Source organism: Eubalaena glacialis, chromosome 16 (genome assembly GCF_028564815.1).
Source record: "Eubalaena glacialis isolate mEubGla1 chromosome 16, mEubGla1.1.hap2.+ XY, whole genome shotgun sequence".
NCBI lineage: Eukaryota > Metazoa > Chordata > Mammalia > Artiodactyla > Balaenidae > Eubalaena > Eubalaena glacialis.
The window spans coordinates 8,433,286-8,505,374 of record NC_083731.1 but is presented as its reverse complement, the minus strand read 5'-3'; the positions used below and the strand labels follow the sequence as shown (position 1 = coordinate 8,505,374).

Below are 72,089 nucleotides of genomic sequence, written 5' to 3'. Positions count from 1 at the left end.
CGGACATGTGGACACGGGATGCGGGGAAGGGGAGGGTGGGATGAACTGGGAGATTAGGATTGACATATATACACCACCACGTGTAAAATAGGTAGCTAGTGGGAACCTGCTGTATAGCACAGGGAGCTCAGCTTGGTGCTCTGTGATGACCTAGATGGGTGGGATGGGGGGGTGGAGGGAGGCCCAAGAGGGATGGGAGAGATGTATACGTATAGCTGATTCACTTCGTTGTACCGCAGAAACACAACATTGTAAAGCAATTATACTCCAACAACAACAAAAAAGAATTGTATGTGTCTAGGTTGTACAATGTGATTTTTTTAACATACACAATGTGATGGTTTGATATATGTGCACACTGTGATAGGATTAACACAATCACATTAATTAACATCTGCCTCATCTCACATGGTTACAATTTTGTGTGTGTGTGTGTGTGTGTGTGTGGTGAGAACACAAGATTTACTCTCTTAGCAAATATCAGTTTACAATACAGTATTATTAACTATAATCGTCATGTAGTACATTAGATTCCCGGAACTTATCCATCTTATAAAGGAGAGTTTGAGCTTCTGAATCCAAACCTGTCCCTTCCCCCAGCTGCTGGAGGACAGAGCTGTGGCTGTCAACACACTCTCGTTGACAAGTCTGGGAGGGAGGCTAAGTGACTGAATAGACCCCGGTCTGGGAATCCTAAACCGTGTATTAATTTCTCCTACAAGGTGGTCCAGTAAACAGTAGAGAATTGCCTACTGTCAAAGCTGCTTTTGAGCTATAGAGACAGGACAAGGACAGTTGACATTCAGTGACAGTGCACTGCCTGTCATGGCTGCAGCAAGAGGGAACACACCGTTCATTACGAAGAGAGGCACCTTTCCTACTGCTCTGAGTTTCCAACATGTGTGTCCTTCCAAGCAGCCCAAAGGAACAGGTGGCCACCTCTGCAGAGATGACCTCTGTCCTGTGTTGAGTGGCGCTCCTTCAAAACTCATGTCTACCCAGAACCTGTGAATGTCACCGTCTTTGGAAATAGGGTCTTTGCAGATGTCATCTAGTTAGGACCAGGTCATGCTGGAGCAGGCTGAGCGCTAAATCTGACATGACTGGTGTCCTTACAAGAAGAGGAAAATGTGGACACAAAGACATCGACGCATGTGCCAGCCACGGACACCAAAGATTTCCGGGAACTACCAGAGGCTGGAAGAGTCAGGGAAGGATTCTGTTTTAGAGCCTTCAGAGGGAGCGTGGTCATGCTGACAGCTTGATTTCAGACTTTCAGTCTCAAGGACTGTGAAGAATACATTTCTGTCATTTAAAGCCACTCAGTCAGTGGCGATTTGTCGTGGCTGCCCTAGGAAGTGAAAACAGCCTTACTCAGCAGATGCTCATCTGGAAAACTACGGCTATTCAGTTCAACTACAGATAATAAAACCCATCCAGGTGGTTGACATGATCAGCTGTAGGGTCCCACGTAGCCCCTGGGGAGAGAGGGGCAGGGTGCAGGCAAGGCCTGCTGGGTGAGGTGGGTGATTATAACCTGGCCAGTAACTGTGGCCCATTCAAGGCCACGGATATTCGTGGCCGTGTGGAGTTTTGTTGGCCTCATATTAGGGCAAATCAAGGATGTTGCATTATATGCCACCTGTGACACCTGTGTCCAAGTTAGGGCCTTTCATGAGGAAATCTGACTTTCAAAGCACCTCTGGAATATTGTTAATCTGGACTTTTGCTCTGGTCTATCCCTTTTCTATATAGCTGAATATTCGTTTATTTATTTTCACTCTTGGTTTTTCCCTTCCCCTCCCCCCATATCCTAGCATAGAGTTTGCCTACCTTTGTGTTTCTTGCCCCGGGAAAATTTTGTGGCAGAGTGGAAAGCAGAAGCTGTCTGCAAAACTTCCTTTTTTTTTTTTTTTTTTTTTCCAAAAGGGGAAGTTCCGGGGTGGGGAGGTATGTGGAATGCCTTACAGAAAGCAACACAGTGGCTTGGAAGAAACATGACCAGAGAAGAATTTCCCCCCGACTAAAAGAAGTTTCAGAAGCGGGTGGGTGAAAGGGTGAGAAAAGCATCGGGAACTTTCATGGTTCCCCAGGGTAGCCCCCAGAGGATGGGGTAAGTTTCCTAAAAGAAACAGCTGCCTGGTGCACCCTGGCAGAGAGAATTCACAAAGAGCTTCCTCAGATATGCCTCTGCCCCGGGTGGGCACAGGGCTGCAGAAGTCTGCTGGAGGATCGGGCAGAAATGAGGGGAACATCTCTGTGTTTCCTGTGTAAAGCACTGAACTGTGCGTAGCCCTGGATTGGTGGGGGGGGACCCCAGGAATGACTGAGGCTTCCTGCAAATATGAAAGAACGTAGGCTCACAACTGCGATTAAATTGATTTATAGAAAGTAAAGAAGTGTGCCGTTTCCTGCACCTTGGAGTTTGTGGACTGAAAGTCATACCCCCATATGGTACTTTTTCTAAAGGAAGAGGTACCTACCAGGAAGGCACGCTTCATCCGCCCTGTGCTCAGTCAGAGCAGATCCATTCTCCTACGAATTCTTCCTCGTCCCTGGACTGCATCACCAGGTTTCCGACAGCAGACCCCATTTATCTCTTGATGTTGGAGGGGACTCTTTGAAGCCTCCCACATTTATACTTATTTCATCACCCACCACCCACAAACCAATGGCCAAAAAAAAGCACTTGACACATCCCATTAAATCCCTATACTGCTTAACAATCCCTATAATGCTTATACCTTTGAACCCCCTACCGACTTGTAGGTAACATTTTAGCTGCACCCCATCCACGTAGAATATTGTTTTGACATGACATCCCATTCCTTCTTTCTACTTCCTAGTACTATCATCATCCTGCAGGGCAGCCAGTGTCTCAGTGAAATACAGGTGTCTTAGAAGGATCCTGAAGTCCATAAAGGGAAGACCCAATGTACAGAGGTCATGGAATCATGTCTGATTCTCTCAATACATCAACTTCACCTGCCTATGCCAGAAGTTTTAGAATGTTCTCAGGGACCCTTCAAGGTGAAAAGAGATCGTCTCTGTGGCCTGTAGATTTCCATTGCCCCTCTTGTTGTTGACTCCTTCCTGCTTTCCCTGAGGTACCAAGATGCTGCCATTCTCTTTGACTCAGGTGATTGGCTTGATGAAAGAGAGAAAAGTCCAGGCAGTACTAGACTCCCAGAAATGCAGCATGGACAGTCCAACAGGAAGAGTACTTCCCTGAAGAGATTAGGAATCCTGCAAGGCTTTCCCCTAAGTGGCTTACAGAAACCCAGATCGTGTTTTGCTATGTGATGGTGGAGTGGGCTGGTGGCGGTGATATTTGAACGAACACTCCGTAACCAACAACTGCTCTTTCTTCAGTCGTCACAGAGGGCATGCTACACAGAGGGGATTTCATTCTATTTTGTATCCTGAACACATGCAATTGCTCATATTTCCTGAATCGCTACATTTTGGATCTCATTCATTCATTGATCAGTTATTGGATTGCCTACTATGTACCAGGCACTTTTCTAGGCAATGAGGAAGCACTAATAAAACACATACATGTTACCTTATCTCTTCCTTATGGATTTGGCATATTTGAACAATTTCTTACTTTCTGAGGCCACCTTATTCAGATTTGCCTTTTCCTTTCCCCTCTGTGAAGAAGGCAAGGTTAGCTCCTGGGACCCCATCCTCGGGTAGAGACCCAGGTCTTCCCTAAGTTTCAGAGGAAATGTTTGACAGAACCTAAAGCAGACTCAAATAAATAGTACTTGAAGGAACTGATAAGGCATCATTTTTGCCCTGGTTTAGGGACGAAGCTAGAGTCTGAATAGTGCTATTTAATTTATTTTTCTGGAGAAGAATGCCTAGGAGTGGGGCAAGGACTTGCAGAAGGATCCTTGCTGAAAGTTAACAAAGCCTTCCTTCTGTTGAAGCTTGAGAGCCAAAAACATTAATTCTTTTCTCCTCAGTGTGTCTGTCACCTTAGCACTTAGATGATTTATATAAAAGCCTTTTGTTGTTTCTCATAATATCACAGAATTTTAAACCCAGAAAAGAAAAAGGGAAAGAATAATAAGGATGCTTCTTGGTGAGATGGAGAGCACCCAGCCTGCCTTCTCCACCTTCACCCAGATGAGATTTTTTAATTTTCTTTTTAATAAAGGGTATGTACATTCCCAGTCTTTCAACAGAAAAAAGAAACATAGATGTTCCCTTGGGTAAAATTTCTGCTAGAAAAGCAAATAACTAAAGTAGGCCTCTGATTTGAGAAAAGATTTTGTAAATACTTCCAGAAAGTCCTGCCGTACTGGGGAGAGAGAGTGAAAATGTGCAATTTTGTGGGAAAGGAAAGCATTGCTTCTCTGCCGAGTTTTCTCACAGAAACACCGGTCTCATCTGAGTCTGTGTCCCGGCTGCTCTTTTTTACTGGGTGAAAGAGAGGCTCCAAATACCACTGGGGATAGTTGATAGGCTTGTCTGTGCCTCTTCTCCATCATGTCTAGGATCTAAGTCTGTCTGATAAGTCCATTTTACTTTTACTCAACAATTATTTATTGAGCAACTACTGTGTTCCAGGCTTAGAGCAGCTGGTAATTTTCAAGGCAAGGCTTTTTTCTCATTATGGTTTATGAGCATATATAAAGTGAGTGTTGAAATAGTGCAGATGTTTAAAACTGAATTATTGAATCTGAGATAAGAGGGTTGTTAAGTATCAAATGGACATTTTGTTCAACAACCTGCTCAAATCTTCAGGTGGAGTACCTGAATAGATTCAAGTGCTCACGTAGACCAAAGAAATAATGCTGAATCAGAGACAAAACAAATGATTGTTGAATAATAGACCCAACACTTTCCAAAGGAGCCAGTGGTCAATAGCCCTCTAGTACCATGGTACACATTTTATAATACATCTGTTTTGAGGTGTGTGAAATGTTCATAAGGTCATGAGTATTTTTCTCTATTATGAGTGCATCATGAGCATACAATTTGTAGGTGGCCACTTGGAGGCTGTCCACTTTAAGATCAATGTCAAGATGCAGTTTCAATATTGCTGAAGAAGTCATTTGTTGATTTGTTTGTGTTTATTCTTTAATTGTCTGAAAGTCTCCTTATAAGGAGGAGATAGAGTCACAGATCCTGGCTATGAAGAGGATGAATGTCATTGGCAGTATTTATGGGCCATGAGAGCACCCCAGATTATATGAAGGACGTTTACTTAGCCTTTCCTGCCCACGGTGGAGGGGTCTCAGAAGATCTTGGGTCTGAAGGCATCCAATCCAGGAAGGTTCATTCTTTACCCTTCCGCTAATGCTGACAGAAAAGTGTTCTAGGAAGTCCTCAAGTGCAGAGCTGAAAGCGGCAGAGCTAGGTAAAGGATTTGGGAGAGGATTCTCACTCTCCTTAAACCTCCTTACTTACCTCTATTCTTAGAGATAAACCCATAGAATCACAGGAAGCACCTGGTTTCTTTACCTTTCCTTATGAAATGATAGGCTAAAGGGATTCTTACTACGTGAGTCATGTTGGCCAATGTTCCTTAGTCGAAAAGATGATGACTTGATAAGCAGACAACTTGTTCAGTGTGGACTTCCTGTTTCATATTTATGATCATGTGAGCAGATTGAATTAACCAGTGTTCTTTCCTAAGAAGGAATGTATAATAATAAATGCCCATGGGATGGAAAGTGTGGGAAGCAGCTAAAGTGATGGGATCAGAATCTGTGGACCAGAAACCACAATACTTCCTGCTGCTCTCCTGCCCAGGGCCCCTTGAGAGTGAACAGAAAGGGGCAGGATGATCTTGTCAGCGGAAACTAGCCCAACTGCAAGTGAGCTGACTGATGAGAAAGACCAAGGTCAGCGACTGCTTTACAACAAAAAATACTCCATGCAATTGAAGGTCTTCACTGAACTTGCAGAGCTTAAAAGCCCATCCCGTATTCCATTACCCTGTAACCTGCAGAAGAATGACACATGGTTATGTAAAAAGAGAAAGATGCATGTAGCGAAAAAAAACTCTCAAGATTAGGAATAAAAAAAATCTGACTTTTAATCTTAGTCACTTGTTGATTGTATGTTCTTGGGCAAGTCACATCACCACTATGAGCCCCAGTTTTCTTCTCTGTGAAATGAAGTTATTAATAACATCAATTTCACGATGTTTTTTTTAAAGCATTGAATATATGTGTGCAGTGCTTTGTAACATAGAATGTCCTTAGCTATTCCTATTCTTAATAAGCATAATGATAAGACCTGATCAAGAGAGTCTTTGAGACACACTTAGTCCTGGTGAGCAATGGAAGTGTCTGTTCTTTTTTTTTTGGCCGTGCAGTGGGGCATGTGGGACCCTAGTTCCCGACCAGGGGTAGAACTCGCGCCCCCTGCATTGGAAGCACGGAGTCTTAACCACTGGATCATCAGGGAAGTGTCTGTGTCTGTTCTTTTAGGCTGCTATTTTGTTCAGACCAAACAAACACCAACATCCACTTCTTGAGAAGTTTAATCTCCTCCACTTGTTAGCTTTGTGCAAAGCTCAGTTTAATACTGATGTCATCCCAGTTGTGTGCAGTCAGCACAAGAGCAGGGTTTAGGGCAGCCATAGTATAACTACAAGTGTTCATCTTGATCAAGATCAGACAAAAATATGCACGTGAAAGACAGTACAAATCAGAAATGTGAATTAAGAAAGATCCCCAATTTAAGAGCTATGTCCAATAACATGTCAAGATAAACTACTGTGTGGAACCAAGTTGCAGAACTGCTCGCAGGTATATATCATTCTAAGGCAAGAGGATTCTGGTTGGGAGGAACCCTCAGGTCGTTGGCATCAGTCTGAAGTTTAGGTAAGTTGGAGGAAATGACATTTTAATACTGGGTTCCACAACATCAGTCTTCAAGCAGTACACTGGGTTTACTTAAACAAGAAGCATTTTAAATGTCTTTAGATGTCCCCAACTGTATTTCATGTTTATAAGGACCATATTAGCTCCCTCAGCTATTGGCTGGGGTCCATCTTTTAGTAGATAAGATAAATAAGGAAAACCCCATTTTTGTATACTAGGTCTTGGCACATATACTAGTAATCAAGTGCATTTCAGGGTCAGCTGAAGAATTTATTTTTACATCTATGGATTCCATTTGGATAACGCTGGACATCCGAGAACCAAGATTGATCCTCTAAAATGTCAATGTATCTCTTCTTTCATTTACCATCAGCTTTCCATGTTTTTATTTCCACCGAATGGTCTATTAATAAGAACATACCTTGGCCTTAGAAGGGGTTAAAGTAAAATATTTTGCATCTGACATAGATGATCGACTAAATAATTTAATAACGTTCTTCTGTTAACACATGGAGCTAATGGTGCATCTTCTTGAGACAAAGTTCGTTTTCTTTAGCCAGGCTTCTGTGTTTGGCTGTAGCATTTTTGTCACCAGCACCTCCACCACCACTATTAAGCAGAAACCCCAGCCATGGTACTTAACAAAGAAGTGGCAAGCCTCCAAGAAATATATTTCCCACAAATACACAGCTGAGAGCATTGAAAACTGCATAGGCCTGGTTTATGTTTGGTTCACCTCCAACATCTCATGCATACCTTCTGAGTTGAATGAACTGGCGACAATTTCACGGAATCACTCATGAACTCTGAAATTTCTGTTCTGACATCTACCACCTCAGCCTTTGTCTTATGTGATAGCCAAGGGTTAGCGGACAGAGCCCATCAAAGAATGGGGACCAAGTTGGGGACAGTTTGCACTGTCTTTAATCTTTTGGTGTAACCTCAGGAGGATTTGTTCAAATTCAGTGAAGGAAAAATCCTCCACTTCACCACTTCGCTCAGGCAATATGAGAACCAGATGGGTTTCCACATGCTGCCTGATTGCTACTGTCTGATGTCGACAACTGGAATTCTGCACATCTGTGCCCTGACATCACGGAATGCCCTAGCCCTTCATTTCGCTCAGTAGACTACACTAGAGCATTTTTTTTCTAATTCCTGTAGGAATGAAACCATCATTCAAAAGGCACCTTGTCCTAGCCATTTGTAAATTAATTTGTTAATGAAACATTACATCAGGGTAGTACTTTACAGTTTACAAAGTGCTTTCACTTCCTCATTTAATCCTTAAAATAACCTTGTGAAATAGGCAGGGCTGTTGAAAGAGGCTAAACAGTTGGGGAGAATTCCAGTGTGCTACTCTTCCTGTCTTTAAAAATTGGGTGTTAACATATATGGACTAACATTGAATTATGGCCAAGTATAAAACATGTATCAGTTCCCTAGAATGTGTTTCTTCCTAAGGCAACATAATTTCCATACATAATTTGTGGAGCCCTGGATTCTCAGACATTTACATTGATGCCCATAACTGTATCCAAGAATGGTTTTGTCCCCCGGGAGTGGGAGGGGGGATGGGCATTCGGGAGAAGAGTTTGAACTGCAGGTTACAACGTTTTGAAGTCACATTTCTTAATCTTAAAATATCATGTTGATTTAGAAAAATATCTACATGTTTATTTTTACCACACAATGTTGAGCAAAATTGACACAGCAGGAAGATACACCATGCTCATATCTAACTGTATATCCCGGTTTGAGAAACTTAGGTTGTTTAGCACATACTATCTGTTCAAACAAGGATTTCCTTAGTTCTTTTTCGTAGTCTACAAGTGTCCAGCTAAAAATATCGGAATAGTATTGGGATAGATTTTTCCTGAGATTGTTTGGGTCTTCATTCAGGCGTTGTAGTTAAGATGACCATGCTGATAACCGTGGCTATGGAAGCAATGCCTAGCTGGCATTTCCCCATGGAGAAATGCTCTGTAGGCTCTGATATGGAGATGCAGGCTCTGATGATGGAGATGCAGGCTCCGATGATGCTCTGCAGGCTCTGATGATGGAGATGCAGTTTTCTTGAGCCAGGGGCCTGAGCTAAGCCTCGAAGCAGCTCCTCACAAGCAAGTAAGCTAAGGATGTACCTCTTCTCTCAATTCTTGGCCTATGGAATCAAGTCCAACTTTATCTGCAAGGAAAACAAGGGTCTTTTCCATCTGACCCCATCCCACGCATCTGTTTCATCTTCTGCTTCTTGCACTTTTCTCTTCCCCAGTACATGGGTTCTTGTAGTCTCTGAATACAGGAGAATTTCTTGTGTTTTGCACTTTTACACATTTGCACACACTGTTCTCTCAAACACTCTCTTGTCCTGTTGATGAGAATGACTAAGTCCTTTTCCTTCAAGTGTTTCCACAAGGATTACTTCTTTCTGTTAATCTTTCTCATGCCCTAAAGCAGACTGAGGGTGTGATTTTGTTTTTTATGTCTCCTCTACACGTGCAAATCTCACCATGGTCCCAAGCGTCACATATTTATTGCTTGTTTGTCTGTCTCCCAAATAGATTATAACATACTTGAAAGCAGGAGCCATCTGTCACGGTGCCTGGCACAGAGTGTATACTCAAGTGATTGGTGAAAGAGTGAACAAAGGACCATGTGATGCTGCAGCAGTCATTTTAAAGTGGCTTTTTTCAGATGTCATCCCAAAATAGCAGTATAGAGGGAAATATACCTTGTTGTTTTTCTCTTTAAGTTACAGAATATATTATCCACTCTGAAAATTATAATCTTAAAAAGTGATTTGATTGTACTTTTGGGGTTTACTAGAAGCATTATTTTGATGAAATGCCGTTAGGAATGTTGTATAAGGATGGAGGATAGTAAATGTCCCTATAAAACACCAAGTTATAACAAATCATATATACTCACTAAGTTATCAATTAAGCGGCTTCATTGACAATAAGATTTATAGGTTAAGTTACAGTGGGAGAAAGTTGTAGTGACTATAGTATCATATAAGTAATAATGGGTTATTTTGCCCAGATTATTACAGTAAGTCCCCTACATATGAACGAGTTCTGTTTCGAGAGCACATTCGTTAAGTCCAACAAAATTAGCCTAGGTACCCAACTAATAATCAGCTATACAGTACTGTACTGTGATAGGTTTATAATGCTCTTCACACAAATAATACATAAAAAAAACCCACAAAAAATAAAGAAAACATTTTTAATCTTACAGTACAGTACCTTGAAAAGTACAGTAGTACAGGACAACAGCTGGCATCCAGGGGCTGGTATTGAGTGAAAAGGCAAGAAATAAAGATACTGTACTCTACACAGTACTGCACAGTAAAGTACACAAAAGCACAACCACTTGTAGAGGGTGCACGCACGTGACAAAGTACGCCAGACACATGAACTAACTTAACGTGATTGGACATGCAAACGCACGTTCGCATCTTCGAAAGTTCGCAATTTGAAAGCTTGTATGTAGGGGACTTACTACTTCGCTTTGTTGCTGTTGGTAAGGATGGAGCCTTTGTAGTAACTGCTTGTTCTCAATTCTTCTGAGATATGTTATGAACTCAGTGACTTGTCACAGGCTTTAACGTGTGACTACGTTATTGCAACCAAGAAAGCAGGATAATTAGAAGGTCAGGGTTGTGGATGAAGGGCCAGAGCCTGAGTCTGTGACTCTCTATTTGAGTTATTAATGTTAGAGGGTGTTGCAGCTCTTGTTACATGAAGCTCCAAAGTTAGGATTTATCAGTTATGCTGATCAGATGAGCCTCTCCAGTTTTACTCTTTTTCTTTCTCTCTCTTCTCTTTCTTTGCTTAGGGATCAAGGTGAATACCGTTTAGAGCACTCTCCCCCTCCCCCATATTGGACCGGGCAAACGTAAATGAAAATAGTAAGATAAACCAGGATGGGGCGCATCTATAGGGTTGTCTAGGAGTCACAAGGACACATGAACCCTGTCTACTTCAGAGGATTATTGAGAAAAGCAAGTGACCTAAGTAAGTGAGATACCTGGAATCAAATTAAAGAAGGTAATTTATGTGTTCAGGAATAGCATTGTGTCTTAGTCCGTTCAGACTGCTATAACAAAATATGACCCACTGAGTGGCTTATGAACAGGAGCAATTGATTTTTCACCATTCTAGAGGCGGGGAGTCCGAGATCAGGGTGCCAGCATGGTCAGGTGAGGCCGTCTTTGGAGTTGCAGATTTCTTATATTAGCATTGCAACATATGAATTTGAGGGGCGGAGGACTCAAATGTTCAGACCACAGTGTATTGGAAAACACACGTTGTGTTTACACTTTCATTTCTTCTTTCTTTCTTTTTTTTTTTCTTTTTAAAATTTATTTATTTATTTATTTATTTTTGGCTGTGTTGGGTCTTCGTTTCTGCGCGAGGGCTCTCTCCAGTTGGGGCAAGTGGGGGCCACTCTTCATCGCGGTGCGCGGGCCTCTCACTATCGCGGCCTCTCTTGCTGCAGGGCACAGGCTCCAGACGCGCAGGCTCAGTAGTTGTGGCTCACGGGCCCAGTTGCTCCGTGGCATGTGGGATCTTCCCAGACCAGGGCTCGAACCCGTGTCCCCTGCGTTGGCAGGCAGATTCTCAACCACTGCGCCACCAGGGAAGCCCTCATTTCTTCTTTCTTAACAGCTAATAATATTTCAAGATCAAGAAAGGAGTTTGAGGTTACAGAGGACACTCGTAATCTTAGTTCATAAGCAGAGATAGATCCTCAATCAAATTCTTCGTGACCATAGCCACGGTGTGCACAGTGTGCATCTAAAGTATGTCAGTGGAATAATGTCCTCCTGCCAATGATTCGGATTCTTCTTATTACGAGGAATGATAATGTAGGTGATGTTACAAGTTCTCCCTTTTAATGGCTTTGATCAGCAGAAGCACTTTTCTACTGATATAGTAATGCTATATGGCATCAAGTCTCCAAAGACAGCCCCATGAACTACGCTTCGGGGTATCCACTTCTTTGTGTTGTCTTCTCCCACAGTAGGTGTGGGCTGGTCTGTGGCTCACGTTGACCATGGAATGCAAAGGGAGGGACACTGTGTCGGTTCCAGGTCTAGCTTTTAAGAGACCAGCAGCTTCTGTCTCCTCTCTCTTGGAACAGTCCCTTTTTGGGAGTGCAAGAAGTCTGGCTACCTTGCTGAAGAAACCATGCGGAGACGCCCTGAGCCCCTAAGGGGAGGGAGAAGGGCTCAGTCTCCCAACGTCCCAGTTGAGCCTCCAGATGACCCCAGCCCCTGCCAACATCTGGTTACAATCTCATGAAGGACGCCAAGGGAGACAGACCATCAGAGTGATTTGTTCTGCAGCAGTAGATAACTAAAATAGTATCAAAATATCAAAATCATATCACAAAATCTCCGATAGAACATACATGTTGGAAAACGATTGATTCTTGGTTTCCAAGAAGGCTCCAACTGCTATTGGACAGGCTGATGTTGCTGGAAGACTGGTTCAACTCTGATTTAAGGTGAAGCTTATATTGAAAAGATCCAATGACTTATTTTTGAAGATCCTTAGAATTCCAAGATGACCCATATAGTTCAGACATGAAGGATGCTTTCAGAGACTCTCCTCACGCCCTCCACCATCAACCCACCCACCCAGAAGTTTAACATCAGAAATAAAAATATTTTCCAACACTATTTTGTCTTCTCCAGCCCTCATACTTGCAACCAAATTCTTAACTTGTTCTAATATTCGTAGCCTCAGTCTTTGTCAGACGTAAAAAGCATAGAGGAAAGGATAAGATATACGAAGATTACGATTTTGTAAGAAGATCGAACCTGCAAAGACCTAGGGCTGGGTGGATGGGTGAGAAAGGAAGAAAAAGGAAAGGCATAATTAAAATGAATTAGCTCTTTCTTAAATCTCAGACCTTCTAAAAATTTCTTACGATTTTGGTGATGCTTTATACGTATAAAGCCCTTGGTGATTTTCAAAACCTTTTTTCACTTACAGTAGATCATTTGATTCTTGTACTGATTCTGTGAAGTAAGCAAGACATTATTCCTCTTAGTTTAGAGATTGGTTTTAAAATTATTTTAAGCGGTGGAGGCTCCCTTTTTGGTAAACTGTTATATGGAGCCACAGTACATAAAAATGATACCAGTGGATCTATCCTGGTTCAATTGGAGGATTGAAGGGGTGGGTTGGCCTTGCTCTCTGTTTCCTCTTCATCATCCTGCAGCAAACCCTGGGGCACATTTGTAGAACTAAAGCAGCACTTAATCCTGAATTTTGATTTAATCCCAAACTTGGTGAAACAAATAAGCTTTGTTTACCTGAAGATTTCTTCCAGCTAACACTACTCATTTCCAATCCAGTGTAGTTCTTCCTTTTGTCTCTATGGATTTTCTATTTTCCCAGCTGGAGCTCCTACTAGGTGTCATTTGAGATTCTTCCTCTTTGTGGACTCATTTGTGGCATAAAATGACATCTTGGGTCATGATCAGCAGTGCCATCCATCCATTTATCCACCCACTCACCTCTCCACCATGCATTTTCCAATCATCCACCATCCATTCATCCATCCTTCCATATATATAGCCTACATCCATTGATTCACCTCCTCATCTGCCCATCCATTCATCAATTTTTCCATTCATTTTTGTCAGAAATAAAACAAATGGGGAAAAGAATAAAATATACCAAGAATATGATATATATTTACTTATCCATCTATCCATCCATCCATCCATCCATCCAGTAAACATCATAAAATATCTGCCTTCATAAAGCCTAAATGTCAGGAATAGACCATGACTCTTGTTTGATTACGAAGTTATAAATAGGTAGGCATCTTACTTCAGTGGGTAGAATGAAGCACATATTTTAAAAAGTAGATTAATCATAGTGGTATTTTTATTTCCTAGGGCTTCTGTGAGAATTCAAGAGATAAAACACTGAACAGTATTGCCCAGAATTGTCTGAAGAAAGATGCCAGGGGAACAAAAGAACACCACAATTAATGCTCTCAGTAACTTACAATTATGGCCCTAAAGCAAAAACCAAAGCTGATAATGCAAGTCCAGGCTACTAAATTTTCCATAATGATCCTCCAGGGAGGAAGGAATGGAAGCCAAGTTGTGCCAAAAATGATTTATTCTAAATAAAAAAAAGAAAATAGTTTTTGGCTATGAAGGTTTCTCTCTGTCCCAAGGAATAGGGATGGTTGGCCATTATTGGTTGACAGGAAGAAACTGACGCAAGCCACTGAATTTACAAGTCACTTTTTAAAATAAGTTTTACAGTGAAGGGAATTGGAATAGTTTGTCTGCTATTCATGGTCACTGTTGAAACTTGGATCCTTATAAATACTGGGAAAAGGCGAGGAAATGAAGTAGGTTTTTAGGCTCAGATTCAGGAAGGAAATCTACCCAGACTCTGGATGTAATGTCTGATAGGAAATAGAGTATTCCCTCGCTACTTGTGGAAATGCCACTTGATAATGAGCTTTGACCCAATTTCTTTCCTCATAGCAGCATAATAATTTAAATCACCAGGGACACATTCTGCCACCTTTTAAAAAAAGTTATGCTCCTTGACTAAACAAGGATAGCCCCCCTTATCTGACCTAATCTTACACAGCATCCCATTCTCACAGTGTATTTTACTCAGGATTTTAGTGGTTTTGACTCTCAAAATATTAACCTTTAGACCAATTGTCTTTTAGGGTTTTCTGAGGCTTATTCCTGGATATGATCATGAAAATTCTATTAGCGTATTATTTGCAGAGCATTTTTATACGTTCTCCTAGATTGATCGCCCACCCCCTTCAGGGTACTTTCCACTTAAAATGTGATCAATGGTATTATTCTTAAGGCCATTATTTCCTAACTGAAATTTGTTGAAGTTTTCATTCATCCATCCATTTTTATTTTCATTTTTGTTTTCCCCAAATAGCAGAGACAGATACAGCACAGAAACGAAATATCTTCACTGATTTGTGTTTTTTATAAGCTGTGTTTTCAGAATGTGCAATGAGATTCCCATTTACGAGAGGGTGGCAAGGTGAAATTGTGTGAACAGTCTCCAGTTTCAATATGGATTCATTGGGAAGAAAGAATTGGAAAGGACAAAAGGAGTACAAATGGGGAATGTTATCAGAACCAGTGAATCCAGTGGAAAATGGTAGGATCTAAAGCCACGTGAGAGTTTAGTACTGGTGCTAATTCTTATTACCTGTGCAAGTAACGAAGTCTCAACCGCTCTGAGCCTCCTTTTCCTTATCTGTAAAATGAAAGTGATAACGAAATGGGGTTGGAAAAACCACAGAAATGTTCCCAGTTTGCAGATGCATAAGGGTGATGAATCAGATTGCTTTCACATTGGTTGATTACCAAACCAGCAAAAGAGCAGAGCAAAGGATAGATGCCGATATTCAGAACACAAATGAGAGGAGCTAGGTCTCCGATGTCGTGCCCTTGGTCCCCAGGGAAACCTGCAAAAATTAGAGGTCCCAGCTGCCTATACCATGTGAGGAATCCCTCCTCTCACTCAGGCTAGCAGTGTGGGCGAACCACCTCAGTAACACCATTGTCATCTTGGTTCCCTAGCTCTTTCTGGACTACCCATCTGTTTGGTATTTCCTTTTTCCTTCCTGCCTAGTGGGTGTCAGCATTGCCTAGAGTTCCTCCTGCCTCTTTCTGCTCCTCTCCTTTTTCGTGATCTCCTTTGGATCATCTGACACCATTTGACAAACTCCTGTTTCCACATGGTGTCCACTGCCACCTACATCCAGAAAGTACTCAAATTGGTCTCCAGCCTCAATCTCCAGCCTTAACGTCCTACTGGACACCTCTACTTGAATACCCCATAGGCAACCTGAAATTACTCAGCCCAAACTCAGTCCTCTACAGACATGTTCCCTTTTAGTGAATGGAACCCTCAGCTCCTCATTCTTCGAACCCGGAATTTGGGAGATCGCCCTACATTCCTCGCCGCTCTGTCCTGGGAGCACAGGCTCCCTCTGTTTCCACACCAACTCTACTCCAATTACCCCTCTAGTGCTGCGGCAATCATCTTTGTCATATTCAAATTAAATGATATGATTTCTTTGTCTGAAATGCTACTATGACTCTCCACTGCCCTAAGGTGAGAGAGTCCAGGTTTCTTTGTAGGATGCATCAGACCCTCCATGGTTGGGCTGCTGCCTCCTGTCTTGTCATTGTTCCCTGGCATGCCCGTGGGCCACAAATGCTCGCTCCACGACCAGGAACCCAGGACCCTGGGCTCAGCAGTTTCTCTCTCACTTCTGAGCCTTTATTCCCCTGCTCTCTCTGGCGTAAATGCTTTTCTCTCTTTCATCCCCATGATAAACGTTTTCTTGTCTTCAAAGCTCACCTCAGGGTCTCTTTCTTATTTTCTAGACTCTCCTTGGCTGGACTTTCTGTTTTCCTACAGTGCTCTTGAAATACTTCCTTCAAAGCATTTGTAAAAGTCTATGCTGTCGCGTAGGTGCTGGTTCATTTTTCTCCCTCTCTCCCTGGACCTTCAGTGAGCACTTTGACAGCAGGAACTCTCCTTTAATTCATACCTAGCCCCGTGCATATTGCCTGGCACAAAGTAGGAGCTAAATAATGCTTTTCTGGAAAAATAAAGTGAATGTATTGAATAAAAGATCATCCTGAGACATTGCTTACCTTGTTGTTTTGCAACTGTGTCCTTAACATTTTGTTTGTTATAAAGTGGTGCACCCAGCTACATTGCAAATTCGGTGAGAAATAATCCTGGGTTGTGATTCTTCATATGCCCTCGTCATGAGAAAAGTAGGCCCTCCATTTCTCTCTCTTTTTTTTTTAAAGCTTTTCTTTTTTTTAAAAAAAAATAAATTTATTTATTTTATTTATTTATTTTTGGCTGCATTGGGTCTTCGTTGCTGCGTGCAGGCTTTCTCTAGTTGCGGCGAGCAGGGGCTACTCTTCGTTGTTGTGCATGGGCTTCTCATTGCGGTGGCTTCTCTTGTTGCAGAGCATGGGCTCTAGGCGCACAGGCTTCAGTAGTTGTGGCATGAGGGCTCAGTAGTTGTGGCTCGTGGGCTCTAGAACGCAGGCTCAGTAGTTGTGGTGAGGGCTTAGTTGCTCCGAGGCATGGGGGATCTTCCAGGATCAGGGCTCGAACCTGTGTCCCCTGCATTGGCAGGCAGATTCTTAACCACTGCACCACCAGGGAAGCTCCCATTTTTCTTTTGAAGAATGAATGAATGTTAGGTGACTGAGAAGGTTGCAAACAGACAAAATCATGAGCTGGTCTGAAGCTTCAACAAGCCATTGTCAGTCTCCAGTCCCACGGCTGCAGATGAGGCTACCTTAGAAGGAATTTTCTCTATTTATCCTCCAGCTCACCCGCTGCTGCAGCCGCAGTAGAACATGAGTAGTAGATGGAGTAACCAACAGGCTCAGACAGTGGACAATAAATGCAGGGGCAGGAGAAACAGAAGTACAGGCTAGTGTGGGCTTTGGTTAATCCATCACTGACTCTAAAGAAAACGTTTGAAGCAACATCATTTCCAGAGAGGTAGTGGAGCATCAGTGAGGGGAGATGGGTCTTCCTGAGGTGGGTCAATCAGGCTTTACTTGGCTCAGTTGGAGCAAGTTGTTGAGAGGATGGTGAGAGGGAAGACCACCCTTTGGTCTGAGTCCTGCAGGAAGCCGTGGGAGCCGTTACCTAGAGCACAGACAACGCAGATAATTCACACGGTGGGAACTGTTTTCCTAGATCTTTTCAAGCACAATTAGGTGGATCTGAAATAGAATTTGAAGCTCTCACAACACCTTGACATCAGCGAACCATGAATAAATAAAATTACAAAATCAAAACTCAATTCAAAAGGATTCCATGTGATGATGCCTTTTTCAATAAACGCTGCAGAAAGAAAACTGTGATAAACCGTGTCGGTTCAATTTTCTCCTCAGGGGTTTTTAGATCTGTATGCTTTTATGTAGAAAAATGTGATTAAAACAAAAAAGCTCTACCGCCATGACTCCTGAACCCCTGGTAGGTGTTCATGGTGGGAGTAGGCATGGAGGTGCCTCTGGGGACCCGGGCTAGGCTGGCTACATTTCCTGATGACATTTCCTGGGGCTGGAAAGACTGTCACTCTCTGCTCCCTCAAGGGCCTGTCAATTGTATAAGATTCTCCCTCCGGGAATTGTTCCTTTGGGTTAAGGTATATTTCTAGGAAGTTTAAGTTAAATCACAAATACATTAGCAGGTACAAGTCACATGCTAATCCAATTACAGGCATAAAGACTTTAATGCAAATTTTCCTAAAACACATTTCACAGAATATTATTTTTGAGAAATTATGCAAACAAAGAGGTCTATGGTCAGATGAGCATGGCAAACACTGGGTTAAATAGAAACAAATTCTTCTCCCCCCTTTTCCTCCTCTTCCTCCTCCTCCATCTCTTTTTCTTCTCTTTCTTCTATTTTTAGCTATGAATTTTCCCAAAGCTTTAATATGTGTAGAGTGAATTCCCAAGAAGGGAATATAGTCAACCAAGTTTGCAAAACTTATTTGAACTTGAAAAGCTGTTTATCTGTATGTTTAGAGAAACAGTTTGGAAAATTCTGTTTTGTAACAACTAGGTTGCCACATCAGGAACCTGAGAGAGAAAGAAACCTTTTCCTGAGGTGGGAAAGCAAGCTTCTGATTTCAAGCGAGGGAGGGGCCGCACTCATGGAGCTCAGAGTGGGGACCTGAGTGCTTCTAAAGCAGAAGGTACATGGGAGGGGGGTAGGTAGAGTTCAGAGGGCAAAAAGGCAAGCCTCCCAAGGGAAGCCAGGGGAACGGCAGGTCGAAGGAAACAGGGGTTATGTATTTGTTCTGAACTCCAGTTCAGATCTGGTTTTGAGCTCAACTCTGTAACTGCTTGAGAAATCAGATCTCAGAAGACCTGGTTAAGGATGAGTTTGGATCTTCTCCAAATTGACTGGCTCTCTTGGGTGTTTTTAGGCCCAGGGTGACTTCCTCTGGTTCTCTTAGGATGGCTTTGGGTTCTGAATGTTGCCTCCTGGATTACAGGCTGGGAAGAATACAGGTCGGCAGGATGACAAAATGAAAAGATCATGAGTTTGGGCTTTGGAAAGGACAGGTTCTGAATCCCAGACATGTGCTTTAGTCTGAGCGTGGCCACTCACCCAAGAGATGATCTTGCTCAATTATTTTAACTCTCTTGCCTCAGTTTTTTTTTCTTTGTGAAATGTGAACACAGTGGTCCCTCAGTATCCATGGGGGATTGGTTCCAGGACCCCCAGAGGATACCAAAATCTGAGGATGCTTAAGTCCCTTATATAAAATGGTGTGGTATTTGCATGTAACCTATGCAATCCTCCTGAGTACTTTAAATTATCCCTAGATTACTTAATAATACCTAATACAGTGTACATGGTATGTAAATGGTTGCCGGTATAGGGCAAACTCAAGTTTTACTTCTTGGAAATTTCTGGAATTAAAAAAAATTTTTTTTTCGATCTTTGGTTGGTTGAATCTGTGGATGTGGAAACCGTGGACTGTATACAGGCAGACTTTGGAGATATTGCCCGTTTGATTCCAGACCACAACAATAAAGCGACTATCGCAGTAAAGGAATATTGCAATAAAGCGAGTCACACAAAATTTTTGGTTCCCCAATGCACATAAAAGTTATGTTTACACTATACTGTAGTCTATTAAGTGTGCAATGGCCTTATTTCAAATGTACGTATCTTTTTAAAATTAATTTTTATTGGAGTACACTTGATTTATAATGTATTAGTTTCTGCTGTACAGCAAAATGAATCAGTTATACATATACATATATCCACTCTTTTTTAGCTTCTTTCGCCATATAGGTCATAACCGAGTACTGAGTAGAGTTCCCTGTGCTACACAATAGGTACTTATTAGTTATCTATTTTATATATAGTCGTGTGTACAGGTCAGTCCCAATCTCCCAGTTTATCCCTCCTCCCCTTACCCCCTAAAAAATGTATGTATCTCTTAATTAAAAATTACTTTATTGTTAAAAAATGTTAACCATCATTTGAGCCTTCAGCGAATTGTAATCTTTTTGCAATAGTAACATCAAAGATCACTGATCACAGATCTCCATAATAAATATAATACAAATGGAAAAGTTTGAAATATTGTAAGAATTACCAAAATGTGACACAGAGCCACTAAGTGAGAAAATGCTATTGAAAAAATGGCGCCCACAGACTTGCTCGACACAGGGTTGCCACAGACTTTCAATTTGTAGAAAACACAGTGTCTGTGAACTGCAATAAAGCAAAGTGCAATAAAATGAGGTATGTCTGTACGAACTTGGGTCTCAGTGGTTTCACCTGTTAAATAAAAGCACTACATTAAAAAAAAAAAAAAAAAAAAAAGCATTACATTAGATGACCTGTAAAATTATTGCTAGTTCTAATGTTCTGAATTAGATTCTATATATCTATATCTATAATCGCTTCCTATCTATCTATCTGTGAACAATTCACAAATTTTTAGTAATGAAGAAATGTCTAAAATAATTTCTTTGGTCTGATGTCATATTTTCTTCCGCTTACATCTCTGGAACATTTTGAATGACTATAACAAAAAGATAGACTCTCAGAAGGAAAGAAGCGACTTTATAAATTTGAGATAATATCTATTAAGATAATTTTATTGAGCACGAAACTTTTAGGATTTAGATATCTAAGTTATAAGTTTATTCTTTGAATAACTAATGGACAGCCCAATAATGAAATTCCAAGTTATGATTCTGGAAGTTCCTGATGGAAAACATCGAATTTTTAAAGGTTAGCTGTTCCGTGGACCATGAATACTTGTTATCATGGCTGTGTGTCTCCGCATACTAATTTTTGTGTTTGAGTGGCAGTGTTTTTACAGGGCTCCATATTATTCACAAATGCTAGCTCACTCATTTACAAATAAACTTATCAGATAAAGGAGGGGGTGCTTGGCTGGTCCTGCTTTTCTCGATGTGGACGCAGGGGGATGTAGCAGCAACTTTCTTGGAAACTTGGAACTAAGCCAAACTGAGCATAGTTCTTCTAGCAGCTGATCTTTGATTGGCCAACCCATGAGCAAAGGCTTAGGGCTCTATATTAATAGTGAGGAAGATGGATTGTAATAATAAATGAGTTTCTTATTTTGAGCAATTCAGCCTGCTCATTCCAAGCCCCTCAACCATTTTTTACAAAAGTACAAAGATGAGAGCCAAAATTAGGATTTACGCTAACTCTTCCCACTCCTTTATTCCCAGTCTCTGGATACTGTTGTTTAAGTCCTACAAATGCCCGTTAGATTCAGTCTCTCCACCCTCACTGCTGTTTCCAATGATTTTCATCGCACTCTCATCTCTCTGCTTTCAGCCTCATTCCTTTCCATTTCACCCTGCTCACCATTACCAAGACCATCTTCCAAAGATGCTCCTTTCATTTTGTCATGCCTCTCAGGAACCTACAGCCCACTGTATTCAGTCTCATCTCTCTGGCTGCTTTTTTGAGGCTTTCCGTACTTGGAGCCTGTCTTAACCAGCTTGGGCTGCTATGACAAAATACCATAGATGGTGCCGCTTAATCAAGTGAAATTTATTGCTAATGGTTCTGGAGGCTGGGAAGTCCAAGATCAAGGGTGCCAGAAAGGTAGGTTTTTATTCTGAGGTCTCTTCTCTTGGCTTGTAGGAGGTCCTATCTCTCTGAGTGTACTCAAGACCTCTTAATTATTCCCTAATTCTTTTTCTTTTGAATTTTATTTTATTATATTTTTATAAAGCAGGTTCTTACTAGTTATATATTTTATACATATTAGTGTATATATGTCAATCCCAATCTCCCAATTCATCCTCCCCCACCTCGCTTTTCCCCCTTGGTGTCCATACGTTTGTTCTCTACATCTGCGTCTCTATTTCTGCCTTGCAAACCGGTTCACCTGTACCATTTTTCTAGATTCCACATAGAGACGTTAATATATGATATTTGTTTTTCTCTTTCTGACTTACTTCACTCTGTATGACATTCTCTAGGTCCATCCATGTCTCTACAAATGACCCAATTTCGTTCCTTTTTTATGGCTGAGTAATATTCCATTGCATATATGTATCCTAATTCTTTTATAATATTAGTGACTCTCCTTACAAAGCTCTAATCCTATCAGACCAGGGCCCTGCCCTCGTGACCTCTTCTAACCCTAATTATCTCCTAAAGACTCCATCTCCAAATACTATTACACTGGGAGTCAGGGATTCAACAAATTTGGGGAGGACACAAATATTCTGTCCACAGCAGTACTCTTACTCATTTCTGTCCTCCTGGGTGCCCATCCTCAGCTCCAGTGTTCTCACCACAAGCACCCTTTCCCCATGCTGTGACTGTCACCTGCTTTTGCATCTGCTGCCCTCCAGCCTCACTTCTCCCCCAACCTCCTTCCTACTCCTGTCACCCAGAAGACTTTCTTCCTCCCTTGTACTTTCTCAAATTAGACTGATCCTCAAGGCCCGCCTCAAATTACACCTGCTCCAAAGAACCCATTTCTAATCTTCTTCGATTCAATTCTATCCCCTTTCTATGAACCCTTACAGTTATATTCTCACCATATTTTAACAGTTATTCTCTACTTCTTTTATAATGTTAGTGAAATACCTTATTGGGATTTATACTCTGTAGGGTACTTTTACGTCTACAGTCTCATGTGAGTCTCTCAAAAACCCAGTGAGGTAGAAATTAGTATAGTTTCTATTTTACACATAAGAAAATTGAGGCTCCGCGAGGTGAAATGGCTTAGAAAGCTAATAAGTCCGGATTCCAATGCTGTTTTCTGCCTCTGACATTCATGACCCATCTACTCATTCCTCACTCCATTTCATGAGTCTTCTTTCTAAATTATTTTAATTTAGGTTTTCTAGTGTTTTATGTGTCTCTGTAGGCTGAAGTTAGTTCTTTCTTGGGGAAAGAAACAAATACAGTGCATTTCCATGAAGGAATTCAGAGTTTATCCCATTTGAGTTTCTTCCCACTAAATCATACACTAGATAATCCTGTGAGAAATAGTAGTCTCTCCATTTAATAAATGAAGAAACGGACAGAAACAAGGACATAATTTCTGCCTTCTATCTGCTGGATTAAGCAATTCCTCTTTATTTTTTTCCAAGTAAAAAGTGTTAATGAGAAGCCCTTGGTAAAGATAACACACTTATTCTACAAAGCCATCTATCATTTTTGTTTTGTTGCAACTGCAGTGTGTACGTCCAACTTCTTTAGTGTCTGATCTCAGAATATTTTGGCCTCCCACACAGAAGATGAACTCGGAGCTTACAGCTGTTAGGCGGGGGTGAGGGAGTGCGAAATAATTTAATAGTGGAAACCTACAAATCACACTTGACCCCAATCTGTCCAGACGTTAGTGCAAAGAAACCACTTACACACTCTTTTAGAGTGATACCAAATCAGAAACATTTAATGGGCCCTGAAAAAGCCAAGTTAAGGATCAAGTTCCGACACGTAGAGGTGTGATATCTCCAACCAGAGCCAAGTTAGAAAAGAGTCAGCCCTTCAAATGGCCAAATTAAACAAGACACAATTGAGGGCAACTCATCCCTCTAAGCCCTTATAAACATACACGTGGGAACGTTTTGAAAATGAAGTTAGCAATGTGTCTTATTTTGTTTGGCCATTTAATGGGCTCACCCTTTAGGAATTTGGCTCTGACTGGGGAGATCACACTTTTATGTGTCTGACCTCGTCCCTCAAGTCTCCCTTTTTTTGTGTGTATACATAGAATTTAAGAAATCAGATATGGTGTTAAATTATTAAGTTTAGTAAGAGTGAAAGGTCAAAAAAATATAAAAAAGGAACAGAATGTGCTGAAGGTAATGTAATTAGATGACCGAGGACACGCTGCTTTCTGTCTGGTCTACTTTACATGTAAGGGCTGAGTTGATTAGTGCTGGTTAAGATCAACAGTGAAGCCACTTGGTTGGGGCAAGGTGGACGTGGGGTTCCTGAACCTAGCCTCACCGACTCAGAAGCAGGATGCTTGAGAGGGGATAGCTGAGGACATGCACACAAAAAGGCACGTGTTGAGAGTCACACGGTAGACAGAGGATATAGTTAAGTCCAAAGACGGTTCCCATCCAACTTCTCGCAGGGTTTGAAGCCAATAGATTGTGCATCACGACTCAAAAGCTGCATTTCCTGGGACTGGTTGCAGAGGTGGGGCATAGGACGTTAAGAACTTGAAAAAAATTGCTTTCGCGGGTGTTTTCCTCCTAAGACGGTCTGTGTCCTACCTGTCAGCAAACTTCCTCTGCTTGGAAGCTGTAAATTTAAACAGCTACTCGCCAATACAGTGTTGGCTGCATAGATTAGCAAGGAAAAATTTCATGGCATTTGATTAACTTGTACGTTTGTATTGCAAAGTCATAAAGAAGGCATCTCTGCTGAAATCCCTTCAGCACCCAATTCGGAGTCACTGTCTCAAGTGACCGCGTACTGAGATACACTTAGACAGAAAACTATATTTTGGGGCCAATAACCAAGCAATGATTCTTTCCCATTCCTTTAATAAGGCATTCAATGGAAAGGAACATCAAGTTTAATAAGTTAAGCTATATATATATACACACATATATATATTATATATATTTACATAATATATATTATATAAATAATATTCTGTATTCTCAGTTTAGGTCCTGCAAACTGCTATTTTTCCCTTTTAACATTCATGTTCCTCAGCATTGCTGTGCCTACGTGAGAAATAGCCTCAACCACTTATCATGCTTTGACTTAAGGTCTTATCGTGGGGTTGATTCTGACACAAAACGGGTGAAATAATATTTTCTATTGTCAGATATTAGGCAAGAGCCAGTGCTCTGAGCTCAGGAGAGGTATGTTAAACAGATGCGTTCTTATCCTTGCTCACCCCTCTGACTGTTGTGTAGTTAAGGGTAATTCTCTTAAAATTTTGATGGTGTTTTGTATTCGGCAGTTTCATGCTGAGGTCAACATTGGCTTCTGTTCCAGCTTCCCTATGGTTCTGTGCCAGGTCAGTCCCAGGATTCTGGCCTAATTTGAGAAGTTTCTATAGGCCTCCACCATTTCTGGCCAAGGAGACCTTTGGGAGTCCAGCTTAGAACTGTAACTGTTTTGCTAATCTACATCCATTGGGTGACTAACGTGGAAATCTATTTTTCTCTGTGCAGATTTCCTGGATCTGTCTATGCATTACTGAAATTTCTGGATAAAAGACACCATTTATGATTTGACCAGTCATTGTGTATATGTGTGTGTGTGTGTGTTTTCTTAGAAAACTGGGGCTAACTTGTTAAGCATCTCTTCTATTCGCTTAGTCTACGTTTCCCAGGACTCACTTCTAAAAATGAAAGGCCCCTTTGAAGTGGCTCATACTACTACATGACTAAACTTTTACTTTTCTCTTTACGCAAACCCCACACATTTTTTTAAAGTATCTCTAATGGTCTTTATAGCTTTGTAATTGGTTTCTCTTCGTAACAAAACTGTTGATGTGCCAAAATGCACACTAATAGAGATTGATGGTATATTGGAAAGACTCTTCATGCAGAGAGATGAGAAATTGAAGGAAATTTTATGCACTCATTAGATATTAATTATACAGCTGCTCTGTGCAAGGTGCATAGTAAATGCATATTTACACTTATATTTTAGAATAATCTAGATACTGTATGAGATTGAGTGGAATGTCCTTTACTCGAGTGAACATCGTGACTGAAACTCGGCGTAAAAGGATTTTCTACAAGAAATGATTCTATTTGATTGAATTTGAGAAAAGTGGTCTCGATTTGGTAGACACAGAGTAGAAAAAAGTATTTTCCAAGGAGGGAGAGGATGGCAAAAAATAGTGGAATAAAAGTTTAAAAGGGCTAAATCGAGTATGCATTTATAGCACAGAGCCTATGATTAACTTACTTTAGCTCAGATAATATATTTCATGGCTTGAAAGAGTGCGGGGGGTTACATAATGAAGTTGGAGAGGTGCTCTTATGGAAGACCTTTAAAGACCATGGCCAGGAAGTTAATTTGACCGTATCACATTGTTGAGAGGTTGATTTTAAACTCTTTCTTGTGTTCAGATGGATCTTCTGGAATGGTAACGTTTCTCTCTTTGATTTGCTAATCAGATCATCTTAATTACAAATTGCAAATACAAAAGACAATATATGGGATCCTAAAGCAAGGAAATTGATCTACTCCCAATGCCGAGCACAATGCCTGGAAGACAAGGTTTGCACAAGAGATAAGTGATGCTCCGATGAATGAGAGGTCCAGAGTCAGCTCACTTCCTGGGCACGTGCCTCATCGCACACACTCACGATTGATCGGCAATGCCTCTTTTACTGAATAATGACTACCTTTTATATTTCAAAATCTCACTCTTAATCAATTCACAGAAACTCAGAAACTTTTCTAAATAGAAACAGTCCATCTGAGCGGTGGTAAACAAGATGTTGAAGTCTGCAAAATGGAAAACAAATTATGCAGATGAATTGTGTGCAATGACTTAGAAAGAAAAAAAAATGGACACTTTTTAACCCACTCCTGCTTCTTTAATTGTTTTGGCATGTGAGAATCAGAGAGTCACGCAGGTAAGCAAATGTTAACTTTCCAGAAGCCTGCCACTTGGAGGCTCAGATCCATTTTTGGTGTAGCTCCATGCTGCAGCCAAGCCGCAATAGCACAAAGCAAGTACGTGTTGTTATGTGTGAAATGACTGAAGGCGGTTTTGAACTTTTCACTGAAGTGAGTGTCATGGGTTAAAGACTTCCACCAAGACTGCAATGAACCACCACAAAACCGTCTCTAGAATTCAGCCTATCGCTCCTAACTGAGGTTGGATACCTCTAGAGGATTACAAAGTGATATTTGACAGCAAAGGCTTTTGCAGTATCATTTGTTTGGGTTATTAAGAGTGAACATATATATTATAAATGTTTCCTTTTTTTTTTTATTGCTTTCCCATACTTTTACGAGTTTGGAAGGAAAACTTCAGAAAAATACTGTGATAAGAGTCAGTAAATTTTCTGCAGAGAGTTTAATGGGATAGTTAAAATTTCTTAAATAAAGCATTGTCTCTCACCGCAGACATGGCCGTTCTCCCAGTTATGGATGGAAGGAGACTGCGAAAAGCACCACAGCCCTGCGAATACCCAAAACAGTCCCGAAAATCGCTGATGCTGTCATGTTTCACAGATGCAGCCGCTGAGGCTGGTGGAGGATGAATAACAACCCCCGGGTCACACTGCACTGGTAGTAAGTGACAGAACCATACTTAGATTCCAGATGCTCGAACTCTAAGCCACTATGTTACATTTATTAAACAGAGATTTCCCGAGTTCCCAGTTATTTCTTAGTCGGTATATGATACTGCTCACATTGGTGGTTGAATCGTACAGTATCAGACAGAGCTCTGCTCTTAAGATGCTTCTCCTATTGTCGGGGGAGATAAGACGTGTTTCCACAAAAACTCACCAAAATAGAAGGCAGTAAACAAGGTGTGAAGACTTAAGAGGCAGGCATTTTAAACAAGGTAGGCTCACGTTTTGGGCCCCAATCACTTGTCTTTTGAAGCATAAAACATGATGTTGATAAAAGAAATGTTCACCTGTTGAAGTATGGGGAAGTCTTTCTGGCTTATACATGAGTTAACTTGAATTTTATGCTAACTAAAACAGCCTGTTTGTGGCCTATCAAACGTACATTGTACATCTGCTGGAATTATTAAAGGAAAGGGCGCATTGACCAGAGGTAAAAAAAATGTCCATGTTAAAAATGAAGATCAAACGCCTTCCTTCCTGGGATGCCAAGGCTGGGACTCCTTCGATGATGACTCCCTTCCCCGGGGCCAAGGCCATCCTGACTCACTGTGGAGGTGCTGATCTGTTTCGTTGAAACCTTGAAGGAATGTATCTCTGACTTGTTTGGTGTTATTTGTTCTGACAAGACGTAAAACTGTGCTGAAACCGTGCTTCCCTGGAGCAGTTCCTCAGAGTTATATGAGAGGCTGGCTTCCGGGCTATAGTCCTCAGCTTGGCTGAAATAAAACTCCTGTCTGTCTATTCCTATTATAGAGTGTTGACTGATTATTTTCGTCGACAGTATCATTCCACCAGGACAGGCAAACCTACTTGAGGAGAGAAGATACAGCATTTGTATGAACGTTGCAGCTCTGCTGCATTTCTGAAGACCCTGATGTGATCAGGGAGGACTCCACAGAGGAGGTGAGACTCGAGTGGAACCTCCAAGGATGACGAAACTTAGATATCTGGAGAGGCGAGAAGAAGGTGTCAGAGGCTACAGAAATGGTTCACGTTAAGGTGTGGAGTCAAGTGTATATGAGGAGTGATGGTAAAATATTGAAGAGGGTCGGCCTTATTGGAGAATAAGTTTTCTGGGGAAGGAATGCCAGATAAGACTAGAAACTTCTAATGACCCACGGTGAGCACCTGGTAGGAAGAGGAAGCAGAATGCAGGGGGAGGAGGAGATGCACAATTCACCTCACAGAATGGCCTGGGGTTGCTCTGTTTACATATTAGTCTTTTTGTCTAGAATCTTTCCCCTGAAACTCTTATTATTAAGCAACAAAGCTAAATGAATACTGAAATAATTATCTGAAAAAACAAGGGATAAAGATTGGGGAATTATTTCCATAAACAGCAGGGTATTTCCTGAGGCCAAAAAATGTGAGTTATTTCCTTTATTATTTTTAATACTTTACTAAATCCCTGCTAGTCCTTGGAGGGTCAAAAATAAACTCTTATCTTCAGTTATTCTTCTTATCTTTGAAACTTATCCGATAAGAGCATTTTCAACTTTTGAGTTGTAGGAACAACATCCTTAATAAAATTATATGGTACTTTCTTTGATATCTGATTTCTGTCTCTGTTTATTCTCTGTCTTTTGACTTTACTATTACTGGATGCTTTTAAAAAACAGGTTGTACAGTTTGTTATTCTTAAGCAATAGAAAACCATCACATTAAATAAATTTCTCTAGATAGTTATTCCACAACAACAGGAATAAGTTTATATATATATATTTCCCATTTCATCCTACTGCTAATAAATAGTAAGTTAATTTGGGCATTTCAGAAAGCAATAATAAAAACAATAAAATATTCTGCTTCTAATTCTGATTTTCTTTTCTTTTTCTCAGTTTCATGGCTGTAGATGGAAGCCTTTAGGAAGTTCTACTTATAAAGGTCTCTTGAGTTATATGCTCCATGTTAATTAATTGATGTAGAACATGTGGTTTCCTCTCCTTTCAGGAGCCTGTTATGTATAGATTTTTTTTTTTTTTTTTTGCTTTAAAGTTTGTTTCCTTTTTATTCTTTGCAGGAAGTATACAAAGGTAAAATGAAGCCTGTTGAGAGTTAAAGAAATGCATAGTCCTTTAAATCATCATAGTCAGTAGAGCAAAGACCTTAAGGCATAGCATCCGTCTTCCAAGATTATGTAAATCTAGCTGAAGAAAAAAGACAAATGGGAAGGAAATAGTGAAGTGTCATTGCAGATAGAATGCCAAAATTTATCACTATTGTATAGGGGATGTTATAGGAATTCAGAGAATATGGACGGCTAGTGAGGGGCACAAGTCATTCTAGACATCTATTCATGGAGGTTTGGGGCGAAGTTTGCATGTGTAGAGAGGGATGGGTGCTTCTTAAAGCCAGAGAAACTTGATTCTGGCCTGCTTAGGGAAAGCTACCTGGGATGGTGGGGTAGTTTGGAAATAGTAGACAAAAGTTAGAGTCAGATTGTAGACGACAATGAGCTAAAGATCTAAGGCACTTTATATAATAGAGCATTTATTCATGAATCCATTCTTCCATTCATTCATTGAACAAATCGTAGTCGACTCCTAATATTTGTTGGAGATGCTGTCAAAGGCTAGGTGGAAGGGAATTTGGTGGGAAGAGAAACGGGAGGAAGGGAAACCAAGAGGCTAATGAAGTTGTCCAGATATGAGAAAATGAGGGCCAGTATTGGAGTACGGAGATGAAAGCAAGGAGGAGGGGCTGGATTTAGGAGGCTTTTTGAATTCATACTGGACCCGTCATTTTAACTGGTTGGCTATAGGAGATAAAGGAAAGGGAAGAGGAGAAGATGCCTCCAGATTTTCAAGCTGGGCTGACTTGCAGAATGCTATTGATAGGAAAAATGAAATTAGGTAAGTGGATACAACGTTGGTACAAAGAGGATAGATGTTATTTTAAAGTAGCAATGCCCTACATGCAATTAGAGTTACAGGACTAGAGCTGAAATGAGAGATCAAGGCTGGATATATGTCATTAACAGTGTAAAGTTAAACCATTGAATCTATTTTAATGTGACGCATTATAGTTGGATCTCCATATCTGCAGGTTCCACATCCAAGGACTCAAGCAACCTTAGATCAAAAATATTTGGAAAAAAAAATTCCAGAAGTTTCCAAAAAGCAAAACTTGAATTGGCTGCACATCAGCAACTATTAACATAGCATTTACATTGTATTTACAACTATTAACATGGCATTTACATTGTACTAGGTATTATAAATAATCTAGAGATGACTTAAAGTATAGGGGAGGATGTACATAGATTATATGCAAATACTACCACATTTTATATGAGACTTGAGCATCCTGAGTTTGGTATCTCTGGGGGTTTTGGATATCCAGATATCCCACGGATATTGAGGGATGACTGACTGTACTTATACTGTAGTTGAAGAGCATAGAACCAAGAAGTTAATAATGGAGATGGTCACAGATGGTATAAGGGATTATTGAAAGATGGGAAGATTTATAAGGAGATTTATAATTGGAAGAAAATGGGAGAAGAAAAATGTTTCACGTGTCAATATTTTCAACAATAGATTTTCATACTTCTGTTTAACAAATATCATTGAGCCCCTATTATGAGCTAGGCACTATATTAGGTGCCAAGGTTATGTAGGATTGAGTATAAATGTCCCTGACCACATGGAAGTTATATATTGGCGGGGGGGGGGGGGAATGCAAGAGAGGTTGAAATACTCTCATGCTGTGTGATACAACATAGACATTTTAAAGAACTGCTGTGCAATATGTGATGAAGCTTCAAAGTATGGGTGCAATCCCCAAATAGTATAAAAGATATTTTTAAATGGAACATTTTTTCTTCTTAGGTTTATGATTCAGTAATCCCAATAACAATAAAATAGAGTTATAAAAAAAGAGATAAGGTGGAGTGTGGAAGGAACAGAACTTTAGGTATATGACAGATGTACATCGTCATCATCTGATATCACACAGTTTTTTACAAGTCTATAAAATGCTCAAGTCCTTGAAGAAGGGAGTTGTAGAAAGGTGGGGCAGGGTCCTTAAGGCACGTTTTCTCAGGAGATGAAGCTGCTGAGTAGATGTTAACTGCTAGACACGGCCTTTTCTGAATTGTCAGAAATGAGTGCAATAAACAAAGGCAAGCAAGGTTCAGAAGGTGGACAACACACGCTAACGTTATAGTCAAAGGTCTCTCCTTCGCAAAGATGCATCCTACCTTTGCAAGCATAGGGTTGTTTCTCATGGAAAACATCTTTCCTGTAAATATCAGGATCCTGTTTGCACTAATTAGACACACGAAACGTGTGTGAGTGCAAGAATGCACACACACAGCCATAATCGTAGTGTGCCCTTTGGTAATTGCCCTCATCATTGAAGGTCTTTCCAAGTATTTTGTAATTCAGCGAAGTGTGAAGTGTGAGCCTTAGGTAAATGTCTGTGAGCCTGGAAACACTAGGTAGGAACAGGAAGTGTAACTACAAGTGAGCTGCTGATACCTACGTGTGGAACCAATGTATATTTCGTGAGTTATGAAATAATATGTTGTAGGACTAATGACTTTTTGAAACACGAGAATAAGAAAACTTTTGTCCAGGTGGCATGAAAAAGGAATAAAGACACTTTGAGTGTTTTAAAGATCTATAGTACTTTAAAATAGCCGTTATTCAATGAATCTTCATCAAACCCTACCTATTTATGAGGCTTGGGGAAGGAGAAAGAAAACTAACCAAATAAGCCTTTGGGAAGTGCCAAGTGATACTGCAGATATAAAATCTATGGGTAGAGAATAATAAGGAGATCATCAAATCTGAAAATTAAATCATTTTCAGCATTTTGGTCGATGTGGTATGTGCTATGTAAGATAAAATGATTTTTTCTTTTTAGAGATACCAGTTCATGCTGGAGAAGTGATTCTATTCTCACCTCCTCAGGCTCTACATCAATGGAGCCTGGATTTAGGAGAAGCCCCAAGCAGTGGACCTTGGCTGGTGGTCTGGGGGAAGCATCAGCTTTCAGGAAATTTCTCAGGTTCAACCGTAGAATCTCCAGGTGAAGAAGAAAGAGATCAAAGTTTCTAAGGTGAATGGAGACTGGGGGTTGGAAGTTTGGGAAGACGTCATATAGGGAGCTTAGAGACCAAAGGTAACAAAATTCTTTATAATGTTGGTGATTCATTCATGGCCCTTTACATCATGAGAATTAACACCTGGCTTATAAAGTTAATCGTATTATATCACTTCAGCATTTTGGAGAACGTCATTTGCAACGGTCCATTAAAAATCCCTGGCATAATGAATATGTTACTTTGTGATTCTAGCGAGGTCTAATGAATAAATATAACATTTAAGCATATTCCTAAGAACCTAGTCTAGATTCACGTGATAAACCAGATAAGCTCACTGCTAATGGGTTTTTTCTGGTTGGCTGAGTTAATAATGAGTGCTTAAAATTGCACCTAATGCATATTTACTCAAAAAAAGAACCGTCTGAGTCATGACTCTATGTGCAGTTGGAAACCCAGTGTAATAAGTATGTATCTGAAAGCTTTAAATGCTATACTACACATTAGAATTATATAATTTGAATTTTTGTTTTGTCTTTCTAATCCCATCCGATCACTGTAGGGTAGGACTTTTGTTTACATTAGAGCAAATGAACAGTGTAAATATACTTTAAAGAAATTTGCATGGTCTGGGAAGAATTAATAAAAATTATAATTGTGCTATGTAGTACAAAGTGAAATATTCCAACACATAGCTTGGCAGTAGCTACTTGGAAATAATACAAAAAATTCCTAGTACTTATATCTGTAACTTCTGTGTTTATTACTTTTAATTTTAAGTCTATGGGGAGATTCTTTTGGCTTGAAAATGTGCAACATTTTCCATAATCTGATTCAGGGCCAATGTATTCAATTTCACAGATATGTACTGAGCTTCTTTTGTGATAAGAGATAGGCAAACTAAATGTTATAGTCATTGCCTTTACTGGGAATTCTCTGGTGGTCCAGGGGTTAGGACTCAGTGCTGTCACTGCCAGGGTCCTGGGCTCGATACCTGGTTGGGGAACTAAGATCCTGCAAGCCTCGCGGTGAGGCCAAAAAAAAAAAAAATTCATTGCCTTTACAGAACTTGTCACCTTGTTGTGCCCCGAGCAAAACTGTATTTGGAGAAACTTTGTCTTGACTGTCCCCCTACGACTTTCAGCCTCTTCTTGTCTACCATCACTATATCCTCAGATGTTTGTGTGGAAGTCATACCCAAGACAGCTCCACTTACAGTAATTACCAGGTCTATACGTTAGGAATGCTTCTAGTTGCAAGTAATAACATGTCAGGGTAACAGCAGCTTTAAAAAGTAGGTTTTATTCTTCTCAGATATCAGTAAGTCTGGAGGCAGGTGGATGCTGGCATTGGTTCAGTGGCTCAGCAGTCCTAGGGCTGATGTCTGTGCGGTTCCCTGTTTGTTCCCTCCTAGTCACTAGAGCGGCATCAGGCACCCATTTGTCTTGAAGGCAGAAGGATGTGGAAGAAGGAGCAATGCCGGATGCATGTGCTACCTCACAGCAACATCAACAAAAAATTACCAAAGGCTTTACTACAATCTCCCTGGACATTTCTGCTTACATGTAATTGTCTAGAACTGTGGCATATGGCCACCTAGCTGCAAATAAAAGTGGGAGCATGAGTTTTTAGTTGAGGGGGTGGACGGGAGAAGGGAATCGGAAATGGGTGTTGGGTTAACCAGACGACAGTGTTGGCCGCACCTGGAGAGCCTGTGGTCCACTGGTTAGGAACAGAGACTTATGGGGACCTGCTGGGAAGAGAAAAGGCACAGGCGGCAGGAGATGCTAAAACCAGTAGAGGCGTGTATTTCTCCCCCTCCAGCCACATTCACCCAGATCAGTATATTGACATGTGCGAACACAGGTTATCCCTCGAGGAGATTCTTAATGTTGCTTTCTTTCCCTCTTGAGTTTATTTGGTTCTCACATATTATATGCTAATAAAGAAATATACTGAAAAATCATCTCTCACTTCCATTTCCTTAAACAGTTTTCATGTTTCCATTTTCCTTTTGACCCGTATCATTTGCATGTACTTCAGTGTAAAGATAATTAAATACTAATTTATTTTTCACGTAACGTTATTTCATAACCCTGTCCACCTTGCTGTTTCATTTTTTTAAAAAATTTTATTTATTTATTTATGGCTGTGTTGGGTCTTCGTTTCTGTGCGAGGGCTTTCTCTAGTTGCGGCAAGTGGGGGCCACTCTTCACTGCGGTGCGCGGGCCTCTCACTATCGCGGCCTCTTTTGTTGCGGAGCACAGGCTCCAGACGCGCAGGCTCAGTAGTTGTGGCTCACGGGCCTAGTCGCTCCGCGGCATGTGGGATCTTCCCAGATCAGGGCTCGAACCCGTGTGCCCTGCATTGGCAGGCAGACTCTCAACCACTGCGCCACCAGGGAAGCCCCTTGCTGTTTCATTTTGTCCCTAATGAATATCTGTATTGTCCTTACTGATTCCTTTAAAGGATAGACATTTAGTAGCCATTATAACGTTCCTTAGTTCCAAGAGACTACTTGCAAAAAAGTCATTAAATCCACAGTAGCAGAAGGACTGAATCATATTTGTTATTTTTGAAAAGCTATTCTTTTAAATTCTCCTGGTTTGAGAATGATGTAACCATGGTGACTTAAGAACTTTTATAATGAAGTGAACATCAATATAATTCAATATAATGAATGAACATCAGTAAGTCAGCTGAAAACCCTGCTGGTCCAACATGCAAGTAATCTTTGTGTTTAAACATCCCAAGCCACTATTTTAATTTTGAATAATGATACTATCTTTTTTATTACTTTTTGCACTATATGTGTGTGTGCCTGTGTGTGTGTGTGTGTCTGTATTATTTTATTTGCAGAAAAAACGGTCTTTCTTCAGCTTCCCCTACCATCTCTATAACACTGACCAGGCTTTTAAATGCAATACTTAGCAAGTTAATAGAAGGCTAGAACACTAGAATTAAAAAAAAAACAAACTAGATTTCATACCCCCCAAATAACTTTTAAAACCTATGAATACCTTATACATTTTTAGGTGCTATTTGCCATTTGTCATCATAAGATTAAATAATTACAAATTCAATTTCTGACTATAGTTGCAAACACAATTTTGTAAATACTGAACTTTTTAAACTAAATTGTTACATCACTTTTAAATGTATCCAATGGAATTTGCATACATCATAGGCATGATACCCATTGTCAATTAAAAAAAATATGGACAAGTTCTGCCTTCAATTGACATTCAACCAAATGACTGGAAAAATAAAATTTGGGCTATCCATGCAATAGAATATTATCTGGCCATTAAAAAGGAACAAAGTATTGGTATATGTGGAAAGTTGGATAAACCTTGAAAACATTATGCTAAGTGAAAGGAAACCATCATAAAAAAATCTAAATATTACCTGACTTAATTTATATGAAAATCTAGAATAAGGAAATCTATGGAGACAAAAAAGTAGATTAAGCGTTTGCTTATGGCTGGGAGGGATGAAGGAATAGGTGGGTGACAGATAAAATGCATAATGTTTATTTTTGAAGTGGTGAAATTTTTTCAAAATATGGAGATAACTTCACTTGTCTGTAAATATACTAAAAATCGTAAAACTGTATTTTAAATGGATGAATTGTATGGTAAATAAATTATATCTCAATAAAGCTGTTTAAAAAGGAAAAAAATATGGACAAGTTCTGCGTTCATATTTGGGAATTTCACATTGTTTTTCTTTCTACTTGAATTTATATTTTAATTTCATTTCCACTGAAGAGTATTATCCTAATCTAATGAATTTGTGAAAACTGTGAGATTCCATGTATCTGTGGATGAATATGATGTAGGTTAGCAATGTGGTCAACAGCACAGAATGTGGAGCTGGGTTTCTTGAGTTCAAGTTTTGCCACTTGCCAGCTGTGTGATATTGAGAAAGTTACTGAACTCTCTGTGCCTAAATTTCCTCTTCTGTAAAAGGGAGAAAATATTACTTGTGCCATAGGATTGCTGTGAAGACGAAATCAGTTCACGTAGTATGGAAGTTAAAGAAAACCTGGAACACAATGGCACCAGGTAAACTTTTGTTGTTATTGTTAGACTGAGATAGGGTTCGGCATCCACTTTGCTCCTTTTTAAAAAAAAAATTTAAAAAAATGGATTTAAGTGCTGATCAACCTTGTTTCACATAAAGAGAGAGACAACAGTGAAAGGACTTTGGTATGTATTATTGTCCCTCGAATCTGAACTCCTTCCAAGTTACCTGCCAAAGAAATCACAGCAGTCTATCAAGGAAACTATGCAAGATTGACAACTTGACCAGACCCTCTCAGTTTTGTTGAAAGCAAAGAATTGGAAATACCTGGTTTTCAAAATGTCTCTGGAACTTGCGCTATTCACTGTTTCAATTTCTAGGAAATAGACTGCAGAAGGCTTGACTAGCCTTATCGAATAGCTCTTAGAGCCTACTACTCTTTCACTTACAGGCTTCAAATTTAATTCAATATTCTCAGAGAGGATTGGGAATGGAATAAATTTACCTGCTTCATCTTGGCCAATAACATTTCTAATCAGTTTTATTAATGGTGTAATTTACATAGAATAAAATTCACCAGTTTTACGTGTACAGTTCCGTGCATTTTGACAAATGTTTTAAGGTTGTGTAACCACCACCATCATGATACAGAACATCTCCACCTCCACAAAATGTTCCCTCATGCCTGTGGCAATCCATGCGCCCTACAGGTTTCTGGCCTCTGACCTTTCTGTTACTATGTTTTACTTCTAGTATCTGGGTAAAAACCTCGGAGTGAGGTTGCTGGGTTATACAGTTAGTATGTGTTTAACTTTATAAAACACTGCAAAGTGGTTTTGAAGTGACCCTACCGCCAGCAATCTCTGAGTGTTACTGTTTATATCCTCAGCAGTACTTGCTATCATCAGTAATTTTTAAATTTTAGCTATTTTATTGGGATGCAGTGGTACCTCATTGTGGTTTTGATTTGAAGTTATCTAACTCTTCATGGTGTTGAGCATCGTTTCGCGTATTTGTTTGCCATGGCCGTGTGCTTATTTGCTTTATTGCTGTTCTTTGCTCAAGAATCTGTTCAGATATTTTGCTCATTTTTAATCATCCTTTTCCTTCTTATTATTGGGTTGTAAGAGTCTTTATATATTCTAGATTAATCGTTTTTGTAATGTGCTTTTTACATTATCACATTTTTAACTATATTTTTTAAAACCCTGGTGCTACAGATTTTGCTCATCTAATTCATGGAAAAATGCCCTTCGAGTTTCCTAACTGGCAAAGCAAGGGCCGTTGTCAAACCAATTAGCTAAATCACACTTTCTGTCAGAAAAAAAATGTTTGACTTCATCTTCAATTCTAACAGATACATCAGTATGGGTCCCTGTGTCAGTCCCCTCACATTTGAATTCCAACTTCAAGATAGATAGATAAAGTTCAGATATTTGCCATAAGTTTGTCATCTCTTGGATGAAAAAAAGTGTCTTCTCTCAATGTTTCTAAAAATTGAGAAAGATGAGAAGCCTTTCTTAGACACTAATATTCTGAATTGTTCCTTTAGTTTGTGTTCAAAATTCTTCTACCCTGGGCCGATGCACCACAGTAAGATGAGGGCTGGTGAGAATAAGGCTTTCCTTTTTCAAGGGGGAGCGTCTTGCCAGGAAGGAGGAGGTGGAAAGGGAGAACATCTCAAGCACTGGGGCATTTAAGCAGGGTAGTTTTGGGAAAGTGTACGTATGCAGGTTGAAGAAATGGGACCTGCTTCCCCTCCATGCCTGCATACTCCTGGGAAATTTCATGAACTGGGAGTATCCATACCACAGGCCTGAAGACCCTTGTTCTAAGCTAATGTGGTTTTTGAGAAATAAAGGCTTAATAGGCAATGGGATACCAAATATTCCGAGAAAGATAAGTTGCTTCCTTCTGGAAGAGAGTGAGAGCTTCCGAGATGGAGAACAGAGTGATGTCTTTGAGTAGTCAAATGAGGTTCATAACCTGAATTTCTTCTTCTTTTTAATGAGAGATTTTAATGCACCAGGACCATAATTGAAGTATCTCTGTCTCTCTGTATCTCTGCATCTCTCTGTCTGTCTGTCTCTGTCTCTCTCTCTCTATATATATATTTTTCATAGAAGGTGGTGATGGTCTTATAAGTATACATAATACTTTTACCATTATTTAAAATCAGGTATCGTCACACTGTCTTTAAGAATATTTGATTAATGTTCCCTCAGTATGATTTTCTTGGGGACCACCTCAGTCTGTATCAGTGGGAGACCTAATTATTAGAGTATTTAATTAAGAGTTTCTTTCAGGCACCTTTCAAAAGGCAATTTAACATTTAAAAAAATTCACCTTATTTATATCTCTCGAACTGAAGAGTGAAGACATTTTGACAGTTGTCAAAAAGACCCAAATAGACCAACCATTACAAAAATTATTTTCATTTATTCAAGCCTTTAAAATAAAATATTCATTTAATAGGATACTCACAGAGGCAATAAAATACATAATTTAATCAGCTTTTCAAACTCATTTAAAAACAGAGAGTTTTCATTTGAAAAAGCTCAGCTATTTTTCTTCCCTCTAGCACATTAGGAAAAAAAAATAACCACTCACAAGATACCACATCGTATAAGAGAGCCAGATTCTGTTTGACTTACGTATCTGGATCAATAGGGAGGAAAAAGCTGCTTGCTGCAGCTGCTGGCATCCAGGCCCTTGACTTTGGGTGTCTTGAAATTATGATATGAATTCACAGTGTGTCTTTCATGAACCTGCCTGTTTTCCATTTGGTGAGGAAGGTGTAGGAGGGACTTGACAGATAGATTGAAAAATCTTCCTTTTGCACTGTTGGAAGCAGTCTTTGACCCTCCCTAATAGGAAGATCGGTACCACCTCTCTACTAGCCTTTAAAAAATCCTTAGTTCCTTTTAATATATTTGTCTAATGATGAAAAAATATAGAGGCCTTACTCAATTGTAAATGTGAACGTGGTATAAAAAGGCATAAATGTTACAACATTTAAAAGCAGCATCCCTCCCCCTCGGTATTGGAAGAACTAAGTTTAGAGCTGATATTCATGTTCCTGTAATGTTGAGGGACACCAGCTGGACCTGAACTCGCATCAACCAAGTGCAAAAGGCCCTTGGAAACCAACACATTTGCAAGGGAATGGATGAGTTCGTGAAAATGTCTGAATAGAAAATGGAACTAGACCACTCTGAACTGAATCATGGAGGTTCCACATCTTGCTGCGGAATGAGGGAAAGGAGATTAAATTAGCCCCGTAATGGAGACACCCAACTGTCGGCCAGCTGTTTCCCCTTTGCCATGAAACTCCGCTGCCATTGGCCAAATCCTCTTTGCTTCCTCCTGTTAGACCTGCTTACAGAATCCCAGGGACTCACTTGGTGACGCTCTTCCCATTCCTGGGCCCTGGGCTTGTCCTCTTCTTCCTGAAACACTGTTTAATACTTACTCACTTCCCGCGTGGCTCCCTGACTTCATTCTTACTGCTACTTATTTCTGCACATCTAATTGACTCTTGTCTTGCATTGCAAGCAAGTTTCTGTTATCTGTGCTTTTCCATGTACTTCCCATAATCTCCCATTGAATGGAGTTCACCCACGAGAGCAGTCGAGTTTCTTCCAATACTTCTGTCTTTGTGTCTTCCACCACCTCCCTGCTCTATGTTGCCTACTGTGGGAGCTTCATATGAACCAAATAGCTGTCATAGTAGCCAGTGTCACACAGGCAAGCCTAGAGGAAGTCTCTCTCCAGGGCTTGAAGAGCTGCCAAATTCAAGCCATTTGAAAGAATTCTGTTTTTCCTAAAAAAGTCAAGTGGGCATCATTGGACTCCCACGGCAGGGCAATGCTTATACAAAACCCTTGACGAGTTATGGGCTTGATTCTAATTTGGTTATTAAATTCTCAGTGTTTCTTATGTTGGGTTTAGTCTGAGGTTTGAGGATATTTTGGGGGCATATTCAAAGACAGAATATATATATTTGTATATATGTATAAATATTTGTCACATTAAGGATTTGGACCACCAGTCACATGGTACCAAAACCAATACATGATTTCAATTCAAACTTAAATTTTCTCCTTAACGTTTTTTCTGCCAAATGTCCCATCAAAACAAATAATTAAATATTGTTACAGCTGATGCGTGTTCTTTAGAATTTTTCTTTTTGGTCCACTGGTGTGTGCTTTTCATCTGGCTGAAATCCTTCATTCGCCTTTTGGAATGATGCCTCAGGGTCTGGTTCACTGCCTTTGCCCTCTGGAAGTTCCTTATTGTTTTTTCTGTAGTATTTCTTGTATGCTACATAGACTAGAAAACAATACACAGCAAGTTAAGCAAATTTCATAATAATAAGCTGCAAACTTACTTTGGACAGTGATTATAATCTATGTCTCAAAAAGCAGTTGGCATTTTCTGTGGGCTGGAGGCTACTTAGAGAGCGCGATCACCATTCTTAGTTCCATGATCGCTCATGGTAAGAGGGGTGACTGCTCACCTGATTTCTGCAGGCATCAGCCCTGTAGGTGGTACTCACCAATAACAACAACAGCAAACATTTATTCTGTCCCTACTATCTCCCAGTTATGTGCTAGTCCTCAATAATATGCTACAAGCTAAGGGGCATTGTCAGGACCTCGGTCTACTGGTCTGTGTTGGAGGACTTGAGCTGGAATAACTGTCTCTCCCAGCCTTCACTCTTTCTTTCCTACGATGGGGGAGCCTTGGCTGATGGGTGATCAGCCTTCCTTTCTTCCATGAAGCTGCTAGTCTCTGGTGGCAGCCATTTCTCAGCATATTTTTGAGGTCAGCTCACACCTGGACAGACTGGCCTGTGGTTGATGTGTGTATACGTGCGCTAAACGCACATGTAGGAAGCAGTGGAGAGGGACGGTATTACCAAGCCCATGTGGTCGTCGTTTTGAGCCATATTTTCTAATTAAGCTTTATCAAGTGCTATTTTGTTATCTAAATATCTGATTCTTTTTTCTTCTACTTCTCATCTGGTTCCAAAGTCTACACGGGAAAAGAAAGTATTATTTATTGGCACCTTCAGTTTCCAATACCTCACACTTAAAATTGGTATAATAATACTGTCTATCTCACAGGGCAATTGTGAGATAGAATGGTAAAGGGCCTAGCACAGCCCTGGGAGAGTAGTAAGTGCTCAGTAAACACTAACTCTTGTGATGATACACAGCTGAGAGAGACAATAGCCTGCTTCCAAGGTCTTAATATGTCAAGGTCAATATCCCCTTGGACGGTCTCTGCCCTTCTACTAATATACTAGTTTTGAAGCCACTGAGCTGTTGACTCTATTGAATTGAGCTTGTGGTTAATTACAATATCCCAACACTTTTATTATAAACTGTTTTGAGCTGGGAATCCCTCAACTTATCACTGATTTTATTTAACCAAACTATTTATTTCCCTCCCTTCCTTCTTCCCTTCCTTCTTTCCTTTCCTTGTTCCCCAAAATATTTAGACTTCTAATCCTTACACCAAAATATGTTTCCTGGCATTGCATATCCTTGTTTTCATTCTTGCTGCTAAAACTGTGGGAAAATACAAGACCAATACTATTGCCCACTTTTCCATTATTCCTTCAGCTTATCTACTAAGCCCTTTTGAATCAGTTATTTAACTAGTAAATCTATGTAATTGTCCTATCACCAATCTACTTTCTCTGGTTTGGCTAGTAGACACCACTAGTATTATTTGGGAAAATCCCACAGTGTACCAAACTTGGTACATCTCCATCATACAGGTAAACAAGGTAATTAGGCCATGGAGCCCTCCCTGCTGTGCCAGTGATAAGTCAGTGGAACGTTTCTAATGGGTCCAGAGGGGCCTGTACTGGAAAGGAAAACTCTGCTTCGAGAATGACATTCAAGATGATAGCCCGGAGAATGATTAACTCCTATGGGCCAGTTGAACATCTGTTGGAGCTAAGTGAAAAACCAAACCTCAACCTATACAAAACTGTACCTCTGGTCATTGTATCACTTAAGAGTCACATTATTTTTTCATTCACTTTCACTATACAATCCTCATTAAAATGCCACTAAGCTTAAAGAGGAAGTTTCTTTATTAAACCACCCCCCCCAAAAAAATCCCCAGAATTTGAAAATAAAGGTCAAATATGACCAGTCCATAGAAAACAAAATATAAAGAAAAGTTTCAAGTAGGTGAAAGCCAGCAGGTGGCAAGGGCTAATGGATCAAAGCTATACGCTACGTTAGAGTGAAATTAGAAATCAAGTTGGCTATTCTTAGTACTTGAAATAAAGAACATGTTTGCTTCAACTATTTCAATTGTATGGTTATTATAAAAAGAAAAATATATATATACACACATATATGCACATACATACATGTCTTCCGATACAACTTAGCCTGATAAATATCCCTTGTATACTAATTTTCTGATAAATATCCTACATGTATACTAAGAATATCAAGATGATGATTTGAGAAAAATGACCAGTTCAGGGTTCCTGGAAGCAGGTAGGAAGGCACACTATAAAATGGTCCTAACAGGTTCATATGCTCCTTAATTACTGAGAAAAAGAAAGTCAGTGGAGAGAATCAAACTCCATTACTTTTCACTTAAAAATACCCTCTACTAGAACGTTTTGGTAAGATTATAATTTTTTTCATCAGCAGTTGGGAAGTCGTGATAATATTATGGGTGGCTTTTCCTACCTGTTGATTTCACTGCCAGAAAAAGGGAATTAAAAAATGCCATACTGGCCACTCCAGGATTTCTCAAAGAAGCACGTCACAACGAAATGTGGTGATCAGTGTCCCTTACGTGCTAAGAGTGCTGCTGCCATGATGAGCTGGAAGATGCTGTAGATGAGGGGGAAGGTGAATGTGAGGTTGAGCTACCAATGAAATGTGGTGATCAGTGTCCCTTACGTGCTAAGAGTGCTGCTGCCATGATGATCTGGAAGATGCTGTAGATGAGTGGGAAGGTGAATATGAGGTTGAGCTCCTCGGTAGTGAAGGAGAGCTGGACGATGGTGGAGCACAGCTGCGTGTTCTGCATCCCTGTTTCCAAGGCAACTGTTCGGCACCTGAAAGAGACGTTCCGAGAACCTGTGTTTTCATTGGGTTGTTTGGGGTGTAGTTGTTTTGCTTTGTTATTGTATAACATTAAAAGCAGATATGAACATAGAAAACTTAACGCGTACCGAAGGGGATAGCGGGGGGCGGGGAGGGATAAATTAGGAGTTTGGGATTAATAGATACACACTACTGTATATAAAATAGGTAAACAGCAAGGGGACCTACTGTCTAGAACAGGGAGCTGTATTCAATATCTCGTAATAACCTATAAAGGAAAAGAATCGGAAAAATAATATACATATACGTATAACGATCACTTTGCTGTACACTTGAATCTGACACAACATTGTCAATTAAGCCTCAGTTAAAACAAATATTTACTCCGGAAAAAAAGCAGATATGAGAACAAGTACATATGTATGTGCGTATACATATATCTGTTTTTAATGTATGTGTTTATTCACTATATAGTTTTATTTATATTAAACAAATATGTAACTTATTAACATATTATTAGATAATACATTGTAATATAAATAAATATTTTATCACTTTTTCTCTACATATACATAGATAAAATCTTGCTCTAGTCACCCTTATGGTCGTTATGATAATGAGAAAATGGACATAAACCTCTACAAAAGTTAAAAAGCTTTATGTAAACGAAAGCCGCTGTTATTATTTTCTCCTTTTCAAATTAAAAAAATTGGGGATTATAATATTTTCTTGTCCAGAGGAACAAGGAACACCAATTAGCTTATTTTGCCCTCTGAGCAGTGGAAGTATCTGTGTCATCTATTTCTATATGTGCATATATACACAGAGATTATTTATATTATATTTAATATATGGATAACATTTATTAATAAGCAATATATCCTTATTAAATATAATATTGATTAAACTTATATATTTATTTGTAAAATAAAATTATATGTTGAATAAATATATACACATTGAAAGCAGATATATATATGTATATGTGTGTGTATATATATAATATATATATATATATAAATTAAAAAATATATCTGAAAGGAGCAGGCTCATTTATATTAATGTTCCATAAATGGCAGAGGCGGTTCATGTCACACTTTTCAATTACGTCCTTGGTAACAGTGCAGAGCACAGAGCAGAGGCTGAGAAAACACTCAAGGTAGAGTATGTGTTATAGTTGTTTTACTGTTAAATTGGTTTTGTTCTTCTGGTTAAATCTTGATCAAAAATCTGCAAGGTGGGCATTACTGGCCCCATTCCACAGATGAGAAAATCAAAGGAAGAGTAAGTGCCTGGCGTGGGGTTCCACCGTGGGTGAGTGGTGGGTCAGCCTGACTCACATCACACCCTTTCCACTGTCCAGTGCCTCCCACCTTGTCCCTGACCTCATACACGTACCAGCTCCGACACCTGCTTTTCTCTCTGCCTATCGATTCCGATGCTCTAGTCGGAGGGGAAAGCCCATACACGCTAAAACAAGTTCTAATATCCAGCACTTTGTGGATGATGAGCGCATCCTGTTTCTGGCCTGAGGAACCCTTGTCGACCACAAGGCTAACCTGGGTAATTTGGTTGAAGTCATTTTGTTTGGAGAATAAGGGCACGTGACAATGGAAGAGCCCAACTTGCACCGTAGGGGGAATGGTCCAGGTGGATTTGAACAAAAAAAGAGGCAGTCAGTGTTTTCTTTCTGGGGGACTTGCATAATTTAGGGATGAATGAGTCTATATAGAATGATGTATTCAGAAATAGGGTAATGTTGTTACAGGTGAGAAACTTTGAATCTGCATCAGTATGTACAGCTGTTGTAGGTTGAATTGTATTTTCCCAAATGCATATGCTGAAGTCCTAACCCTCAGTACCTCAGATTGTGACCTTATTTGGAAATAGGGTCACTAAAGATACAATTAGTTAAGACAAGGTGATTCAGATGCACCCTAATTCAATATGACTGGTGTCCTTACAAAAAGGGGAAATTTGGACACAGAGACATGCACAGAAGGAAGGCAATGTGGAGAGAAATAGCTAGAAGATGGTCATCTACCAGCCAAGGAAAGAGGCCTGGAACAGATCCCCCTTATCCCTCAGAAAGGACCAATCCTGCTGACATTGATTTTGGACATCTAGCCTCCGGAACAGGGAGACACATTTCTGTTGTTTAAGCCACTGTTTGTGGTGCTTTGTTACAGCAGCCCCAGCAAACAAATACAGCAGCTATTACAGAAGAAAATCCCTAGTCTGATTTACCAAAACACCATACCTGTGCCAGGACTGACCAGCTAGTCTGGCCAGAAAAAACCCTAGGGAGTAACCGGCCAAGGGAAATATGGTTCCTATCACCCAGAGTTTGGGCTCGATGATCCAGGCACTCTGGTACAGTACTCCTCCGACCACAGCTATGAGCACAATCAGCAGGGCGCCTGTGATGGACCCGATCTGGAAGAAAGACACGAGCAGGTGCAACAATCGTGAGTCAAGGCAAATCCAAGGGTTCTTGTCAGAGAAGAAGCCTAAGCATCTCTTTCTCTCTGGGAAAGTGAGAATATGTGATCTTTCTGTGTAACCCTTGCCCGATGGCCGTGGTAGACCCACCAGAAACGCTGGTGCTTGTCCCACGGTTTAATTTTTAAGAAGATTAACAGGACCAATTGAGTGTCCGTACTCAGTTAGCCTGAAGAAGATGTTCTAGTTGCAAATTATCCTGGTCAGAGAGGAAGAAAACCCACTCCAATAAGAACTAGAAGAGCCGGCTTCCAGATTCAACTCCTCCCGTCTGCCTTCCTCAGGTCAATCACGAAACCTCTCTGAGTCTTAGATTTTTCATCTGTAATTGAGGATGAAATCTTACCTGAGTCACCTTTTATGATTGTTATGATAATGAGAAAATGGAGATAAAATTCTATAAAAGTTAAAAAGGTGGGCTTCCCTGGTGGTGCAGTGGTTGAGAATCTGCCTGCCAATGCAGGGAACACGGGTTCGAGCCCTGGCCTGGGAAGATCCCACATGCCGCGGAGCAACTGGGCCCGTGAGCCACAACTACTGAGCCTGCGCGTCTGGAGCTTGTGCTCCGCAACAAGAGAGGCCGCGATAGTGAGAGGCCCGCGCACCGTGATGAAGAGTGGCCGGCGCTTGCCACAACTAGAGAAAGCCCTCGCACAGAAACGAAGACCCAACACAGCCATAAATAAATAAATAAATTTAAAAAGGCATGGGCAAACAAAACACTGTTATTGCTTTCTCCTTTACACGTTAAAAAAAAATTGGGGATGTTAACATTTTTTTTTTTCTGGTCCAGAGAAACAAAGAACACCAAGTGGCTTATTTTGCCCCCCTGAGAAGTGGAATCTATCCATGTCTATATTTGTCTATATCATCTATATTGTCTATCTCCATCAGGTGGCTAGCATATAGTTGGTAAAAGGGAATGAATTGTTACTAATTATGTATATCATCATTTATATACATAGTTATATATTATTATTTTTATGTATATATAAATGTGTATATAAAATCTACCAATTGCCAGGCACAGAACTGGCCATATACATACAGGGATAAGAAAGATACGATTTCTTTTCTAAGACAGCTGTCTAGATATATTTTATAATACAAACCCACATAACAGAGATAAAAGCAAAGTGCTGTTGGTGTACAGAGTAGAATAAAACCAAGAGGTGAAGTTTGAATTGGGAATCTCAAAGGGTGGATAGAAACTTGCCCTGTTGTTGGGACAGGGAAGGGCGTTCTAGAGGAGTGGGCTGCATGTCTAATAACGTTAAGACCCTCTAGAAGGGGCTTTATAATACAGTGAGAAAAACCAGTTCAGTAGATGGAGAGACCCATCACTGCAGTGCACACTCTGGGGCACTTGACCATGCTGCCTGTGGCATGGGACACTTACCTTAAGTATGATCTTGGCTTTTCGGGGCCATCTGTGATTAACAAACATTCCAATGGAAACAGGAACAACAAGAGTCACCAAAGATATACCTAAAGGTGACAGAGGGCAATTTGATCAACAGAATACAGCACAGGAAAGAGGAAAACAAGAGTAAGCAGCCCCAAAAAAGGTTTAGGATGTAGATCAGGCTCCCTTCTTGAATACACTAAATAAGTTAAAAAATAACCCACCCCCCAAACTCTACTTCTTTACCTACTCCAGTAAATAATTCAATATTACTGGTGGAAAATTGATAATATTGATGATATAAATCCTTTCCCTAAATCCTGGATTAATTTTTTTTGGAGTTCTTTATACTGCCAATCAATATCTTTTGGTTTCAATTTGTCAGAATCTTGGCTTATGTAGTCTTGGGATCTTTATATCCTAGGAAAAATACCTTTTCAAAGTATGTGTATGTGTGTGTGTGTGTATGTGTGTATATTCTTGGGGTGTACAAAGATGATATTTAACATCTGTCTGTTACTTCACGGTAGTAGAAATAAAAGAAAAAAGTTCAAAATTCTCCAGGCATTCTGTGGCTAATGACTTCCGGTTAAGATTGACTTGGGTGATTCAAATCTGCAGCAGAGAAGTGAAAGAATAGGTTGAAAAAGCATGCTTTAAATTTTCCATGAGATAATATATTTGTCGACGTCTCAAGTAATTATAATTCTTTGCAGGAATGTGCCCACCCAGCCAGATAAAAGAGTCATACTTCAGTTTCTCTGTGTTAAATTTACTGCTGTTCTTGTGACATGTGGTTTGTTTCTCCATGTTATTTAACACTCATTTGTCTGATGGCTGCTTTTATATAATATGGCGCCGAACAACTTCTAACTTCTCACAGGCTGTTTCTTTTTCAAACATCCTTTTAAAGTAGTAGGAGAAAGTGGAATTGAATAATGAGATTCTGAGAGCGGTTGTTGTTTGGTATTGGAGTAGATTGAACTAGGACTGGGAAACGGATTCTAGATCCCAGGGCTGTAAATATCAACTTAAAATGAATATAATAGTGATGAAAACATAATGTCTTTGTAGCCTTCTGGCCCTCCTGGTGATATAAGGGTCTGCAATTACTTTTTCCCAGAAATTACTCAACGGGATTAAGTAATAGCTAAGGGTACCAAGAGCAGGAAAAAAAAAAAAAAATTAGGGATGAAAGAGTAAAGGAGAAAATGGTGGAATAAAGGAAATGAAAAAGGTCACTGATGGAGGTACTGGTCAGAGCCCCCAGAAAAATCCCCTTTGGGTATCCTTACATCCTGCTACTTTGGGAGGAGACTTCCTCCTCTGGGTGTCCAGACTGTTCCCTAAATGGATGTTTGTAGGCCTTAAAGGAAAGCCGTCTTGATACAAATTGGTTGTACTGCAGTCACTTAAATCTGGGTGCCAATACTGTGATTGGAATGTGAGTGTGGTTAGGTTTTGGTAATGTAGTTGTCATGTGTTGGATCTGTGCAAAGGCAGCCCAGCCCATGTTCGGCCCCTCTTTGCTGAGTCTTAATCTCTTGGGGGCAGCCCAAGGCTACCAGATAAACACACAAGCAGGACCAGTGGCCAAAGATAATGGCAGAATTGCATTTCCCCTCTTGACCAGACGAGACCGGATAAAGATTTTCCGGGACTCGAAGTTGGCTGGAAAAGACACTCTTTGCCCTTCATCCCACTCAGAGTGTGTGACTCCCACCTGGAATTCTTTACTCCCCAGAGGCCTAGAGATTTGTGTTTCTTATTCCCCATGTGCCTGAGCTCTCTGTGGCAAATGCCTGTCCATTGAGACGAGAGAGCATCGCTTACAGTTGCACTGTTCGAACCATAGCTTGGTCTTTAATCAAGTTTACACGGCAGGTACAAGAGGGAAGAAAGGGACAAAGAAAAAAGAAGAAAAGCGAGTGGGAAACAGAGTCACGGGGTAGAACTTGGAGCCAGACAGACTCGGAGCCGAACCTTATTCGCAAACTGTGAGAACCATGTGAATCATTTAAGCCTCCCAGCCTCAGTTTCATCGTTTGTGAAGTGGGTAGAATTATGTCTAATGCATGGTGCTGTTGTGAGAATCAGATGGGGAAGTGGATACACAGGTTGTGGTCCTAGACATGCAAGGGATGGAAGAGGTGGCACGGGAACTTTCTGCAGTGTTTGCAGTGGTACCAGCTGTGCAAGCTGCCTCCCTCCTCCATCCAGATGTCACCATCTGAAGGGGCTCCGGGGGTGTTTATTGAATCATCAGAACGTGGTGAGCACCGTACGGAAACTGGCCCCAATAGGCCGGCCAATGGAGCAGAGTGGAGAGCAGGCCGAGGGTTATTTCCAGCTCCCTGGTCATCTTGGACAAATTAAACACATACCCCGAGCCTTACTTAATTGCCTCATTGAAAAAGTATCGAAAACATCTTGTGAATTAATCAGGTTGTGTGTTTTCTACATTAAAGGGTAGCAAGAAGGTTAGGTTGGAAAAAGGACAAGGACAAAATGGTGAATAAGCAGAGTTAATACTTGTGTTTTTTCAAACTCTCATTTTTAAACTTTTTATCTTTTCCTCTTCATTTCTCTCCCCTTCTGTTTTCTTTTTTCTTCTCTTTTTGCCCTTTATGCCTTGTAGGATGACTTTTTCCTCCTTTCAGGTACTAATGACTCACTTTCTCTTCCTTTCAAAATTTATTCACATTGAAGAAGGTGCTATCAGTCATTCACACTGTAGTTAGAATTTCCCAATATTGCCATGGGGCATTTTCCAGGAGGGAATGACTATCAAGAGGAGAATATTTTAAGGCTTAAATTTTTTTTCTTAAACAACAAATAATATAGAATTAAAACTCCTCATTCAACAGACACATTCTATGAGAGGCCTACAGTACACACCACTCAAGCAAACTGCACTCTTTACCTTGAAGGAAGGTGTCCTCCCAGGGAGCAGACTGAGAGTTGAGCAGCGTAAGGCACAGGCAGGTGGCTGTACAGGGTCACCCTAAAGCCTGATGCAGGAGATGACATCTGATAGGAAGGAGTTCCCTGGGGTCAGCAGAAGGACCACGTGAGGAGAAATCCCATACTGAACAAGGTGTGCCAAAAAGGACCACTTTTTTGTATGTGTGGGGAGGATGTCTAACGGCCATGGTAGGAATAGTAGAGTCTGCCTGAAAATATTGCAATACAGATTGTCCCCCACGAGTGTTCCAAAGTTTGTTCTAACTCAGTTGTGTAGACCTGATCATGTTTTTATCACAGAAACGATTTTTCTTAGAAATGGAAGACATCCAGTCCAGCTTCCCATGTCAACAGGAATCCTGTTTACAAACATCTTTCTGAGGCACCGTTCAGTCTTTGCTCACATGTTCCCTTCCACAGGACCCCTGCACCTCTTTGAGGCAGCCCATCAGGGAGACACTGGTCTGCAAGGTCAGCTGAAAAAAGACTATTTAGTATGTCAAGTAGCTGGCAATTGGTACTGAGGTACTAGTTCACTTACATCTCATCTTTGTGGTTCTAGCGGATGCCTGGTTTGGGTAGACCAGGAACTATCTTGTCCTGCCCTTGACCCCATGTTCCACCAATGACTTAATCTCCCACCAATATTTGTTCTTCCCGAAACAGGAAATAAAGCCCTTTGGGGCTGGGGGTGACCATCTGGGAGCTGAGTGGAGACAGAGTTATAACTTGCATGTTTGACTCCCAGGACCTGGTACACAAGCTGAGCCAGTAGATCAACTTCTGAATCACGACGCGGTTCCCAGCGGAGGGTTATAAATAGTGTGTTTCTCATGGAACTCACTATTTATGTGTCGAGGGTTCTCATGGCCATTGCTTACCGGGTGCCCTATTTTGAAATCATAAATAGAATGCTTTTTGTATTCGTTCCATATGAGTGTTCCGGAGCACCCTGGACCAGTTGCGCCCTGGGATAAGGGCAGGACAGAGCCTCCTGTGCATCGGCAGCTCCAGCCTCCTCAGGCCCACACGACTGTGCACGGGGGTCCATTCCGTCAGCCCCTCCCTGGCGATTTCAATGGAGGACAAAACCAGTTCTCCCACAGCGTCAAGCGTTGGAATTCAGATTCGGCCAATCCTCATGCAAACGCAGGCGAGACTTGTCCTGAAATCCTAACTGGGCACCAACTACTGCTGGTGCAAGAAGTAAGGTCTAGCTGGGTCTGAGCCTGGCCTGAGGATCTACCCGGGGACAAGCAGAGGGGAGGAGGGCCGGGTTAAGCCGTCTGGTGGAGGAATGACTTACCTATTTTATCATAGGGAATTAAGATTATCCCAGAGTCGACCCACATTTTGGTATAGATTAAGAGGCACAGCGGCATCATCCCCAGGGCAAGCAGCGTGGAGCACGTGGTCATGCTGATGCTGAAAGGAAACGGGCAGCGTGATACAGCCACCTGCGTTTTCTACGGGAGAGGTGGTTTCATTTTTCAGGGCGTGATTAGAAAGTCCTGCCAAAGACCCTCCGCCAGCAGCACCATCCGGTCCGACGGACAGAAATACACACATACCCTGGTCTGTGCAGGGCCACACCTGGGGCAAGATGGTGAGATCTGTATTTCGTGTCTTTCTACTTGGTCTTGTGCCACCCCTCCCTCCCCACTGGTTCTCAAGGATCAGAGAAGATATTTCGTGACTGTTTCAACTCATTGTTAAACAAGGTACAAGGTGCGTGGACATGCCACCCTTCGAACCTCCCATCAGAGAACAGCAAACACATTTATACCTGCCAAGACATCAGGGGCTTTACTGTGTCTGCTCGGGATGAGAGGGGCCTCCGTGGCCCCTGGAGGAGAATGCACATCCAAGGGAGGAAGCCTCAATGTCTTTCCTTAAAGCAGACAAATTATTCCCCTAATGCCTGAAGCTTGAGAGAAGGAGAGGAAGCTGACTTCAAAAACCAAGGAAAACATGCAAGCAGGCAGAGTGGGCCTGGGTTCTAGCTCTGCTAAGAAATGTAGCAAATGGTGTTCAGCAGCATCAGGGTCTGGTAGTGTTCCTTCTGAAGCATCAGTGTTTGAGTGAGTGGACACGGTTGAATAAGTGGACTTTGGCTTTGGAGGTGGAGGGTATGGAATGATGCTATTTTCAGCACTACTGCAACGGATGGAGGAGAGGTTTTGGGGAGCGGGTCTTTTGGTCCCTGAAAAGTGCCCTGTGTATGGGGGCATATTCTCTTCCTGGGAAACAGAGCCCTTAAACAGCTGGGCCAGACACGGGCTGGCTTGGAAGCAGGCGTGGCCACGTTTATGACTATGGGTAATTTACTTGGCTTCCTTTTGCCAGTTTCCTTATCTGTGAAATGAAGAAATGTGAAATGAAGATCATAATCATCACCACCTCATAGGCTGTGAGGACTAAGGGACCCAATGAGTCCAGTACTTAGAATAATGCAAGGCGCTCATTAAAAGCCAGTTAACTCTAACCCTAACCCTAACCCTATCCAGCCATTGCGTGTGTGTGTGTGTGTGTGTGTGTGTGTGTGTGTGTTGTGTTTCAGCATAATACAGAATCAGGAAACTAGAGAGATTTTTCTGAAAGGCCCTTTCTCTAATAGCCGTAGCACTGAGACTATCAGAGTAGTAATTTCTTAAAGGAATTATATGTGGACTTCAAGGAAATATTAAGTTATTTACAACACCTGCCTCCCCTCCGGAAAAACAACCCAAAACCACAAACCACCCTACACATTGCTAAGGAAAACAGCTGGAGGTGAGGAAGTTCGTTTCATTGCATCTAACTAAGCAGTTTTGGCAAAATAAAGGATGGGGCAGTGTTTATCAGGGGGCTTACCTTGCATAATAATCATTTTCTTAAAAACCAGAATGAAGTCGCTTAAGACATGTTTAAAGGATTTAGAAAAAAATACTTGTCTTAGTAGAGCTAAAATTATGTAACAATAACCAGTGCTGGGGATGTATGTAAAGCATTTCCAAGAAGTTCGATCTGTTATGGTGACAGGTTAACTTAATTTAGATATGCAATAGGATGCTAAAGGCAGAGTTCCACACCAGAATAATAAGTTAATTTGTTACAAATAGTGCTTTGTCCTACTTATAAGTAAGATCCTGGAGTTTGATTTTCCCCTCTCTCTCTTCCTTTGCCATTCTCTTTTTCATCTTTTATTTAAAGAAATAAATTAGGATGGATTTAAAGTTATCCCCATAATAAAATTACTTTTATTCCAATGCATCCGATATGCTTTCCAGAGTGGAGATGATGGGATGGGGGTGGAGAAGGGGCAGTGTTCATTACCTGGATCACAATGGAGAGAAGGCTGACCATTTTTGGTTTTAAACCATGAGAACAACTTTTAGAAGGAAGTCTGTTTCTCCCCTTGTTTTTCTTTCAAATTTCCTTCTGAAAGCTTCAATTCTGACTCATTGCTAAGACAGTGTATGAAGTTGTGTCCTGGTTTGAGTTTGGCAAGAATGGTTTCTGAAAGGCCACGAGAAGGGACAAAACAGGAGTTGGAGAAGGAAACGGTTTAGATTTAGTGGCCACCTTGACCACGAGATGCTGCAGAGAGGCAAGAGAACAGATGGCCAGAACCCCTCAAAGTGAGATGAAGACCAACTCAGATAAACAATTTTAAGGAACAATGTAGGAGAATAAATTAGCAAGGAAAAAATCATTTTACATAAAACATTTGAAGTTCTACAAAGAGCAAAGATGTCAACAATGGAAATACTATACCCTGCATTTATATTGGAATAAGAGAAAACATCAGAAAAAAATCTCTTAGTTTAAATTCTTGCCTTAGTCCTATTCATTGCCAGGGAGAAATTTTTCCTTCTTTTTTCCTTTTGGAATTAAAAGAAAGCAACAAATGAGAATTCAGTGAATGTTGAGGAATTTGGTGAAGTCAGTGATAAGGAATGCAAAGATTATAATCGTCTTAGAAATGAAACACCAAGTTTGAAAGATCAAAAGAAGTGTATACAGGTGGGGCTAGAAGGTGGAGACATGATGATTGATAGAAATAGTGTTGAACAGAGGTTAAGAGTCTGGATAGGGATAAGTGAATAGGTCTGGATTCCGATTCTGACTCTCACATGTACTGACTATGACCTCTGTCAAGGATAGGAGCCTTAATTTTATCATCTATTAAATGCAGAAAATAATGGTACTAACCTCAGAGGATTAGTTTGAGGATTAAAATACACCTAGAGTACTTATACTGTGAGTGGTTCCTAACAGTTAACAGCTAACTAAATGTTAGCTAGTAAATGCAAAGAAATGCTGCAGAGCAAAACAAAGCTTGGTTCCTCTGAGGGAAAATAAAGGGGAATTCAAATAGTGTTGGATCAATTCTTAGATTAGAGAGGAGCTGGACATTTGCGTCATTGAAATGGGAAGAACTGCTTTGAATTTGTGAGAAGCCAGAGGGTCAGGGATTTCGAACAACTAAAATAACAGTGAACACAAAGTCGGAAGACGAAAAATATAACAACATTTGGCAAAAGAACAAGGGTTGTAGTAGGAAAATTTAGAAACTCTTAAATCTAGAAAATAATCAAAGGGAGGGAAGACAGTGCATAGCAGTGAAGGAATTAGAGGAAACTGAAGAAAGGATGCAAGGCAGGGATTCCCCAAAGAAGAAGTCAGAGAAAGGAAAATGGATTCCACATATAAACGATATCATATGATATTTGTCTTTCAGTGTCTGACTTACTTCACTCAGTATGACAATCTTTAGAAAGGATTCAAATGAACTTATTTACAAAAAAGAAGTAGAGTCATGGATGTAGAAAACAAACTTAGGGTTACCAGGGGTTAAGGGGTTAGGGAGGGATAAATTGGGAGATTGGGACTGACATACCCACACGAGTATATATAAAATAGATAACTAATAGGGACCTACTGTATAGTACAGGGAACTCCACTCAATACTCTGTAATGGCCTGTATGGAAAAAGAATCCAAAAAAAAAAAAGTGGATATATGTATATGTATAACTGATTCACTTTGCTGTACACCTTAAACTAACAACACAACATTGTAAATCAACTATACTCCAACAAAAATTTAAAAAAATAAAGAAAGGAAAATAGGAAGGAAAATCCTTGTGTGGTGTGACTGAGGCCATTGCTAAAGAAAGGAAAGATTAAAAAATGGGGAGTCTTTGGGTATACAGCAGACACAAGGGGGTGGAAGTCTCTGTGTTTGTTCCCTAAACTGTGGGCCACCAGCAAATTCACCCGAGAACACCCCCTTCATTTCTCCCTGAGACGTTTTGTTCATAATGCACCCATGGCAGAGCTAGAACAGGTGAAAATACTTGTTCACTGATCAGATTCCTACAACAACTTTCTAGGCTGGAGTGGTCTGGGAAGGAGCTGAAATATTACTTGCTGTATTACAATGAGCAAGGATTCCATTAGCAAGGTCTGCTTTTTTTGCTATTTGTGTGTGTGTGTGTGTGTGTGTGTGTGTTTGTGTTTAAGTCACCAGAGACTGCAGGATGCAACGGTTTCCCAGGTTTTGGAAGAGATGACAGCGTGAAGGGAGATGATGTGGTTCTCCCAGGAACCACATCCAGGAAGTGAAAGGCAGATGGAGTTGTTTGGCCGGCGTTATGTGGTGTCTGCTCAACTAGTGGTACAAACAGTCATATCTTAGCTGCCATTGCGAGAGTCCAAGTGGAAATGGAGAAGGTAAAGTTCCAAGAGGACAGAATGGGAAATATAAAGGGTAGATAGAATTGTAGCTACATAAATGATCATGAGACTTTAGTTATCCACTGCTCACTCCAGAAGAATAAAAAGTGTTGGAAAACTGTTTCCCAATAGCTGAGGTGTTACTTTCTTAATTTGCTCTGAAGAAATATTTCAACAGTTTTTCCTCTAACATATGCAAGGCATAATGTCATCATCTTCCTAGTGGCATAGTTTAACCTCCTTTCAGTGATCATGGGTTATCATTATTGTTCCACTAAAATACGGTGATGTCTTCTGGGTGATATGCTTACAGAGCTGTTTGTCCCTAAAATAGTGAGGCAGAGCTGCTGTGCTTTCTGACTTATCTTCTTTGCTTTGGAGGCATTTTGATCTTTTCATTTGCAGTCAGGCTTTTGGGGCCACTGGCTGCTGTGGGACATAGGCCTGCCCCTTCTAACAACTTGCTCCACCCCACTTCTTGTTTTTCATCCTCTGTGCTGGGAAAAAGTTTTAGAGCTTTACAATTGGGAGAGTGAGGGGGTCCTGTGTGAGGAACATCTATGAGATGAAGTATGATTTACTTTGGGTGTGCAGAGTCTTTCATTGGGTCTTGTTTGAGTTCCGGATAGGTGAAGTTGCTAGAGAGGTGATGACTGCACTGGATGGGTGCTGGTGTTGTTCACAAGACAAGGGAGATGTGTGGAGTGCACGCTTTCTAGAATGAAAATTAACAATTTTCAATGCCACGTGTCCCATTAGAGGACTTGCTGAAGGATTCATCTATACTGATTCAGCTGGGGGTTTTCCACCGAGGTTTCAAATTCTAATTCTGGTTCTTATTTCTTAATATTTTTACTTCTTACAGGGATTGTTATGTGAGGGAGATAAGATTACATAATCATCTCCTGTTTCCAGAGAAATAAGATTTCCTTAAAACCACAGGGAAGTGTAACGTAGAGTTTTTAGGTTAGGCTTTCACAGTTTCAGCCCCCAGAAGGGAATCTGCCCCCGTAGCTGCTGAACTCAGCATCACACACACTTTCCTGTCTTACAGAATGATGACACGTGTGGCATTTCGTGGAGGTACAAGACTCTTCTGTTTTGTTAAAAAGTTACAGATATTATGTAAAAGCTGTTTGGTGGCAAAGTCCTGTATTCAATTCAGTTCACTCCCCTCAACTTGTCTGTAGAATTCTCACCTCTGTGCCTTCATCCAGGTCACACTAAGTTGAAATCTAACAAGGCCTTATCGCTATACGGTGGTTCACAGATTAACTAAACCTGAAGAGCACCTGCCATCCTTTGCTCTTCACAGGACTTACCTTAGAAAAAAAATCTATTGCAAGGAAGAGATGGTATTTCCTTATGTGAAAGAGGTGTCACGTGAAGGTATATCGTTTGTATGGCTTTTCTAAAGCTTCTGGAGAAATAGGCACCAGCCGGGCTCAGTTGGCAGGCTTCCAGTTGCCCACTAGGCACTGGATCAACCTGGATCAACTGGAATCCAGTCTGACATTTTGCTCTGGTTACATTTCTACACATGAGCTTCTTGCTTCTGAGTGTTATAACGTGATGCACAGAGCCCATTGCCTACTGTACAGTATTTAATAAGCACTCGTTACACTGACTCCTGGCTGGTTTGCAGAAATGCATACCTTTCACAGGAAATGAGGAATGGTGAGGGAAGGAAAAAGACATTTGTCTATTCAACTTGCAGCATTAAAATTCTTGGTGTCCTCACATTACTGCTTTGTCTTATTCCTATTTGTTGTTTTTCTTTTTCCAGTACTAGTTCAGACTGGCACAGGATGAATTGGGCAAACATTGCAATTTAGATTACTCTGTGGGAAGCAGAGAAACCATTTTCTGTTTATTTTTTAGGAAGGTAAGCATAATTTTAAAAAAGCTGTTGTAGTGGTGTTCTTTTTTCTTTTCTTTTCTTTTTTTTTTTTTTTTTTTTTTTGTTTAATGCCAGTAGAAGTGAAGCAAATGTACAAAATCTTTCTTACACCTTATACCAAGAAAAAGCTTGTCCAAAAAACTGGCTGTGCTTGGTCATTGTCTCATCCTAGGTTCTAACTTTTAGTGAACAATTTAGTTTCACGATTGCATTCAAAGCTCCTCATCACCACAAAGAAAGTGTTTGTTTTTTTTTCTTTTTTTCTGATACCAACAAGGAAAACTTTCTCAGCTGCAGCTTGTGGCTTGGAAAGGATTTCTTTTTTGAACAACTTTGACTCTTTTCCCAAAGAGAAACAGCAATTATACAACTCCTTGTTAACTGAGTTAGATTTTAAAACACAAACACAAAATAGAACCCCTAAATTCGCAGAGCTAAGCAGCTGCGTAGGAAGGCGAGTCAAGGCATTTCGTCTCCCGTTTCAATTCTTAGTTGGACCCTAGATCAATGGCAGATCAGACGGACATTCACAACGCCATAGGCTTCTGAGAAGATTAATTCAATGTGATTGCGGTACTGGGAGGTTTAGATATCTTACCTCAGGTCCATGTCGCCATCAGCCCAATAGGCCAAGATGTTGGAGGTGGTTCCTCCCGGACAGCATCCCATGATGAGCACCACTACGGCTTGGATGGGGAGGATGTCAAAAGTCACTGAGAGGACGAATCCTGTGAGGGGCATGATTCCAAACTGACAGAGGAAGCCAATACATATGCCCCACGGATGCTTTATGTGCCCTAGGAATTTCTTGATTTCCACATTGCATCCCATGGAGAACATCACCAGCGACAATAGGATGGTTAAGACCGTGCTCAGGACGACACTTAGAGTGGTGTTGAAATCGCTCTCTGGCACCACACAGGACGCGCCATCGCAAACTGTTGCATTGGCCAAACAGACCGTTGAATTATTCATTGCTGGCTTTTCTGCTCAAATGCTCACAGAGGTCCACAGACGCGCTCGTCCTGTACTGTCTACTCCAACTGCGTCAAACTTTTAAACCCTTTTTAAACATATGTCACCTGGTGTCTCCTTCAAAAGCCACCTCAGAGAGGCAATAAAAAACAATAAATGCTAGTATGTCAGTTTCGAGAGGTAACCTTACAACACAGCACAAATTATGAATCATAAAAGTCCTGCCAAATTATTGGTCCAGACAGAGAATTCTAATTAATCATTTATTGACATGATAATGAACTCTGCCATATAAAAAGAGCTGTGTTAATGTTTAATGCTGGGAAGTTTTGTTCAATAATCTCAGTTAAATGACGCTTAAAATCAACTCAGACTATTACAGAACATTGTAGGGGTTAAGCCGCAGGAAAGCATCTCCTTGCAATGGGGGCGATTGGGTCCTGAGAAGTCCAGTGCCTTGTGACAAATCAAATTGCCGATTAGTATCAGACTCTGAGCTGGAACCCAGACCATCAATTTCCTCCCTTACTAGTTTTCCTACTGTATTATTCTGTCTGTGTGTATTGGTCTATAGTGTGCATAAAGAATATTTACGCTTGAGAAACTTGTAGGGTCTTGATGCAAACCTATGGGAGAGTAACATGCAGGAGGGTAGGATGTTTTCTGTTCTGTCTGGTGGGAACGCGGCCAGGAAAGCCCCTGTCAGTTACTTACACACACAATTATGTATGTGTTGCCATGGTAACAAAGTGCTTCATAGCAAGAGACAATACAATTATTTGGAGGGATGAACCTCAGAGGATTAGGTCAAAGTGATGGGAGCTCTTTGTGCCTGACGTCAGGAATGGAAATTAGAAAATTTTGGGGGGGGTGGAAATCTGAGGTTCCAAGGGAGGTTGATTTCTGCGCATGTCAAATGGTCAAACTTATTATGAGCAGAAAGCTGTCCTCAGCATATAGGGAAGATAAAAAAAGAAGTAGAGGAGAGATTCTTCCTATTCTTAGGAGTTTATAATCCAATTTTTGGGTCAGGATGCAGCATAAGAATAAAATTGAATATTTGGATCATGATTCACAATTTATAGGACAAATTCTAATTTATTATTCAATTTAATCACCTTAAATAGGGTTAGCATCCCCATTTTACAGATGAGGACTTGAGAGTCTAGGAAATGAAGTGCTTTATTCAAGGTTACCCAGCAGATAACTGGAAATACTGAAACTCAGTTTGTCTTGGAGGCGACTGAGAGAAACACCTTAGAAAAGAGCTTCTCCAAACTCAGCGTGCTCACAACTCCCGGGTGGGTCTTGTGAAAATGCAGATTCTGAATCTGGAAGTCTGGGGTGGACCTCAGGCGTCCGCATTTCTGACAAGCTCACGGTTCACGGTGACGGTGCTGATCCAGGGACCACACTGGTCTCAGGACACTCACAACAGGGTGACCCTAACTGCACCCAAGCTGGTCAAAACTGAATTTACTGGTCACTTACTTACTGAAGAACTTACTGAAAACAGTGTTTACAGAGCAACTTGATGCGCGAAATTAAACTTTTTCATAACTTGAATGAACATGAGCTATGGGCAGCAGGGGGGTCACCAAGCAAAGGAGCCAACTGAGCCCAAAGCCTCAGCCCCTGGGGTCCCTGACGATGGCCGCGTCATCTTGGATTGAGCTGCTGGGAGAACCTTGAGCCCCGTCCTCAAAGGGTGACGGTGACTCACGCTCACTGCTGGCGCAGTCCCCTGTCCCAGGAGCGCTCTTCATCAGCTGCCTTCCCCGCATGGGTGGGCTGCCATCAGCTCTGCCTGTCTGCTTGCCAGGTTCTGGGGATCCTCTGGCTCTCCCATCACCCTTCCCACTCCCACAGCTAAATGATTAGCTAGCTCATTCCTGTCAGGGCTCCCTTCCCACTCCTAGGCGTGGAATGACTTGGCCCTGCCCTGCTGGCTGGCTCCAAGCATCTCCTGATCTCTGACCCACTTCTCGGCTCACGTGCCAGCCAGACAAGGGCGCATGAGCTGAACGCGCCCCCTGCCGCTGCACCTTGGCACCTGCTGTGCTGGCTCTTCTCCAGCCAAGCTGGGGGGCGGTGAGGGGCAGCCTGGTGCAGAGCTGCAGAATCATGCACTTGACACACATACCCAGGGTCCATCAGCTTTCCAAGCAGCTGCCCTTCTCTGACCTCCAGCATCACCCGAGAATCTGAAAGCTAGCCCAGGACCTGCCGGCAAACAGCCTCTTTTACTTCACTGGGTCTGGTCTGGAAAGGGAAATTGGGGTCCTGTCGGGTGGCGTGAAGGCTTAGGATTTTTCCTGGGAAGGGGCTTCATGTTCTGGCCGTGCCTGGAGTTGCCAGGTGAAAGCCTACTGAGCCTCTGGTCCGCAGGAGAGAAAGTGAAGGGAGAGAGAGAGAAAGCAGGATCAGAACAAAGCTCTCCTCAGATTTCAGACGACTTGCTACGGAGACTTGAGGCTCCCAGGGGCAGAACGCTTTGCAAATAGACAACTTGCAAATGAGCACTTTGTTTGACTAGACAGAGCGCTACAGTTCTGGTTAAAAAAAAAGGTGCCAATGCATTTCTAATTTTCACACTGTTTTTACATAAATTTGCACATTAAGGCTCGAGAGGCCTTCTATTCAAGTATCTATCGGAGAGATTCACAATTAATTAATACCCTGAACTTCAGCTGCATTCAAATTCAGGCATCAGACCAGGATGAATAGGAAAGATCTAAATATGAAAAAAAATCATGTGCTTTAATTACGACGCAGAATCGGGGAACAGATGCACACCTGAGTGGGCCGTCAGGAGGCTGGGACTTGATTTCCATTGTCATCTTTTTCAATCTTTTCTGCTCAGTTTCTTCATGCCCTGGGCTCAGCTATAGGCAGTCTTCAAGAAACCAGCAGCAGATTTCTGTTCCTAGCTCCCTGGGTGGAGAAACCGAGGGTTGTGAGTCAACTCGACAGCTCAGGCTTCCCTCTGGTTCTGGTGTATCGCTCTGGAGAAATGAGGATTTAATAGCTTTTCAAGGTGTTTGCTCTGAAGTTCATATGATAAAAGATGAGCTTTCTATTTTCTATTGTGTTTCATCAGGGATGGCTCTATTCAGACCAACAGTCTTCTGGGACTTGAGAGATTCTGGAGAACTGTTCTCTCTGACTGAAATGACCTTCCTCTCTCCTTTCTCCCATCCTTTTGTGGAACCTGCAAGTCCACAATTAGAGTTATTATTTGGAGTCTCCAAGGACCCTCTTTGAGGCAAAAATACCCTGGGGGAGAATAGCCCATGAATGACTAGCTGTCTGCGCATCTGAGTTGCATTAAAGGAAAAAAAACAGCAAAGTATTGGTGAGAGGAAAGTAGTATGAAGGGTTTAGAATTTACTGAATGTGAAAAGCACTGGACTTGGAATCAGAAGATCTGAGTTCTAGGTCTTCTTCTGTGGGAAACACTGGGCCAACTCTTAAGGCTTTTATGAATGAATGTGAAGCCTTATTAAAAGTCTGGAGGAGGTGCAACCATTTTCAAAAACGATTAAAGCTAAATTATACACATTGGCTCTGACCCAGTCATTCCAGTTCCAGGTAAAGACCTAAACAGATGCATAAATTGAGTTCCTTGAAAGACACAAACTAGAATGTTCATGGTAGCCCTATTCATAATAGCTCCAAACTGGAAACTATGCAAAAGTCCATCAGGAGTAGAATGGGTACATAAATTGTGATCTATTCACACAATGTAAATTTATACATCAATTAGGATGGATGATCTACCATGACAAGGTTAATGTTGAGTGAAAGAGACCAGACTCACAAGAACCCATACAAAAACAGGCAGCGCTAATCTATGGTGTTTTAGAGGTCGGGATGGCATTACCCTTGGATGCGGGAGAAAAGAGACTGAAGAGATCAGAAGTATGCCGTACTTCAATAGGAAGTTAAAAATAACAATGCTTCTGTCCTGGTAGGAACAGCCTGGGAGGAGATATATGTCCTGTCCTAGGGAAGTCAAGTGACAGAAGATAACACTAGACTTGAGATGATTTCGTGCGAGAATAAAGCAGGGGGTAGAAGTGGGGGGTTTGGGGAGGATCAAAATTAGGAAGGAGGTAGGGAGATGGATATTTTGCTTTCACCATTTAACAAGGATTGGTTCTATTAACCATCCTATGGTTACTAACTATCTAACTATGGCTTAGTAATTTTGTGGTGATCAATTAAACATTTTCTAAATGTCTAAAAACATTAATCTCTGTGAATCTTTAATAAAGTACTTTTGGGTTAATCAATTCTAGATAAACCTCCAAGCAAATCCTCTTTATAGAAGGCAATGCTTCTGTCCTTTTTGCTTCCTCAGTGACCCATAATACTTTAAAAAAAATTTTATTTTATTGAAGTTTAGTTGATTTACAATGTTGTGTTAGTTTTCCGTGTATAGCACAGTGATTCAGTTATACACACACATATATATGTGTGTGTGTATATATATATACATACACACACACATATACATATATATTTTTTCAGATTCTTTTTTGTTATAGGTTATTGCAAAATATTGAGTAGAGTTCCCTGTGCTATACAGTGAGTCCTTGTTTGTTATCTATTTTATATATAGTAGTGTGTGTATGTGTTAACCCCAAACTCCTAATTTATCCCTCCCCCACCCCCTTTCCCCTTTGGTAACCATAAGTTTGTTTTCTGGGTCATGTCCTCTCTTATTAGGAGGATGACCATCGCTGTTTCTTGGGTATGCTTTTTAGTTTTTAATGGTTCAAACCTGCAAACACTTTTATACAAATAAAGCTAATCACACACTGCAACCCACACAATGATTTCAAAGTGGTACTAAACTTGAAAGTTGACACTATGTTTAAAAAAAATGGAGAACTTGTGCTCCTACCTGAACCAGATTCTCTGAGAATCTTCAACCATGTGAGCACATCATCAAGAACTGGTGGAAATGTAGATGCGTAATTTCAAGGAATGGTTTCATAATCTCAGCCCTTCAATCATTTACTCTCTGTAAATTTTTATACCATCAATAGATTAAGTAAAATTTGGCTTCTTAGAGAGGGTCACCAGGGTCTTAAATTATTCAGTTATCATCTGTCAAGTTAGGAACAGTAAGATCATGACATTGTAACATAGAATAATAGTCTATCTCCTTGTAAGGAAGGTATTATCATGCCCAATTTACAGACGAAGTAATTGAGGCTCAGAGGAAGTAAGCCTTCCTTATGCTCAGATCACACAAGCAGATGTGGAAGACCTGGGAGTATCAGCTCCTTTTTTTTTTTTAATAGATCTTTATTGGAGTATAATTGCTTCACAATACTGTGTTAGTTTCTGTTGTACACCAAAGTGAATCAACCATATGCATACGTATGTCCCCATATCCCCTCCCTCTTGAGCCTCCCTCCCATCCTCCCTATCCCACCCCTCTAGGTCATCGCAAAGCACCGAGCTGATTTCCCTGTGCTATGCTGCTTCCCACTAGCTAACTATTTTACATTTGGTAATGGATATATGTCAACGCTACTCTCACTTCACCCCAACTTCCCCCTCCCACCCCGTGTCCTCAAGTCCATTCTCTATGTCTACATCTTTATTCCTACCCTGCAACTAGGTTCATCAGTACCATTTTTTTTTTTTTTTTTTTTTTTTAGATTCCATATATATGTGTTAGCATACGGTGTTTGTTTTTATCTTTCTGACTTACTTCACTCCGTATGACAGACTCTAGGTCCATCCACCTCACTACAAATAACTCAACTTCATTTCTCTTTATGGCTGAGGAATATTCCATTGTATATATGTTTCACATCTGTCGATGGACATTTAAGTTGGTTCCATGTCCTGGCTATTGTAATAGTGCTGCAATGAACATAGTGGTACATGTCTCCTTCTGAATTATGGTTTTCTCAGGGTATATGCCCAGTAGTGGGATTACTGGGTCATATGGTAGCTCTATTTTTAGTTTTTTAAGGAATCTCCATACTGTTTTCCATAATGGTTGTATCAATTTACCTTCCTACCCAAGGTGCAGGAGGGTTCCCTTTTCACCACACCCTTTCTAGCATTTATTGTTTCTAGATTTTTTTGATAATGGCCATTCTGACTGGTGTGAGGTGATACCTCACTGTAGTTTTGATTTGCATTTCTCTAATGATTAATGATGTTGAGCACTCTTTCATGTGTTTGTTGGTAATCTGTATATCTTCTTTGGAGAAATGTCTATTTAGGTCTTCTGCCCATATTTGGATTGGGCTTTTGTTTTTTTGATATTGAGCTGCATGAGCTGCTTGTAAATTTTGGAGATTAATCCTTTGTCAGGTGCTTCATTTGCAAATATTTTCTCCCATTCTGAGGTGTGTCTTTTCGTCTTGTTTATGGTTTCCTTTGTTGTGCAAAAGCTTTTAAGTTTCATTAGGTCCCATTTGTTTATTTTTGTTTTTATTACCATTTCTCTAGGAGTTGGGTCAAAAAGGATCTTGCTGTGATTTATGTCATAGAGTGGTCTGCCTATGTTTTCCTCTAAGAGTTTGATAGTGTCTGGCCTTACCTTTAGGTCTTTAATCCATTTGGAGTTCATTTTTGTGTATGGTTTTAGAAAGTGTTCTAATATCATTCTTTTACATGTAGCTGTCCAGTTTCCCCAGCACCACTTATTGAAGAGACAGTCTTTTCTCCACTGTATATTCTTGCCTCCTTTATCAAAGATAAGGTGACCATATGTGCGTGGGTTAATCTCTGGGCTTTCTATCCTGTTCCATTGATCTATGTTTCTGTTTTTGTGCCAGTACCATACTGTCTTGATTACTGTAGCTTTGTAGTATAGTCTGAAGTCAGGGAGCCTGCTTCCTCCAGCTCCATTTTTCTTTCTCAAGATTGCTTTTGCTATATGGGGTCTTTTGTGTTTCCATATAAATTGTGAAATTTTTTGTTCTAGTTCTGTGAAAAATGCCAGTGGTAGTTTGATAGGGATTGCATTGAATCTGTAGATTGCTTTGGGTAGTATAGTCATTTTCACAATGTTGATTATTCCCATCGAAGAACATGGTATATCTCTCCATCTATTTGTATCATCTTTAATTTCTTTCATCAGTGTCTTATAATTTTCTGCATAGAGGTCTTTGGTCTCCTTAGGTAGGTTTATTCCTAGATATTTTATTCTTTTTCTTGCAATGGTAAATGGGAGTGTTTTCTTAATTTCACTTTCAGATTTTTCATCATTAGTGTATAGGAATGCAAGAGATTTCTGTGCATTAATTTTGTATCCTGCTACTTTAGCAAATTCATTGATTAGCTCTAGTAGTTTTCTGGTGGCATCTTTAGTATTCTCTATGTATAGTATCATGTCATCTGCAAACAGTGACAGCTTTACTTCTTCTTTTTTGATTTGGATTCCTTTTATTTCTTTTTCTTCTCTGATTGCTGAGGGTAAAACTTCCAAAACTATGTTGAATAATAGTGGTGAGAGTGGGCAACCTTGTCTTGTTCCTGATCTTAGTGGAAATGGTTTCAGTTTTTCACCATTGAGGATGATGTTGGCTGTAGGTTGGTCATATATGGCCTTTATTATGTTGAGGAAAGTTCCCTCTATGCCTACTTTCTGGAGGGTTTTAATCATAAATGGGTGTTGAATTTTGTCGAAAGCTTTCTCTGCATCTATTGAGATGATCATATGGTTTTTCTCTTTCAATTTGTTAATATGGTGTATCACATTGATTGATTTGCATGTATTGAAGAATCCTTGCATTCCTGGGATAAGCCCCACTTGATCATGATGTATGATCCTTTTAATGTGCTGCTAGATACTGTTTGCTAGTATTTTGTTGAGGATTTTTACATCTATGTTCATCAGGGATATTGGCCTGTAGTTTTCTTTCTTTGTGACTTCTTTGTCTGGTTTTGGTATCAGGGTGATGGTGGCCTCGTAGAATGAGTTTGGGAGTGTTTCTCCCTCTGCTATATTTTGGAGGAGTTTGAGAAGAATAGGTGTTAGCTCTTCTCTAAATGTTTGATAGAATTCGCCTGTGAAGCCATCTGGTCCTGGGCTTTTGTTTGTTGGAAGATTTTTAATCACAGTTTCAATTTCAGTGCCTGTGATTGGTCTGTTCATATTTTCTATTTCTTCCTGGTTCAGTCTTGGAAGGTTCTGCATTTCTAAGAATTTGTCCATTTCTTCCAGGTTGTCCATTTTATTGGCATAGAGTTGCTTGTAGTAATCTCTCATGATCCTTTGTATTTCTGCAGTGTCAGTTGTTACGTCTCCTTTTTCATTTCTAATTCTATTGATTTGAGTCTTCTCCCTTTTTTTTCTTGATGAGTCTGGCTAATGGTTTATCAATTTTGTTTATCTTCTCAAAGAACCAGCTTTTAGTTTTATTGATCTTTGCTATTGTTTCCTTCATTTCTTTTTCATTTATTTCTGATCTGATCTTTATGATTTCTTTCCTTCTGCTAACTTTGGGGGTTTTTTGTTCTTCTTTCTCTAATTGCTTTAGGTGTAAGGTTAGGTTGTTTATTTGAGATGCTTCTTGTTTCTTAAGGTAGGATTGTATTGGTATAAACTTCCCTCTTAGAACTGTTTTTGCTGCATCCCATAGGTTTTGGGTCGTCGTGTTTTCACTGTCATTTGTTTCTAGGTATTTTTTGATTTCCTCTTTGATTTCTTCAGTGATCTCTTGGTTATTAAGTAGTGTATTGTGTAGCCTTCATGTGTTTGTATTTTTAACAGATTTTTTCCTGTAATTGATATCTAGTCTCATAGCGTTGTGGTCAGAAAAGATACTTGATACGATTTCAATTTTCTTAAATTTACCAAGGCTTGATTTGTGACCCAAGATATGATCTATCCTGGAGAATGTTTCATGAGCACTTGAGAAGAATGTGTATTCTGTTGTTTTTGGATGGAATGTCCTATAAACATCAATTAAGTCCACCTTGTTTAATGTATCATTTAAAGCTTGTGTTTCCTTATTTATTTTCATTTTGGATGATCTGTCCATTGGTGAAAGTGAGGTGTTAAAGTTTCCTACTATGATTGTGCTACTCTCGATTTCCCCTTTTATGGCTGTTAGTATTTGCCTTATGTATTGAGGTGCTCCTATGTTGGGTGTGTATATATTTATAATTGTTATATCTTCTTCTTGGATCGATCCCTTGATCATTATATAGTGTCCTTCTTTGTCTCTTGTAATAGTCTTTATTTTAAAGTCTATTTTGTCTGATATGAGAATTGGTACTCCAGCTTTCTTTTGATTTCCATTTGCATGGAATATCTTTTTCCACCCCTCACTTTCAGTCTGTGTGTGTCCCTAGGTCTGAAGTGGGTCTCTTGTAGACAGCATATATACAGGTCTTGCTTTTGTATCCATTCAGCCAGTCTGTGTCTTTTGGTGGGAGCATTTAATCCATTTACATTTAAGATAGTTATCAATATGTATGTTCCTATTACCATTTTCTTAATTGTTTCGGGTTTGTTATTGTAGGTCTTTTCCTTCTCTTGTTTTTCCTGCCTAGAGAAGTTCCTTTTGCAATTGTTGTAAAGCTAGTTTGGTGGTGCTGAATTCTCTTAGCTTTTGCTTGTCTGTAAAGGTTTTAATTTCTCCATCAAATCTGAATGAGATCCTTGCTGGGTAGAGTAATCATGGTTGTAGGCTTTTCTCTTTCATCACTTTAAGTATATCCTGCTACTCCCTTCTGGCCTGCAGAGTTTCTGCTGAAAAATCAGCTGATAACCTTATGGGGATTCCCTTGTGTGTTATTTGTTGTTTTTCCCTTGCTGCTTTTAATATTTTTTCTTTGAATTTAATTTTTGTTAATTTGATTAATATGCGTTGTGGTCTGTTTTTCCTAGGGTTTATCCTGTATGGGACTCTATGTGCTTCCTGGACTTAGGTGACTATTTCCTTTCCCATGTTAGGGAAGTTTTCGACTATAATCTCTTCAAATATTTTCTCAGTCCCTTTCTTTTTCTCTTCTTCTTCTGGGAGCCCTATAATTCGAATGTTGGTGTGTTTAGTGTTATCCCAGAGGTCTCTGAGATTGTCTTCAATTGTTTTCATTCTTTTTTCTTTATTCTGCTCTGCAGCAGTTATTTCCACCATTTTGTCTTCCAGCTCACTTATTTGTTCTTATGCCTCAGATATTCTGTTATTGATTCCTTCTAGTGTATTTTTCATTTCAGTTATTGTGTTGTTCATCTCTGTTTGTTTGTTCTTTAGTTCTTTTAGATCTTTGTTAAACATTTCTTGTATTTTCTCAATCCTGCCTCCATTCTATTTCTGAGATTCTGGATCATCTTTACTATCATTATTCTGAATTCTTTTTCAGGTAGATTGCTTATTTTCTCTTCATTTATTTGGTCTTGTAGGTTTTTATCTTGCTACTTCATGTGTGACATATTTTTTTGCCCGTCTCATTTTTTTTTTTTTTTTTATGAGTGGGATTGTGTTCCTGTCTTACTGGTTGTTTGGCTTGAGGCTTCCAACACTGGAGTTTGCAGGCTGTTGGGTAGAGCTGGGTCTTGGTGCTGAGATGAGGACCTCTGTGAGACCTCACTCCGATGAATAGTCCCTGGTGTCTGAGTTTCTCTGTTAGTCCAGTGGTTCCGACACAGAGCTCCCACTGCAGTAGCTTAGGCCTGACCCCTGGCTCGTGAACCAAGATCCCGCAAGCCACGTGGGGTGGCAAAAAATAAAAAATAGGAGAGAACAATAACAAAGTAAAAAATAAAATTAGACTAGGAAACTAACAGATATGTTAGAAAGAGTATAAAAATAAAAATATAGATGAATCAGCAACCAGAAGGTACATCAGTACCACAGTAGTAAAAAAGAGGAGGGAAAAGAGAAAAAAAAAAAAAAAGAAAGAGGAAAAAAAAGCAAAAAAATGGGGAAAAGGCCTTGGCTGTGGAGGGTGGGGCCTAAGCCAGGGCAAGTTTTGGGTGGTGGGCGGGGCCTATGCTCAGGACCCACAGGGCTGGAAAAGGCCCTGGGTGCTGTGGGGGGGTGGGGCTTAGGCTCAAGGAACAGAAGGGACCCAGACGTGCCCCCCACCCCTGGTCTCAGAGGGCAGGCGACCTCACCTGGGAGCCCAGCAGACTTCCTGGACTCGAGTGGGCGGGGCCAACACCCTGCTCTCCTCTCCTGCTCCTTCTCCTCTTCCTGTCCAGGAAGGCCCCTCCCACCTGCCTCTCCAGTTCTCCCCTCGGCCTCCTTCCTATGCCCCCAGGACCAATGCAGCCTGGGGGAGGTGGGGACCTTGGAGGGCCTGGGACTGGCCTGGGAGCTCAGCAGGCTCCCCGGGCCGAGTGGGTGGGGCAAACGCCCTCCTCTCCTCTCCTGCTCCTCCCGGAGAGCCCCTCCCACTTGCCTCTCCTCATCTCCCCGGTCTCCGGGGTGTCCATCCTGTCTAGCTTCCACTTCTCCTCCCCCCTGTGTCCCCCTATGTCCTACCAGTTCACTTGGGGGTTCCTCCCGTCTCCTTGGACATCAGGGTCCCCCAACAGTGGCCGGCAGTTGCCCTAGTTGTGGAGAGATGCTAACTTGGTGTCTTCCCACACCACCATCTTGACTCCGCCCCCCTCAGGTCCTTTTTTAAGAAAAGTTTTTCTCAGAGCCTTGGATCCATTTGGGCACAGGGTTTGTATCCAACAAACACTAAATGACTCATGTGACACTGTCTCCCCAATTTCCTATTGTCAATGAGAAGGGAGCTGTGCAGACATTTATTCTTATTCAGTGTTTAGACCTCCCCACAAATGCGTACACAGACTACTTCCCCTCTCAAAATCTTCAAGGCTTGGTGGCAAGGGAAACACCTGAGACTTTGATAGCTGTATCTCAGAAGACCTATTTCCATCTGGCTCAAGGTGGATTGTGCTTTAGTTCAATAAACTCCTGCTATTGACCTTGACCTGGCCCATTTAGCAGGAACTTTCTAACAAGCTCAACTTGCCCACCTCATACCTGAAGGTTGATCCCTAGAGCCAGCATCTCAGCCAGATCACCCACATGTTACTACCAACTCTTCCCTCTTACTGACTGCTTCTCAAGACCCCCACTTCATACCTTCACCTAGGCCATCGCCATACATCCCGAAGCATCCTCTCATCACCACCTCACTACAACCCACTCCAGCTACCAGCACGTTATCATCTGAGCCGCAGCCTAGACTCAGGCTTTCCATCTTTCTTCCACCATCATCTGTTCTCCATGAAGCAATCTTTACAACAAAACAACTAAAACTAAAATCATTAGATTATGCCAATCTCTACACAAATTCTCCAAATGTGTTCCCACAGAATAAAATCCAAACTATTGTGTTGTAAAGGGTCCTAAATAGACTGTCCCCATCCATCTTTTCAATCTGATCTTCTTTGGTGTTCCTGCTCCTGCTCTGGTCTTCCTACTGTTCCTGGATAAAAGCACCTCATTTCTCCCTCAGAATTTTGTGTTCACTATTGCTTTCCCCAGAACACTTTCCATTTGATTTTAGGACTGTTCATCCATTCACTTCATTTAAGTCTTCCTTAACTGGAATTTTTCAGAGAAGCCTTGTCTGTTGTCCCTGTTTAAAAAAGTACCCCATCCCCATTTGAATCCCATTACTCTGTTCTTTAAAGCCATGACTGCTAGTGGGACTCCATTGCATATTTGTTTGTTCACTTATTTATTGTCAATTTCCACCAGTATTAGTTTGCTTCTCTTGCTATAAAAAAGTACTGCAAACTGGTACGCAGAGTTCTAGAGGCTAGAAGTCCAAGATCAAGGTGTTTGGCAGGGTTGGTTCCTTCTGAGGGCCATGAGGGAGACTCTGTCCCACGGCTCACCCCTAACTTTTGGTGGTTTGATGGCAGTCTTTGGTGGTTCTTGGCTTGTAGCAGCATCACCTCAGTATATTCCTTTATCATCACAAGGTGTTCTCCCTGTGTGCATGTCTATCTCTGTGTCTAAATTTCCTCTTTCTAGGAGGACACAATTATATTGGACTATTCCTTAAAAAACTAAAAATAGAGCTACTATATCATTCAGCAATCCCACTCCTGGGTATATATCTGGAGAAAACCATAATTCAAAAAGACACATGTACCCCAATGTTCGTGGCAGCACTATTTACAATAGCCAGGACATGGAAGCAACCTGAATGTCCATCAGCTGAGGAATAGATAAAGAAGATATGATATATATATATATATATATATACACACACAC

At 40.7% G+C, this 72,089-nt stretch overlaps 1 protein-coding gene across 1 annotated transcript; it reads right to left on the bottom strand.

Annotated features, from left to right (window-relative positions):
* Positions 1-40,481: 40,481 nt before the first annotated feature.
* On the bottom strand, positions 40,482-58,972 carry SLC10A2 (solute carrier family 10 member 2). Its single transcript, XM_061171019.1, has 6 exons — positions 58,484-58,972; positions 51,573-51,691; positions 47,297-47,385; positions 45,656-45,831; positions 43,249-43,406; positions 40,482-40,639 (listed from the first exon to the last, which is right to left on the bottom strand). The coding sequence occupies exons 1-6, from the start codon at positions 58,858-58,860 to the stop codon at positions 40,482-40,484; spliced, it is 1,077 nt and encodes a 358-aa protein (XP_061027002.1). The 5' UTR covers positions 58,861-58,972.
* Positions 58,973-72,089: the final 13,117 nt, after the last annotated feature.

Excerpts from the sequence above, each read along its gene's own strand:
- SLC10A2 (XM_061171019.1), bottom strand. The coding sequence starts at position 58,860 with ATGAATAATTCAACGGTCTGTTTGGCCAATGCAACAGTTTGCGATGGC. Across the intron at positions 45,832-47,296 it reads AAGCCAAGATCATACTTAAG|ATCGGGTCCATCACAGGCGC; the intron begins GTAAGTGTCCCA and ends TCTTTCTTCCAG. Across the intron at positions 40,640-43,248 it reads GGCAGCAGCACTCTTAGCAC|TCTATGTAGCATACAAGAAA; the intron begins GTAAGGGACACT and ends ATTGTTTTCTAG.